This window comes from Nannobrachium achirus (assembly GCF_963921795.1).
Source record: "Nannobrachium achirus genome assembly, chromosome: 17".
Lineage (NCBI taxonomy): Eukaryota > Metazoa > Chordata > Actinopteri > Myctophiformes > Myctophidae > Nannobrachium > Nannobrachium achirus.
In genome coordinates this window covers 16,512,418-16,584,506 of record NC_137824.1, presented here as the reverse complement: position 1 = coordinate 16,584,506, position 72,089 = coordinate 16,512,418, and the positions used below count along the sequence as shown (strand labels likewise).

The following is a 72,089-nucleotide window of genomic DNA, read 5'->3' as shown; positions in this document are numbered from 1 at the left end:
AGCTATTTTCACTACTTATTAAAAGTACATTTATTTAGTATGAGGTTCTTTTGAAAAAAAAAAAAAAAAAAAGTTAGAACTTTTTTTGTTTTTGTGAATATGATATTTAGGCCCCGGGCGTATCCGTCTGGGCACCTTGGCTGGTATTCCAGCCTGACAGCGTGTCGCGGGTTCAAGTCCCGGTCCCGACTCCCTTTGCAGCGCTGCGTGTCACCCCCACCTCCCCCACCCCCATCTCTCTCCGCATTAGGGATGGGACGATATGAACATTTCATATCACGATTATTGTGTCAAAAGAAATCGCGATGTACGATATTATCACGATAATCAAAATCCATTATCCTGGGGTGGAACATTTGCAAAAATTTTCACAAGCTACAAATCTTACAAGCTACAAGCTCACAACGTGTCGTGTTGTGAGCTTGTAGATTGGCTATTTTTTTTAAAGACATTTGATAGAGAGTGAAAAAAAGACTAACAAGTAAGTAGTAAGTACAGTATATTATAAGTACCTTTTACCAATTATAGAGGGTTTAAATGGTACTGGACATGCAGCTCGGCAAATAAAAGGTGAATTGATTCCAGTGCATGACAGATACGATTATCATGAGTGTTTTTTTAACATGATAAACGATAATATCGCTTATCGTTTATCCCCATCTCTCTCCCCATTTCCTGTCAGTCTACTGTTCATCTTTCTAAGGGTAGAAGAGCCAAAAACTATATGTATATAGATATATTTTTAAGAATGGGTTGGTGACCCAAAAAAAGCTGGTTCCTACCCACTCTGGCCTGGATTCCCCTCAATGTGTGTTTCTACTCTGTGGCCTTCACTGTGCAGACGGATGGAAAGAGAGGGCATTTGGAAGGGAATGTGCTCTTATGTAATCTAATGTAGGAGGACCTGGGCTAATACTTTATGCACTGCTGTTCACTGGTGGAAAGTAACTAAGTACATTTACTCAAGTACTTTACTTCTACTCCACTACATCTACAGTAAAAGGCAGATATTGTACTTTTGATACACTATAATTGTTTGGAGACTTTAGTTACTAGTTACTTTGTAGATTTTGATTATTATTACAAAACCATTTCAGACCTGTAGCCTATATACTTTTGGAATTAGAAATGAGCAGAACTACAAATTCTCAATGCGTTTCTTTGTGATGCATTGTGAGCTTGTAGATCTGCTACTTCTTTTTATACATTTGATAACTTGTGAAATGGAACCTTCTGCAGAAGGAGTACCATACTTTTACTTTTGGTACTTAAAAAACATTTTGATGGCAGCGATCCCTCGATACCTTTGCACTTCTACGTGTACATTTTGAATACCGAACTCGTACTTGCAACACACTATTTCTTCAACAGGGTATTGATACTTGTACTCAAGTAAAACATTTTAGTACTTCTTCCACCACAATTTCCACCCGTCAGCGATAATAATCCAAAAAGATATAAAAATAAAAACCATGCATGATGGATGCTAGAGCCGATGGCACAGTATATTCAGTTTCTCCCTGACGTTTGCTCTTGAACTTGTGTGCGTCTCCACTTCATGGAAAGACTGCGATCATTCTTGGACTGTGGTGTGGGGACCAGTGGGGTGGTCTTGTTGAAAGGAAGGGCTCACATGTGCCGCGGCTGTACCTATCTATCTATATACCCAGCAGGGACATGCTGGGCCCGATTCAGCCCGGGAAAAAGAGTTGGAGAGGCCCTCATTGCACGCTATAGAGAGAGATCTCTCTATAGCGCTGCTGCTACTCAAAGATTTGCCATTTCAGATCATGACAAGTGACAAATTACATGAGTTATATTTCGTTGTTGTCGGGTGGAAACCTTGTATGTCCAAAACCATTTGTTTAGTATTTATCATTTTAAAAATGATTTAAACTAGTGAAAACAGCCGATCTACAAGCACACAACGCCTCGCGGTGCGAGGCGTTGTGTGCTTGTAGATCTGCTGTTTTCACTACTTTTGTGCGAAGGCCTTGTATGATGAAGCAGGGCTTTACTTTATGAAAAAAATTACACATTTGAAACTTGGAGATACAAGGTTTCTGCCCACATAGTGACGATTTACTTGGTTGGCCGCCCAGCCCCTAAAATGGAACGAAGGCCGACATTTTATTTTACATTTTTTCCTAATGGCCGGCCTGGACCGGCCGGGAATGAACCGGCCGTTCGGGAATTGTCCCACTTTTCCCAATGGCCAGCACGTCCCTGATACCCAGGCAGAGGACGTTGGGTAAGAATAGCAGGACTATTTTGCAGTTAGTGCGGTTGGCATGTCGTGCTGCTTATAACCCCGGGGTTTTGTTGAGTTGCCGCCGAACCCGAGGCTCGGGTCAAGGTCAAGGCCTTCCGTGCAACGGGACGTCAAGAGTTTTGACAGGACATTTTCGGCATCTCAACTCCCTCCGGAGTCAATGCACAACCTTCTAATAATGACACAGACAGTAGTGGAAAAAGCACGCAGAGTTTGGACTTACGTAAGTAAAAAGTAGCAATGCCATGCACACTGTAAAAATAGGTTTACTGCATGGCGCCACTAAAAAATCGTCCATTCGTTTTTCCCATAGACTTTTACAAAAATATTTATACCGGTATCTATTATTTTAAGCATAGAATCAAGCCATCTAGGATCCAGGTGAATCATGACCAACAAACATTCTGATTTGATTTGAATATTTAATGATATGATATGATATGATATGATATGATATGATATGATATGATATACTACATTTAATAAATACCATTTGTTTAGTGGTTTTACATTTTTTCTTTACACAGAATCAAAGGTTTTATGGTCATGATTCAACAGGATCCTGGATGGCTTGATTCTAGGCTTAAAATAATTGATACACGTAAATATCAATATCATAACTGATATGCCCTATACTTTGTTACAAGTACAGGTTCTGTATTCAAAATCTTTATTTCCCCCCCAAAAAATTTCATGTACACTACAGCAGGGGTCTTCAACAGGGGGTCCGGGACCCCTAGGGGGTCCTCAGAGTTACTACAGGCCCCCAAATCTTTGAGTGATAGAAACTTTTTTTTCTCCTTTTTCATATTAACCACTTGAACCCTAACGTCCATATTCGGAGAACTTTAGCCAAAAATAGCAGATCTACAAGCTGACAACGCCTCACGCTGCAAGCTTGTAGATCGGCTATATCCGACTAAGAGGTGACAGAGTGAAAGGTCAAGATTATTAAGTGTTGACGGTTCAAGTAGTTAAATGTCTGAAAACACAAATTGACATGAATCCAAAATACACTGATGATTGTGCTGTCAAAACGATGAAACTATATGGAATCTATGAAAAGGTTGTGGGGGTCCCTGCTTCATCACTCTCTCAACTAAGGGGTCCTTGGCCTGAAAATGTTGATGACCCTTGCACTACAGTATGAAAATACACTTTAACGTGAATCCAACATTATTATTAGCAAAGATAATGTGCAAACAAACAAACATTTAATTTTCACAAAACCGATGTGTATAGCGTGTCAAATGAATCTGTGATGAAGCCATCAAGGCTGCAACATCACATGGAGACAACCCATAGCCACTTCAAAGAAAAGGCTGTGTGGAATACTGCCAGGCTATATAGTGTCTCAAATAACTCTCTCTCTCTCAACTGTCAACAGACATTGATGAGACGTTCAGCTAAATGTGCTGAATTTGCGACTTTGAAAGGCCCTTATCAAGTCGCATGGGGGAATATTTGGTTAGACTTTATATTAAGGTTGGGTCTATATGTGTCAGTCAACCACATTTAAAATGCACTTATAAGGCATTATAACCCTTGTTGTGAATGTTAACAACTTATATCAAGGTTTATGAAACATTATAACTTATATATAATAATAATTAACAAGTGCTGGTCATGATGCATTATAAACTCAGTGGAACAACACATTATAACAACCAGGTAATACTTATCTTAAAGCTAACATTTTTAACTCAAATCTTTGCTTCTGGGGGTCCCTGAGATGGAGGTCTGCGGCCAAATACAACAAATTTGGGGGGTCCCAGTTTGGCCGGGGTTGTCCCGGTTTCAAGCGGCATGTCCCCAGTCCCGACAAATATCTCTATGTCCCGGTTTTCAACATTCACTACAAAATTGTCCCGTTCTAGGGACTAGGGTCCCCAGTTCGAATCCGGACTCCCCCTGAGTTAATGTCGAAGAGTCCTTGAGCAAGACTCTGAACCCCTCGTTGCTCCCGGCGAGCAGGTTGGTGCCTTGCATGGTTTTCTCTGCCACCGGTGTATGAATGTGTGTGTGAATGGGTGAATGTAATACACAATATATGTCAAGCGTTTTGGATAAAAGCGCTATATAAATGCACCATTTAACCATCGGCAGAATCCGCTCTCATACCGTAGGTAGAATAAAAGCACAGCGAGACCGTGCCCTAAATTGGGATAAAAGTAACGTTTTTTGAAGGGACATACAAGATTTTTCCACGCAACGGTGACCATATACTGCCCCTGTACTGATGATTACTAAGACGCAGCATTGCGTTATAAAAACGGCTTCCAACGTGAAGTGTGACTGATTTCAAACGGTGAAATAATAGTTAACGTCGCAATGGCACAAAACTGGGCTGCTCAGCACTTCCATCAAACCACTTGCATTACGCTAATGAGATTTTGGATTCCTTCTCTTCCGATTATTTCACAGCGAAGCAATTTGGAGGTCAGAATTTGGAAGCCTGAAGGCGGAAAAAAAGGACAAGAAAATTATAATAATCTGACAAGCGTGAAAATACGCGAGGAGTAAATTCCTTTTGAACTGTGCCAATAAATTGTAACAAGGCTAACGGGCTTAATTGGGATTTGCCTAAGTATGGGTTTCTCATTTAATATGGACCGCAAGAATGCACTGCTCTTCTGTGTATTCTTTATAGGGTTAATGTGAAAACACAGCCAGAGCCCACGGCACCACTGAAATGTAGCGATATACACCTCATTTTGACACCCTGTAAACACACACACACGCACACATACACATACACACACACACACACACACACACACACACACACACACACACACACACACACACACACACACACACACACTTCTTACCAATACATATCAGTCGGTGGCGATTCTGGACACCTGTATATCGACAGCCGCGACTCGACAGCATGCACTGCACTCTGTCGACTGAAGTCGATCGATCCCATATATACGCTCAAAACCTGTGGCCAGCCTGGGCCTGCCTATATATGGGTGTATCAGGTTTGTTTATGGTTATGTCTGATCCATAGTCAGTGACATGCCTATATATGGGTGTATCAAGTTTGTTTATGGTTATGTCTTGATCCATAGTGACATGCCTATATATGGGTGTATCCGGTTTGTTTATGGTTATGTCTGATCCATAGTGACATGCCTATATATGGGTTTATCAGGTTTGTTTATGGTTATGTCTGATCCATAGTGACATGCCTATACATGGGCGTATCATGTTTGTTCATAGTTATATCCAAGCCCCCAGAACAACGGTAGAACATTTAGCTGTAATTTAAATGCGCTGACATTGGAAAAGCGTGGAAAAGAGCTGTTGAACTTTGAACAAAAGTCGCCAATGAGGCGACTTTTATCAAGAGTGATAAACCAAGCTTTGCTGAGTGCATGGTTCACTCCAGTGATGGCCTGTGAAGAAGAAGTACACTCTCGGAGGAGGTTGGTTGTAGGGTTGGGTAACCCTGGCATGGAAGGTTCCAGGCACAGCGTGGGCATGGCTGTACTTGGTGCGCTCGCTGCCAGGCTCGGGGTGGCTGACCGTTGGCGGGGTGACAAGCATGTGTCCGGCGAGTTCATTATTGTTTCAGAGATCCAGGATACCCAAGTGGTGCTGCTTCGTCCTAAGCTGCCGATGAACGTCAACGGAGTGTCAGTGACCAAAGCAGCAGGGAAATACAGGATCAAGCCAGAAGACATACTTCTCGTCCACGATGAGCTGGACAAACCTTTGGGGAAGATGGCGTTCAAAAACGGAGGAAGCGCCGGAGGGCATAACGGCGTTCGATCCTGCTCGGACCGTCTTCGGACTAATGTGATGCCCAGGCTGCGAGTGGGGATTGGCAGACCGTCCAGTAAAACAGCAGTAGACTGCTATGTTCTGGGTCAGTTCTCCCACGAGGAGCAGAAGGTCCTGAGTGGCGTTTTGGAACAAAGTGTTGACCTTCTCCTCTCCCGGCTCGTGGAAGTAGACACGCAACCCCGTTCTTCACCAACAGGCGGAGGACAAACAGCACAGAAGAGGAGGAAACGCGGGAGAACTCGGGCCACTCCAGGCAGGGAAGAAACCCTAGTTCAAAGCTGAGACATAAAATAGACGCTAGACTTTGGTACTATAATAAAACATCTACCTCAACAAACTCTGTCTACAAGTTCTAGAAATGTACCTCTGTGGAGTAGACCTTGTAAAATCACAAAACGGTAGAGCATTGAAGCAACTTTCGCTTGGTGGTCAAACCTGGGATAGCAGTTAAAATGCTTTACTGCGTATGCTAATACTAATGCTACTGCGTACCCTAATAACTAGGGAAAAAAGAAGCCAGCACCTGCTCAGTGCTCAAGACCTCTGCATAATTGGCCTACTTATCTAGGCCAGTGGTTCTCAACCTTTTCAGTCCGCGACCCCCAAAATAATGATATTTTAACTGGCGACCTGACGAGCACTAAGAGTTGAGGCATTACATTTTGTATAACACGGTTCTATTGTGAAAATAGCCGATCTACATGCTCACAACGCATGTAGATCGTCTATTTTCACAATTTCTACCCTCTATACACTTACTGTAGGCCTAAACTTTATGTTGGTTTGTTTACTGTTGAGTGAGAAAACAATGTTGCATATTAAGTTAATCATCTGGGCAGAGTTGCCGTACGTAGTCTTGGGTCGCGTGCCCCCGACGACCCATATCTTTTTCTGAACCGGGGTCTCGCACCCCCCCAAGTTCACACCTCGACAACTTTTTTAACAAAGAAACAAGCCTATATGCATATCAATAGACCTGTATAGTAGGTGTTGAGCGACGTTCGCGACCCCCAAAACATTGAATCACCATTGCACCACTGCATCTGGGAACCCCCCTGGGGCTCCCGACCCACAGGTTGAGAACCACTGATCTAGGCCATTCGAGGTACCTCCGGCAGTCTTTCGGGTGCATGAATAGCTGGGAGCGGGGCAGTCTGCTCCCTATTATACATGTCTCTGTGGTTGAGTCATAGTGACATGCCTATATATGGGTGTATCGGTTTTGTTTATACTTATGTCATACATAGTGACATAATAAGTACTGTAACCAGTTGTCTTCTCCTTTCGTGTACCATCGTCCCATTGTAATATAGGAGGAGATAGGATGGCTTATTTTTTCTTTTCCTAGTTTCTTCTGGAATGCCGCCCCATCTAGAGAACAAACTGTGTGTGTGTGTGTGTGTGTGTGTGTGTGTGTGTGTGTGTGTGTGTGTGTGTGTGTGTGTGTGTGTGTGTGTGTGTGTGTGTGTGTGTGTGTGTGTGTGTGGTGTAAAGTTCAGTGCTATTTGGGGAACTGTTTGCGTGGAGTCGTGTTTTAAAGACAACAAGAAATACTTCCAAGACCTTTTTAGTGGGGTCTGTGGACCCCCCCCCCCCCCCCCAGGGGTCCTTGAAGGGGTTCCAGGGGGTCCTCAGCATGTGTATAGTTAATATATAGCATTGGTTCTCAAAGTGGGGTCTGCAGGGGGTCCCTCTGCAAAGGTAGTCAATACAGCATCACACTCATTTTAACCACTTTATCCATTCATACTTTGGTTATTAAAACATAGCAGACATACAAACTCACAGTGCGTCACTTCTTGTCTGTCTGTTAAAATGTTAAATGTGTCAATTGTTTGACAGCACAATCATCAGTGTATTTTGAATTCATGTCAATTTGTGTTTTCAGATATTTAACCACTTGAACCGTCAATACTTAATAAACTTGACCTTTCACTCTGTACTTAGTGTGCTCTTTTTCCCTCTTTACACCAAAGCTCTTTGCCAAAAATAGCAGATCTACAAGCTCACAACGCCTCACGCAAAGTTCTCAGAGTATGGATGCTAGGGTTCAAGTGGTTAATAAAAAAACTGAGAAAAAAGTTTCTATTACACAATTATTTGAAGGACCCCCTGTAATAACTCTGAGGACACCCTAGGGGTCCCGGAACCCCTGTTGAATACCCCTGGCTTATACTGTATTTCAGCATTCCAGGAATGGAAAAGCTGACGTTTCTAGTTTCTTGTAATACCCCCATCAATGATGTCATTGGTAGGCAGGTTTCTGAACTGTCCACAGAGTGATAAGAAGTATAGAAGAGTGAGTGTAAGAAAATGGTGCCATGAGCCTGCCCTCTCATAATGAGATGGCACCAATAATGAGGATACTCAAGTAAAGTAAAGAGAGAGAGAGAGATCAAACAGGTGCTCAGTGGAGTTAAGTTGACGTAGATTTGTGCTTCTAGGATCAACAGGAACCATGACTTGAAAAAGAGGACAGATTCAAGCTTGAATCTTTCCTCTTTTTAAAGTAAAAGTACTTCAAGTTTTACTTAAATTACTCTCCACCACGGCGGGTCTTCTGTCTTTACCACTCGAACCAAACCCCAGCATCCATATTCTGGGATGAACAATTTTGCCCAAAATAGCGGATCTACAACGTTGTGAGTTGTGTAGGTCTGTTACTTTTGAAGAGAGATTTGGTGTAGAGGTTAAAAAGCATTCCAAATACAGAATCAACTCTGGTCCAGTTTATTAAGCCAAGACTAGGGTTTAAGTCAAGCTGGCTGCTGCCCAAATTTACAATGAGCTAAGTGTGTGTGTGTGTGTGTGTGTGTGTGTGTGTGTGTGTGTGTGTGTGTGTGTGTGTGTGTGTGTGTGTGTGTGCGTGTGCGCGCGCGCGTGCGTGTGCGTGTGCGTGCATGCCTGTGCATTCGTGCGTGCCTGTGTTATAGTGGCGACATGAAGATTCATACCATGTGGTGTGAGTCAATATTTGGCGTCTTAGATCTAAAATGGTGACGATAGATTGGTTCCATCCCCTAAAAACATTTGTGCCTTTGCTAACTACGTACGTATATTATTTACTCGGATGTAGAAAGCTATACCTCCTCATACTCAAAAGCGCGAGAATAAAAAAACATAAACATCTCATACAGTACACAGTATATTACTATGTACATAATGTATATATCACAATTAAACTGCTGTAAATGTTTATTTGTCTTGGCTATGGATAGATTGTACAGTAGGCCTATATTGTCACTGTCCGGCAGAAACCTTGTATCTCCAAGTTTCAAATGTACATGTTTTTTTGTAAACGAAAGCCCTGCCTCATCATAATCAGACTGTTGCACAAAACTAGTGGCTGATCTACAAGCACACAATGCCTTGCGGTGCGATGCGTTGTGTGCTTGTAGATCGGCTATTTTCATAAGTTTAAACCATTTATTAAATGATAAATACAAAACGAACAGTTTTAGACATGCAAGGTTTCCACCCGACAACAACGATATGACGCATTGCACTCAATTTAGATCCGTAATTATGTCACATTGTTCTGTGCTCTCTCTCTCTCTCTCTCTCTCTCTTTGGTATAGTGTACGTGAAGCCTGCGGCAAACGGAGGTGTTTTGTGTTGTTCTTGTCGGAGTCAAAGATCACTTTGCTTCCTGCGTCTCGTTGCACAGGGCATCCGTTGCTTGCATCCGTTCCTCATCCCGTTTAACAGCGCTGCACACAATGGAGCGCGTGGTGGAAGTTCAGAGCATGAGCACTGTCCATGCTGTCTCTCTGTCTGTCTGTCTGTCTGTCTGTCTGTCTGTCTGTCTGTCTGTCTGCCTGTCTGTCTGTCTGTCTGTCTGTCTGTCTGGTCTAGACTGGTCTGTCTCCCTCTGACTGAGAGGCCTATTTTGTTAGGGAAAGTTAGCCAAGTCTTTGACCAATCTGGGAACTAAATGCTTACCAATATATCTTTCTTCACAAATGTGTTCATAAAGGTGTCTACTATCACCTCTGAACTTTGTCAAACCCAACTCCCTTGGGAAACTTTGGGGGAGCCAATCAAAGTTGGGGTCTCATTGACTTTACTATATAGGAAAATAATACAAAAAAAAAATCTGCTTAAAGTAGCATGTGAGGGGTCAAACTATAGGGTTTTTTAATGATTCTGAATCCAATGGAAGCATTTATTTAGCTCGAAAAACATTCCTTGGGCTAAAAACGGCCCCCACAAAACTTTTCACCGTTTTTTGGGGGCAGTTTTTATCCAATATCCAAGTTTCCTACCATTAGTTTTTATTATTATTTTTTTTTCTTTTCTTTTATAAACACAAAATAAAAAAACTAAAACAAAAATTTCGGAAAAAATCCAAATAAACATAAAAAGAAACGGTGAAAATAGAGACTATCTACAAGCTCGCGACAATGTGACAACGTCATGAGCTCGTAGACGTTTTCAAAATAGGGGCTTTCAAGCGGTTAATTCGTCGTGTAATTCTGTACGTTTATGGGGCGCGGGGAAACACCAAATTTATCTTTCGGGGTCTCGCGGATGAAAACGTCTGGGAACCGTTGTTTTAGTGGAGCCGAGCCACAGTGATCTGACACAATGCCACAAGGCAGAAAGAAAACAGAGAGTCGGTTCTCTGCTTGCTGATTCATTGCCTCGACCGACGCGGCACTCATTCATTCGACGTCGGTTCAATCTGCTTTGTGTTGCAATTTGCGAGAACGGAGAATTTACAGCTGGGGATGTAAAGATTCGAGGGTGCAACGTGTCATCCAAACCCACACGGCACCATATGGGCCGCTTTCATTCTAATTAGTACAATCACAGGGTCCCTCCGTTGTCAAGGGGGCTGATTTAGTGCTGTTATACCGGCGCTGTCGTCTGGGGGCCGAAAACCTTGTATCTCCTCTCCTCCACGTTTCAGACTTTTCATCTTTTGTATCAAATCAAATCAAACTTTATTTCAAACTTTATTAAGGCACATTTTAAAACAACCAAGATTGACCAAAGTGCTGTGTAGAGTTAAAGCAAAACGATCAAAGCAACATGGCGTATACGTGCACGCAAGTTTGTGTACATGTCAGGAGCACAAGACATACTCTATGCACAGAGTGAAATAAATTACACGAGCTCAAGATGTGATTCAAAGCCAGAGAAAACAAATAGATTTTTTTAAGTAAAGACTTAAAAACCTAAATTAAAACCCTTACTTAGTGTCACACGAAAGTAGCAAAAATAGCCGATCCACAAGCTCACAACGTGTCGCGTTGTGAGCTTGCAGATCTGCTATTTTTGCACCCAAAAAAAAATCAAGTGAAAGTGTCTTTTTTTGGGTTTCATAAATATTGAACCGAGGAAAAGTATATTAACTAGAGCTTGTGATCAAATAATAACTATAGTTACTACATTGCATCCATAGGAACTCAGCTTCTTTTCCCCATGTCCTGACAAGGAAGTGTTTTGAACATATAGGAGGTTTTCAGCGGACAGTGAGGTTATGTTATGTCATGGTCTAACCACTGAGTGTTCACAATGGTGGGCCAGTGGTGTGGAGACTAACCAAGTACAATGACTCAAGTACTGGGTTTAAAGTATTTTGAGGTATCAAGTACAATTGTGAAGTATTTTTACTTTACTTGAGTATGTTGACTTTTTTATAGTTTATCCACGGGTTTCCAACGCCCCATAGTGCATTGCGCAGACGTTGTACCGAGCTTCCGGCGCCGCAGCCGAGTGTGATTTACAAGCTCACAACGGGCTGCATCTGCGACGCGAGCACGCGACGTGAGCTTGTATGTCTGCTGTTAAACCGGAAGTGTGGTCCAAATAATCTCCAGTAAACTCCCGCGGAAACAGGTGGATAAATTCCCTACATATCAGAGACAAATACTGTATTTTTTTTACTCCACTACAATTGTTTGAAATTGTCACAAGTCAGAATTAGATTATCAATACAACATTTACAATAACCAATTTAAGCCCTATTCTATGCTTCGACAGTTTGAAAATAGAAGATCTATCAAGCTCAGCTATCAAATCATTTTGGCTTTTGAAAAAAGACATATGAGTAATGTCTGAGCATGTTTATTTGAATGCTCAATCAGTCGATCGTGTTGTGGCTTTGATCAGTGGAAGTACCGGTAGTATACTTCAATAAATGATGTGCAATTGAAAAGTATTATTGAATAAAAGATAAAACATTTTGGCAATTGGATTGCGCTAACATTTAACGTATAAGATTTGCTTTTAATAGGGGGAACCCCAGCTGGAGTCTAGACGCTGGTGATGGCAGTGCAGATGAAACAACTTCCTTCTCATCTCTAAATGATTAAGACTTTACAAGGTGGAGTTGGGGATGGATGTGGGTTGAGACTGGGCCTGTCACAATTATTACATACCGGTAATCGTCTAATCGCAATTATTTGAAATAATTGCAATTATTTGGCATCATTGAAATTATGTTGAAAAAAATGTATTGAAAAATATTTTTCAAAAATAGTGGAAATAGCAGATATACAAGTTCACAACGCGTTGCGATGTGACACGTTATGAACTTGTAGATCAGCTATTTCCACTATCAATGCTCTATTTTAAGTATAACGTCAAATATGTCAGTAATTTCTTTGTATATTTAGGTTATGTGTCATATCTGCCATGTGCAACTTCAAAGCCTACAAGCCAAACAGAAATGTAATTGTCAACGACAAAAACACAATTAAATCGTCAATCGCAATTTTTGGAGTGACAATTAATCGTCATGTAAAATGACATAATCGTGACAGCCCTAGTTGAGACTTTACATGGTGCATTTGGGGATGGAGGCTGGTTGCTCGTTGCTTGCTGAAAAGGAATGAATGACATGATCAGAGGCAGTGATATTTAAAGGCGGAGTCCAATCGCCTGATTGGCTGACTGCAGATTGTCTTGAAGTGCTCACACTTCAAGCATCAAGCTGTGAATGAGAGCTTGTTTGTGAAGCATCCCCACCCAGCAGTAAAGATGAAAGAGTAACAGTTTGCAAAAAAAACAAAAGCACAAGAAAGTACAGTTCAATGCATGGTCTACCAAGAGGATTTTAAACCCAAGAAGGCCCATGGCTTGTTTCCATTAGGGTCCTTTGTACTCAATTCATCAAGAGATCTTCCTCCTTCTTGAGAGAGAGATATAAGTCCAAAATCCATATGTTGATGTTTGTTAGGTATTTATTTTAAGATATTGGCTTTTCTGCCTTAAATTGATTGTGTACAGTGCTGATGGACAGTAAAGAGAAAGGGCGAGATTAGCCTCGTAAACCAGCTTCATCCTGCAATTCTGATTCGATTTCTAGGAGATGAGAGCAAATGGAATGTAGCTTCAGGAGGAGACTGGTTTACGAGGCTAGGGCGAGATGGGGAGAGACGACACATGCACCAAAGATCGTCTGGAATGGGACTCGTCAGGCTACATTAGAGGCTCCATATATCTTTTTATGAATATGTGTTCTTGTTCAATCTGTATGCTAGAGTATGTTAATACAACATAACTAACTCTACTGTGGTGGTTGTATTTGGTCTATCTGCTCTGCTATTTAGACATTTTATATGCTGTGGTCAGGTTGGAACGCTACTGTCTACTGGTTGACAAGTGGTTTTGCATGAAGCCCAAAACGCAATTCATCCTCTGCACAAACAGGCTTTGTGTGCGAGCTCAGCACTACGAGATGTCAGCGCCCCGCGCGGGGGACCGGGGGTTCGAATCCCGCAGGCAAAGTCACGGATTGCAGCTTTAGTAGCGATCATTTATCGAATGACATGAGTGGTTGCAGAATTGATTGAAAAACCAGGGGAAATTTGCAATGCCATGACCATGGATTTACTCTGTTACAGGCTGTGGGTAAATACACGCCCTGCGCTGCCTGCCTTTTATTTATCTCATTTCCACCATTGGGCCGTGATTCACTTCTTAAGCTGTGTTTTCAATTTGCTTAACCAATTTAGGCCCAGAATTATTTAATGCTTTAACTATTGAAAAATAGCAGATCTACAAGCTCACAGCTCGGCACCGAGCTTGTAGATCTGCTATTTTTGAAAAATCATGATTTTTTTTTTAATCTATTTAAAGGCGAACATTTGTAACTCAAATATTTGCTTCCTGGGGTTCCTGGATCAACATATTTTGAGATGGGGGTCCGCGGCCAAATACCTGTAATTTTGGGGGTCCTTGATGAAAAAGTTTGAGAACTACCGGTACTGATTTAGAAGTAGGATTTAGAAGTCTCGTCAAAGATCGGGTCAAAGAATTTTCACGATTTTTTCAAAAATAGCAGATCTACAAGCTCGCAGCGCGGCACTCGGTGCCGCGCTGTGAGCTTGTATATCTGCTATTTTTCTAAAGTTAAAGCATAAAATAATGGTTAAAGTGGTCAAAAACGAACGCGACGTGGGCACGTTCCAGGTATTTGAGGGTTTAAATCTTAGAAATTGCAGAAGTGAAACCAAGCATGCGTGCATTTTGTCTGCTCATGACTGCCACAGTATTCACTCGCATGATCTGAGGATTGTGAAAATGAGAACAGTGTGTGAGTGCGCTCGCAGCACATGGCCAGAGTTACCCCTTAAAATGGCTCCAATTAGAGGTCGAATGCTGCACATTGCGTCGCTCAGATAAACTGCTTAGACCAGCTTCAGTGTGTTGGACTGCAATGTAAAGATCCTCAGCGGTTGTTACACTCTCTGTGGGGTCACTCCTATGGCCCAGCATGATCCCATCCCATATATACTCAGCACAAAAAGAAAGGAAACTTGACTTCGGTCCTTTATTTCTCCCCTTTAATAATACCAAATTGTATTGTGTTTTACATCATTTCTATCGTTGATTCGTCACCTTTACAACGAGGTACAGCTTGTAAGCATTGGCCATTCGAGACATGAGCTACACAGCCAAACATGTGGGTATAGCGACTAGCGCCGACCAAAAGTTTGCCAAAATGGCTTGCAATGCTGTTCTGCTGGCATTTACTCTCGTTTTGGGCTTCCCTGACACTGAGCTTAACATTAACAAAGTGTAAAAATGGCCAATATGTGTTGTTCTTTTATTTTCCTTATTACTGTGGGAGAGTGCAATCATTCAATGCTCCAAGCAACAAAGGTGAACACCAAAAGAACAGTATTGCAGGTCTGCCAGGCCATTTTGACAATTTTTGGAAGGGCGCTACCCACACGTTTGGCTTTGTTGTTCATTCTACGAAAGCCAGATCCTTACAAGCTGTACCTCATTGTAAAGGTGACAAAATCAAACACAATACGATTTGGGATAATTAAAGGGGGGATATAATGGACTGAATTCAAGTTTCCTTTCTTTTTGTGCTGAGTTTACGTTCCCAGGGTCCTATGTTCTCCAGGTTGCATCATGTTGCTATGCCATTGCCAAGCCTACAGGCTCTATTCTGCATCTAGCATGAGGCAAGACCCAAATTCAGAGTGAACAGATCTTCTGGGGGTCCCCGCCCCGGAACAAAATATTTTGAGATGGGGAGAGCGGCCAGTTCCTTGACTGTTCCGATTCTACAAATGTCTTCTAAATCCTAACAGTTTTCTGAAAAACGTATGTCGCTATGTCAGAGGTTCTCAAACGTTGTCATGTCAAGGACCCCCAAAATGTCTGTGTGTGTGTATATGTATTTGGCCGCGGACCCCCATCTCAAAATATTTCGTTTTCCAGGGACCCCCAGAAGCAAATATTTTAGTTTAAAACACGTAGGCCTACATGCCTGTACTTCCTTCCATAAGGTGACATTCCCATTCCTGTTCCGGGTTAGTTTCGCACAGTTTCGCTTCATTTGATTGGCTCAGCTGCAGATTTGAACCGGAGATACACACAGATATACAGTATAAACATAGATACCTCATTGGCCTCTTATTCCATTAAAACCGGTGTCATTTTAGATTTTAGCCATATTTTATACTTTGCTATTCATAAATAGCAGATATACAAACACATAGATTTGCTATTTTTAAAACGTTTTGAAATGTTATATGTGTGTGTGTGTGTGTGTGTGTGTGTGTGTGTGTGTGTGTGTGTGTGTGTGTGTGTGTGTGTGTGTGTGTGTGTGTGTCTATATACTGTATGTATATATATATATATATATATATATATATATATATATATATACTAGTCCTTACCCGTTCAAAGATATGAGCTCCGAAATGATGTGCAGTGTGTGGGTTATGGGGTGTGCACTGTGCACACAGTATATGAGGGATGGAAAGTAACTTTCTGGTGCTTGCATGATAATATGTAGGAGCATCAATGTAAGAAATACCCGTTTCGTTTAAAGGCTACAGAGATACTGTGTACCGATCTACATGACAACATCTGAAAGAGGGCCAGCCAACACCCCCCCAAAATGGTTTGAGATGGGGGCTCGGCGGGCCAAACACAATACATCATTTTGGGGGTCCTTGACATTGGCCTATTGGACAGCGCTCTCGTTACCGGTGCAAATGGTTTACATGCAACAAACGCATGACTTTAAATCACTTGACAACGAGGCAGGCGTGCTGACAGCGAGGCCATGAGGATCGCTAGGCGCGCCCAGGCCAGTGTCGGCGCGCGAGCAAGTGTTCCGTGCCGAGCGGAGCAGGCAGCACAGTTGGCGAGCCGTGTTGGATGGAACAGATCAGTGGTTCCCAACCTTTTGTCCTGGGATCCCCCCGGCCCGCTCTCCGTCCCACTTCTTACATCTGACAAAAGCTGAGACCCCCACACATACGCACGAAGGCACGCACAACCACTTAATCCATTTAGGCCAGAGGCAGATTCTAAAAAAGGCCTTCTAAATCCTGACCAAAGTTTTCAGAAAAAAAGTCCCCCCAAAAAGATTGAATTTAAAACTAGAAGGAAGTGTGGTTGCCGTGACGCGAGTCACACTTGCAAATTAATTTCGTCTTACCATTTGAATTGTCCCCATTCAAGGGAAAAATTAATTCACTAATAAATGAATGGCCATATATGGAGATCTCTTTGTCAGTCCTTGTCCCTTGATGTCATCAATATTAAGTCCATTTCTTGGAATGCCCATAATATATGGACATACTGTGTCATTCTCATGTGGTCTATGATGTCAGACATCTATGATGTCAGTCATCTCCATATTTGGGAAAAGGGAATTTTTAATTAATGTCCATGGAGAAAATGTATTTGTGAATAGATTTATATATATATATATATATATATATATATATATATATATATATATATAATATACACACACACACACAACGTATCTCTTAGCAAAATCAAGAAATCGATTCCCGATGAAGCCGGTCATTTGACATATGGCCCAAGTGCGTGCCTCCAAAACTGTGGGAGGAGTAGCGCGGCAAAAAAAGGTTTAACCAGAAAGATGGAAAGATGGATGGAATAAAGTCGGACAAGTACTATAATATATACCTTTACTGTCGAGCAGAAACCTCTCATCTCCATCTTTTAACCTTTTGTGTTTTTTTCATAAATGAACGCCCTACTTGATCATACTACAGCATCACACAAAATAGAAAAATAACAACGTATACGTTGAACAAGTCTAAACGGGTTAATCCCTATAGTATTTCTGGCACGACAAATACCACAGAATAGCTGAAGCATACATGTTTGTGTATGCTTGTACATCAAACTTTTTAAAACATTTTCCAACTACATTCAGTGGATGAAAGCAAGTTTAGATTTTGTGCCAAACGTTAAAAAATGTTTGCCTGCCTCCAAACAGATAACATCTCAGTGTCTTACGCTCCCCCTGTAATGCTTGGGGGTTCGAGACCCCAGGTTGGGTTCCACTGGAACAGATTACCACATGAGCTAAATACATTTTGGGAAACAAAATAGACAATTTAATTTTGAGGTGGCCACAATGTTTAGGGGCCTTGCCGTCCTTACTCGACCTAGGCTGTATCCTTTCCTGGGGAACAACATAGGATATTCAGTTATTAAAGATACGCCATCCCAATTGGAGCCAATAGAGGCGAAATGGTACGCAAAATCTATGGTCTCCCATGTGGGCAATGTCTGATCACACAAATGTCCGATGTTTACTGGTGCCGTGAGAGTGTGTTGCTGCTGGGACGTAGAAAGGTCCATAATAATGTTTATTTTCTCCTTATTTGTCTCTCTCATTTGAATATGAAAATCTTGGGAAAGATTGTGTGGCTTGTGGCGATTGGGTCCGATAATTAGTTCAGTGACCATGGGGCTAAAGAATATGGTTCAGAAGCTGTGTTTGCGTTCACTCCTCCATTGGGAACGATAGACTCCAACCTGCTTCCGGGTCTCCTAAAAAGGCGGCCACTTACTAGCCTGGCTCCAGCCAATAGACCCGCCCACTCTCTGAGTGAACTGCATCTCTTGGTCTGGATGTGTCATATGACGCGTCTCTTGATACGGTATCTTGGCCTACCGACCAATGAAATCAATGCAATACGGAGGAGGGGTGTGTCTAACTTTTGAAAATCAACAGAAACAGTGGAGGGAGGGGTGGCTCACCAGCGTTCTTAATTGCCTCCTTTGATCTTCAGAAGAGCTGCAACTACAAGTGTCGATAGCTCGTTAGTGATTCTCTCTAATCAATGAAACATCAAAGACAATGACCTGTTTGGTGCATGTCATAGAGGGGAGGGGGAGGAGGGAATGTTTTGTGTGCAAAAGTCAAACACAACCCCTCCCACCAGATCTCCTGTGATTGGGAATTTCAAATTTTAAATCCCCTACCCTTTTCAATCAAATAGAATGGAGACAACTTCAGACTCAAGCCCCAGTGTAGAGTCTGAAATCAGGCTAGCCACTTACTGAGTTCACGCTGATTACGGGAAGTAAACCGGAAATGGCGTATCTTTCTTTTTTTGTCTGTCTTGGATAAGGACCCTGGGAAGGACCCGGGAGGGGAACATACTGTTCTGTAGACGCGCTCCTCTCTGAGTTACATTAACGCTGACGCAGATTTTTTTACTGCATATTGCGTTTCATCGTCTCTGCGAGCAACCTGTTCCTCATAGAGAAGGAACCGTCGCTGGGACTCATACTGAGCTTAAGCGGGCAGGTGTTTAAAATGCTTTCGATCTGCTAAGAATCAAGGCAATAAAAAGATAGCGGCAACGTAATGAAAACAGATGTGAGGGCATTGCAGGAGGAGGATGGGGGGGGGGGGGGCGGGAGGCAGGCCTAGAATATGAAGAGATATATCGGTTTAAGCGGTTTAATATGGGAGCTTTGACTCTTTTGAAAAGGTCAGGATAGGTGATTATGCGGCCGATCTTTCCAGATTTTCAACCGGTCTTACCCGCTCTGGCGAAACTGTCCAAAACTTTTCAAAACTTTTCCCAAACTAGCAGGTTAGATTGGAGTAATTTTTAACATTTTCTATAAATTTGATTAAATCTTACGTTTTTTCAAATTTATTTGATTTATTGATTTGATACGTTTTTTTTTTTGTTTTTGTTTTTTTTGACAAAACAACCAGTCAAAACATGGGTCTCTAGGACTCTCCAAAATAGGGATGGGCGGCATCTAATCGGACCCCAGAACGTCTGGCACGGGTGGCTCGGGCTGGTAGAAGATCTGTACCCATAAAAAACATTGTTCCATGATGTGAATGTGGCTCATTGTGCTTTGCCTGCCATGTTGCATATGTTTGTGTGTGTTTGGTGGGAGATGCATGCTTGTGTTCACATAGAGAAGGTGGGTATGACTCACTATAACCATTAGATCAGTGACTGGGGGATTGTTGGACTGCTGCCGTTTTTACTGATGCTGCTGAGAAGAGAGGAGAAGAGAGACCACCAGACGCACGCACACACACGCACGCACGCACGCACACACACACACACACGCGCACGCACTCACCCGCACGCATACACACACACGTCACACACACAATCCCTCCCCGGCAGGCCATCTGCTCGGCATTTTCGACAGTGCCTTTTCAATCTTTTTTAAAAGGGAATTTAAAATCCTGCAAATGTAACACTTTGCATTCCAAGGACCAGTCACTCCGCTCCACCGCATGGCAAGCAGTCGCGGCACTCAGGGCCAAGTTTCCTTGAGCATAAACCAGGCAGCTCTCCTCCTCCTCCTCCTAAAGGAGTTTCTTCTCCTCGTAAAGACCCTTGTTGATCGCTGCACGCTCCGCAGCCTCAGAAAGGGGACAAACGCATTATCAGATTTTCTCAGAAGGCAGCGGTTCTCAGAAAAGGATTATGTCAAGGAGGAGGACCCTGACTTAAAATGTATTTGGCCACGGATCGCCATCTGAAAATATTTTGTGCCTTGTCTACAAGCTATTAAAAAATCACACCCAGTCTGAAGTGAGCGGTGCTATTTTTATGAGTTCATTTCATTAAGCGTCCCGGGAAGCTTGGCCGATGTGGGACGGGGCAGGACATACGTACAAACAGGCATGGGACGGGGGCATGGTGGCACGGTCGGTAGTGCTGTCACCTCACAGCTAGAAGGTCCTGGGTTCGATCCCCGCTGGGGACGCTGTGGGCGCGGGGGGCGTGTTTTCTCCTCTGCGTCATCAGCGCCCACACCCTAGGTGGGGTTGGCAAAAGGGCCTTTCTGTGTGTAGCACGTGTTCCTTCCACGTGCTACTACGCCCTACCGGGTAAACTCACCCTGTCAGGTGATAAGGAGCGGCCTGCTCACTCCTCATATACTGAAGGAAGCATGAGCTCAGTTCGGGGCCCTCCCCAGGTTGGCAGAGGGAGAGCAGAGCCCAGGATTACAGCTTAGGCATTGGCACTGGGTGAAAAAAAATGGGTTACAAAATTGTGGGATGAAAATGTAAAAAAGGGGGGGGAAACAGGCGCGGGACATATACATACAAACAGACAAAGCCAGATGTAGGAGCGGTTAGCACTGCTCAAAGAAAGCCCATGTACTATACGGTTAAAGTGGTTCAGCTTGTTTTGATGCTATGATATGAACCAGTTTTGCAGGGGACCCCCTAGAACCCCGTCAAGGAGACCCCGGAGGTCCCCGGACCCCACTTTGAGAGCCACTGTTCTAAGGAGAAGACATACATTCTTAGGTTTCCAATCCAGATGGATATAAATAGATGCCGCTTTTGTTCGCTCTCTCTCTCTCTCTCTCTCTCAGTACACAACAAGACATGGCCTGTTTGCTGTGCCGCCCCCCCCCCCCCCCCCCCTCCCCAGTTCAGTTCTGAGGCGTGTTTGAGCCTTCGGTCATGCTACGCTGTCAGAGCAATCGCTCTGACATATCTGTGTTAACACTGTCCAGAGGTCAGGGACAAGGGCAGGACTGGGTTGTAAAACGGGGCTTTTTTGCCTGTGTTATGACCAAAACCCACTGACACACTTTTTTTACATTTTGTTTAACATTCCATGGTCCACATACAACATACACACTCTTTGAAGTGTAGCGTGTATGTGTGACGAGTGGGGGTCCAGGGACCCTCAGTGTTCCTCGAGGGGGTTCCAAATGGACCCTCGCTAGGGACGGGCCGATACGCGATATCGTCGTTTATCGTGATAAAAAACACTCACGATAATCGTATCGTGGAGATTTAATTTATCGCGATATCGTCCTCCGTCACGCACTGGGATCAATTCACCTTTTATTTGCCAAGCTGCATATACCACTTATACCTTGGTAAAAGGTACTTATAATATACATTCTTTTTTTCACTCTCTTATCAAATGCCTTTGCCAAATAATAGCGGATCTACAAGCTCACAACGCGTCACGTAGATTTTTTGGCAAATGTTCCGCCCCAGGATAATGGATTTTGATTATCGGGATAATGTCGCGATTTCTTTTGTCACAAAAATCGTGATATAACATTTTCATATAGTCCCATCCCTACTCGCGTGCCTGTAACTCTGAGAGTGTGCAAATAGAATTGTTTTCTTGTACATTGTACACTGCTCATAAAGAGTTATGGGGACATTAAGTCTGAGAACCACGGCCTCAATATGCCATTGTAGGAAGATTGATTTAGTGGTCAAACTAATTAGACTCTGACCTGGGCGTGGCAAACACACCTGTTGCGCACGTGTGTGGATCTACACGATCCACACGGGATAAAATCAGGGCTGGTTCTGATGAGCCTCTAATGCGATGGTCTTTGCACTTGACACTTCATACATTCGTCAAGTATGAAGGGTTAATGGTTCTCGAGATATGCAAAGGACAGGTATGTCTACATACAGACATACATACTGTACATACAGTATATACTTACATACTTAAAGGACAGGTATTTCTACATACAGACATACATACTGTACTTTATGCTGTATATACTTACATACATACTGTACATGCTGAGTGCTGACCTACCTTCACATATAGGCTACACATGCTTACAGTACCTACTACCTACATACAGAGCACACACACACACACACACACACACACGCCAATCTACAACAATGTAGATGAGCTCTTTTCACTGTTTGAATAGGTTTTTGGGGGTTGGCTATTCAAAAATAGCAGATCTAGCTCACAGCATGTCACTTCGTGCCACGCTGCGAGCAAGTACATTTTTTTTAAATCTTGAAAGTGATTTAGAAGGCATTTTAGAAGGCCTCAGGTCTTAATAAGTTCAAAATAAAGAATGGTTCGTTAATCTTAATCAAGGCAAAAGTTTGAAATAATCCTGTTATTGATTTGAAGTCCCATCACCCAGACCTTAGGTTACACTTGCTGCCTTAACTGCGTGTTTACTCAGAGACCTTGATTGCAGACTACCATCGCTTGCCTCGATCTCATACTCTCTTCCTGCGTTAATCCCCGGCTTGTTCTGTGCCAGTTATTTCATTTGTTTCTTTCTTTTCTTTTCCGAGGGCGATGATGAAGGGTGGGCGTGGAGGAATTCCACGTCTGCCTCGCTTTGCCCCCATGAGACCATTCTCACAAGGCTCATATAAGTGACCCACCATATCCTGCGAAAACAAACAAACGTCGAGAGGGGACAAAACAAAACGCTTTTGTCTTTGGGCTATAATTAACCAGAAAGGGGGGCCCTCCTCCTCCTCGCCCCCCCGACCATATTCTCTCACAAGACTTATTTGACCTCAGGGAGGGCATATTATGAGATCACATATTATTGCCTTACCGGAATTCTGGGACAGCCAGAACTACTGTACTTGCCTTTTTCCCCCTCTTCTTCTCTTCTCTTGATTCACCGAGAACAGAGCAGTGAATCAAGAATCAGCTTTATTGTCACATCACTGGTTTACAGGTGGAAAGAAGTGGGTGGAATTTTGTTTTGGTGCCAGCGCCGTCATTTGTGTTGTTTTTCTGTGAAAGGGAAAAGAGCAAAATCAAGCGTTATAAAGAAGCATGTCAAAGAGGGAACAAAATCAAGATATCTGCATAGTACATTATACAGTATATCATTTCTGTCGGACCGGAACCTAATATGTCCACCACTGTTACTTTTCAGGATTCAAATTAAAAAACATCAAAAGTAGCAGATCTACAAGCTTTGTGCTATTTTTGATGCTTCAAACGGTTTTGGATTTGGACATATATGAGGTTTCCCCCCTACAGAGACGACATGGACCATAACCGGTCTGTAACCTTGAGGCCATAGAAAAGGAACCAACATTTCGTCACAGTTGGGCGGAAACCTTGTATCTCCAAGTTTCAAAATAGTTTATATTAGTATGTTCTTTCGTAAATTAAAGCCCCACTTCATCATACAAGAATGCTGCACAAAAGTAGTGAAAATAACCGATCTACAAGCACACATATGTTGTATGCTTGCAGTTCGGCTATATACACTCGTTTTTAAAATAAGAAGAAAAAGGGAACGGTTTTGGACATAGACGGTTTCTACCCGACAGCTCAGAGTTACGGGGGTAAGTGGCCTAATGCCTAATGCATTCCGATCAATTCTAATATTTGTACCCTCCTCTAACGTCATTGTTGTACACAGCATTTCCTTTGCACACGGCCACACCCACCACAATAGGCCTGTTGCCATGACTATTGCTTTTGTCATCTGCCAGCTTCTCGGTAGTCGGCCATCTTTACAGCAATGTACCCCAGTCTTCTTCGCAGACACATTTTTTTCTAATATTTTTCTAAAGAATGATTGCAGAAATGCTCATTTTATTTTTGTAAGTTGGGTCCCATGGAGACGCCAAATGTGTCTAGTGGGTCTTTATCTTGGGAACCTCGTACGGTGGTTCCCACATGTTTTAGCTGGAGACCCAAAAGACAGTTTGCCCGTGTTGTGAGCTTGTAGATCGGCTATTTTCACTAATTATATATATTTTTAATTCATGGAATTTCTTAGGTTGGTTTGTTTGTTTGTTCTAAAATGTATAAAATGCTTCAAAAAAGTTCCAAGTTCTAAAAATATATCGTTTTTGGGGGAGGTCAAAATCTTTAGAAATATGTTGTTGTTTTTGTTTTTTGGAGCTGTGTGGAACACAAGCTACCCTATACGTGGCCGTGTGTGTAGGTATGTGGGTATGTGGGTGGGTGGGTCTGTGGGTCTGTGGGTCTGTATGTATCCTGTATGTAGTAACCCTGGGTGACCAGAGAGGTGCTGTTGAGTCTAGCCTGCCCTGAGCATCAACTGCAATACACACACACACACACACACACACACACACACACACACACACACACACACACACACACACACACACACACACACACACACACAGCTCCACTTCGAACAGAGGTTCGATTTTTTTACTATAAAGGAAGAGTAAATGGAATTTTTTTTTTTACTTGAGTCATGACCCATAAAAACTGGTCCGTGACCCGCACACATGGGTCATCCTGACCCACTGTTTAGGGAAACAGTGCCCTGGTATACAGTTACGGCTCACCTCTCCCACACGTTTCTGTAGTTTCCCCCGGACCTCTTTCATTTAGCAGCCAGAGAGACCCCTGCCCTGCCCCTGCATGGTCTTCCCTTCCCTGCTGCTCTCTCCCAGGCAGACAGGCCAGGCCAGGCTGAGCCATCATGGATACGGTCCCTGCTACAAGCCCTCCGGGGCAGGCAGCAGGCCCAGGCTCCTGAGAGAGAGAGAGAGAGAGAGAGAGAGAGAGAGAGAGAGAGAGAGAGAGAGAGAGAGAGAGAGAGAGAGAGAGAGAGAGAGAGAGCGAGAGAGAGCTGCTGTGTCGGTCCAGAAGGCAGGAAACAGCTTGTGAGAGGAGCCCAGTGGTCAAGGGTGTGGGAGGAGGGGGGGCTGGGAAAAGGGGGATTTCCTCATATCATTGCTGTGTCAGCCAGAAACCTTGTATCTCCATATTTCGACTTTTATCGTGACTGAATGCCCTATACTTCAGTGTTTCTCAAACTTTCAGATTTCAAGGTCTTCCCCTTAACTCTGACAGTGTACAACGAACCTAACGGGTCCATTTGGTTCCATTTGTACACTGTCAGAGTTACATACTTGTATATGTCAATTTAGACCCCCCTATAAAGGAACCGACAGAGTCCCTGGAGTCCACTTTGAGAACCACTGCCCTACTTCATCATACATGATACATGTCACGTGTTGCACAAAAGTAGTGACACTAGCAGATCTACAAGCTCACAACGTGTCACATTGTGACATGCTGTGAGTTTCTGAGGACTGACAGTTTTGGACATACAAGGTTTCTGCCCGACACCAACGATATGGGGTGCTTTTCAAAAGTATAGACCATGTTTACATTCTGCTGGTTGGTAAGTTCTCAAACCTTTTCATGTCAGGGACCCCCAAATTGCTATATATATATGGCCGTGGACGGCAGACCCCCATCTGAACATATTTTGTGCCTGGGACCCCCAGATGAAAGGATTTGTGTTAAAAAAACAAAATTATTCAAAGGTTTCCAAATATTTTCGATATTTTTCTAAAATGTTCAAAAATAGCAGATGTACAAGCTTGCAGTACAGCACAAAGTGGCGCATTGTGAGCTTTTGCATTAGGCTGGCCTGTAACCGTTAATTGACCTAATTGATTGAATCAATTGTTTAAAATAGTACTCAATAATTTAAAGCTATACTATGGAAGTTGCTCAACTACTGGTCAGTAGCGGTATTGCTTTTTTCGTCCGTTTTTCGCCCGAGGTCGCCGCGAAAAGACGGCAAGACACGCTGTGATTGGCCGGTAGTGTATGATCCGTGCTGTGATTGGCCGGTAGTGTATGATCTGGACACAACGTATACGGAAGAATGAAGATGACGCAATTTTGCTGCGAAAAACAACCCCCCTCACGGCTCAGTAAAAAAGGCTTTCGGTGCTGAAATTAACTGAGTGGGTGTTCTCAAACTTTTGCGATTTAATAGTTAGGACAATTTTAAGATTTGTTTTATTGGAAAAGTTACATAGTATAGCTTTAATAAAATAAGCTATTAATAATCAACCTGCATTTTGGGCTTGTCATTATGGCGAAGATCTTTTCAAAACATTGAAAAACTTTCAAAAATAGTGAAAATAGCTGATACAAGCTCACAGACAGTGATATTTTAGCATTGTAGACACAATCAGTTAAAACATAAACCGCGCCACTCGATTAATCGCAAAAAGTAATCGATAATTCTGTCGATTGCTAAGAACAATTGTGTCTTTAAAGATTAAAATCAAACATCAATAAAAGCACCAATTGCAGTACCACCTATTACAGTTTAGGGTTGGCCAGCCGCCAGTCCCTTGATTATGCATTCAGATTGGGCTTGAAGACTGGTCAGAATGGTCAAACCAGTCAGATTGGGCGTGACGACTGGATTAGAATGGTCAAACTGGTCAGATGGGGCTTGGTGACTGGTGGTCTATAGCCCCAGCAGGGCCATACAGGAGTGCATACAGTAAATATGACATCCTACATGCCAGAGTGCCAATCAATCAGTCAACAAGGCTATATGTAGCCTGCTGATATAGCTTGAGGAACCGAATATAACACTTCTCCATTGAACTCGATGGACACAGCCGCCCTGTTCTTTTCTGTCTGCCTAGGCTGTTTATCACTTTATCAGTGATGGGAGAGATGCATGTTTTACTTATAAAAGTATCAGTACTGCAATGTAGAACTACTCTGTTATAAGTGAAAGTCTGGAATTCAAAATTTACTTGAGTGAAAGTACAAAAGTATTGGCATCAAAATGTACTTAAAGTACCAAAAGTAGAATCATAGCAGAATGTCCAAATGAAAAGCTTGAGCTCTGCATTTGGATGTATATGTTACAGTCAGTTTGGGTAAAGGGGAGCACACACTGGCCGCGGGGGTCTGCGCAGCGTCGCATCACGGTATCGACGCGCGTTAAGTGCCTATGCTGCCATAGCACATCCATTTCCCCCGGTGGGGAGAACCATGGGAGAACATGTTCACCACGTGGCAACGCTGATAAAATAGAACAGCAGCGTATCGGCACGGCAGGCTGCGCGCGTCTGACGGCGCCGGTGTGGGTTAGTTCATTGAAAATAATGGGGCTGTATGTTTTGACGCGCCGCGTCCAGTGTGTGTTCCCCTTAACTCATTGAGATTGGGGTAAGAGCGCTCGTTTTGTCGTTCAACACACACCCCTAACACCACCTGGATCAATTCACCTTGATAGTCTCTTATCAGCGCACCTGTGTAATTCTGCGTATTCACCTTGAGATGGCGACAACAGCCATTCACTTGTGTAGTCGCTGACCTCTTTCATTGTTTATCTACTAGCCCAGCTCGGCTGTGTTTAGCCTTTAGCTTACTGTGCCTAACTCTAACCCTAACCTCCGTCGGGTGAGGCGCTATCATTCCTGCCAACGCTACGTTGTTGTGGATCAAAGCGACCGCTTGTTCTGCCCCACGCCGCACGACAAGCGCTCCTGTCTCAATTTCACGGAAACTCAAAAAAACTGTGACATATACACTCCATTGCACAGTTGCCAAAAAGAACTGTCGATGCGTTGTTGTTAACTTGTAGTAGCCTGATTTCCGACTCTACGCTGGGGCTTGAGTCTGAACGTGTCTCCATTCTATTTGATTGAAAAGGGGAGGGGATTTCAAATTTGAAATCCCCAATCACAAGAAGACTACACTTCCGTCGCATCCAGCCAATAGACCCTCCCACTCTCTGAGTGCTGCGAGCCTACTGTTAGACCCCCCCCCTCTCTCTTGCTTTGAATTCATTGGTCGGTTGACTCGGTTCGCCAAGACACCGTATCAAGAGACGCGTCATATGACACATCCAGACCAAGAGATGCAGTTCACTCAGAGAGTGGGCGGGTCTATTGGCTGGAGCCAGGCTAAACTTGTAGGCCTAGATTTTGTTCTTTCCTCTTTTTTTTTTGTGTGCAAACAACACGATGGCATCACGTCAGTGGTCCACAAAAAGCCTTCCTTGAGGGGGTCCCAGAATTAATGGTTATAATATATCATCAAAATCATTTCGACCACTTTAACCCCTATACCTGTAGCCTATACGTTGGGTATTCGAAAAATAGAGGATCTACATGCTCACAGTGTGCCGCGATGCCACCCTTTGTGAGCTTGTAGATCTGCTGTTCAAAAAAATAAAAATACAAATGTTGATGGGGGTCCCTTCTTGCATGGCACAATATTTTCAAATGGGGGGAGGCGGGAGTCCATAGTGAAATACATAGGCTACATATTCATTCAAAGGGTGTTCCTTCACATGAAAATGTTTGACAACCATGCACTAGCCTACTAATAATACATCACATACTGTATATACAGTATATAGACACATGAGGCTTTATTTACTGTCTGTGTCTTTAAAGCCAAGTCGTGCAGAGAGAGAGAGAGAGAGAGAGAGAGAGAGAGAGAGAGAGAGAGAGAGACCATGCTAAAGAAGGGAGGGAGGTATAGGGAGGAGGGGGTCTCTCTCTCTCTCTCTCTCTCTCTCTCTCTCTCTCTCTCTCTCTCTCCCCCCCCTCTATAGCTGTGTGTGTGTGTGTGTGAGCCAGACATTCAGGCAGTCCGCAGCAGCAGAGCTGTCGCACTGATAACAGCAACAGGACAGGAGCGTGCTGTGGCTGATCGCTTCATGCGAGAAGAACACAATTAACAAAACGCACACAACTATTAGCGTCCAGGGGCTTTCTTTCTTTCATTACCCGGCTTGAAAAGCTAGAGGAATATAAATTAGACACTCATCAAGCAAAACGCGCACAGTGTGAAGGAAAGGGGTGGATAAATGGATGGACACAAGAGCCATATTATCATCACACTGCACGGAATTATTAACTTGTCATCAGGAGAGAGGAGTGATCGCTGGATATAATGGGCAACACGTCACCTAAACCTCTGATAGGTAAGAAAGAGAGCCATTAGATTATTATGGTATCATTTATGACAGCTTAACGGCGGGTTTTATTGGTCTGTTTGAGAGCGTGCGTTAATCCCAAAGCATTTGGATCAAGACTGTCATATTTCATCGATGAAATACATCTATGACAGTCTTGTGCCATATGGCTTAAACCCAAGGCTGGGCTTTTTATTTGGCACGCGTGGATTAAAAATAACTAATTTTTACGACTTGTGGTGGCTTTGTCAATGTTGTGTGTTGTCGTGAGTGTGTGGACATGCTGGGCATGATCGCTCCTCAGTCCCCTGACAACTGTGTTCTTCTGCTGCAGCCGTGCACGCACGCTGACGCGCCGAGCTGCACGGTGCGCTTCGTGCGTAATTCTCTCCCCAAATAAGTATGATTTATTTCAGAACATATTATTGGCCTATACTGGACTGGTTCTCAAACGTTTTCACCTCATTCATTCATTGCCCACATTGATAGACCTATATTTGTTTGGCCGCGGACATCCGCCTGAAAACTATTTTGACAAGATCTTAAGATATTCAAAGATACACCTTTCACATTTTCTTTTAAGATTGTTGGCGTTTCGACGTTGTGAGCTTGAGTAACCTATAGGGTAAACTTTTTTGTTAAACTGGTTTTGATGCTGCAGTATGTTAGCTAATTTTGCTGGGGACCCCTGGAACCCCGTCAAGGACCCCCGGGGGTCCCCGGACCCCACTTTTAGAACCACACTGATTTAGAAGTGCTTCTCTTTGAAACCTCCCCATGTTCAGAGGAATGACGTCAGTTTAGGATTTGCTAATACAAAAAAAAGGTGCTGGACAGTTGTGTTATTTTTGACTGATTGATTGATTGCCTATTAGTCTAAACATGTAAACAGCATGAAAGTACAGCATTGGGCTAAAAGGATGAGACGAAACACAAAAAAAGTCCTGAGGACTTGTTTTCATTGTGGCTACTGCTGTTGTTTTGAGTTATTAGTGATGTGCACTTGTGCAGCCAAATCAGTGGAATTGTATGCTTTTTCTTTCATGTCATTTCATTGCATTGCGTACAATGTTCAATCTACAATGTAAACCAATTAGACCTACTGACAATTAAGAAAGATAATGGGATTATATTGAATGTTTTCCTGGCATATCATCCATTACCCATTTAGTAATGCTACATTAATCTGGGCCTAGCAGATGACGTACAGTCTGTATTTTTACATCCAACAAGATGATTCAGTTATGCTGGATCTAATAAGGCTACTTTGAAACATTTGTTTTTCCTCACAAGCCCATAAATCGCTATTAGAGCGACCCTAATGATATCACGTCATTGTGACGGCTTTATTACATTAATGCACTGTACATCAGTGGTTGTCAAAAGTAACCTTTTCATGTCAAGGACATACTCATTTAAAAGTAAAGAAAAAGGCCTCATGCACACTCGTATAGCCACGATGCAGGATTTATTTAAATGGAAACCAACGTTTCCACCTGGAAAGGTCTCCTTCAATACATGGATTCATGTATTTGGCCACAAAGAGTTTGCCAATTTAGCTGGGGACCGCCTGGATCCCCCTCATGAACCCTTCAGGGGTCCCCAGACCCCACTTTGAGAACCACTGCATTAATGTATACTGTATACAGGGCTTGACATTAACATTTTGAGGCACTTGTCCTTTGGACAAGTACACTTGTCCGGGCACAAAAGTCACTTGTCCAGATAAAAATGCGACATTTGACAGTCATTTCTTTCTTAAATGCATGCATAGGAGTCAGACATTGAAATAGAATGAATAACAAAATGACTGCTAACGACCCCCCTTGCTCTCTCCACTCCATAGCATCGCCAGTCCACAGTCTGCATACAGCACAAAAAGCTGCTAGGAGCGTCATAGAAACAGTGAAACCAAGAGCCACTTGTCCAACAGACAACTAGGCTACATTTTTTAATGTGCTTGTCCGGAAGGATTTATTACTTGTCCTGGACAACAGGACAAGCCTTAATGTCAAGCCCTGGTATATATCGTCACTGTCGGGCAGAAACCTCATATTTCCAAGTTTCAAGTTTGTACGTTTTTTCACCAAGCAAAGTCCTGCTTCATCACACAAGGCTGTCGCACAAAAGTAGTGAAAACAGCAGATCTACAAGCACACAACGCCTCGCACCGCGAGGCGTTGTGTGCTTGTAGATCGGCTGTTTTCACTAGTTTCAATCATTTTAAAAATGATAAATGCTAAATGAACGGTTTTGGACATACAAGGTTTCCACCCGACAACGACGATATATAAATATAACTCTTTAATTATGACTGACTGGCCGGCAGCTTAGTTTTGGACTGCATGGGTAACTTAAGGATGCTTGTCTGCTGGAGTGGACACTGAGGAGGGACAGAGGGTTTGGCACTGCTAGTTTTGTGTACACTCCATCAACTGTGGAACAATCGCCTATCAAGTCTATTAGCCCTGTACTAGAGAGCTGTATAATGTAGTGCAGGGTGGCTGTGGCACTGATTCATTTATCTACTACACTGTGTGTGTGTGTGTGTGTGTGTGTGTGTGTGTGTGTGTGTGTGTGTGTGTGTGTGTGTGTGTGTGTGTGTGTGTGTGGTGCCCACAAATGCCTCAAAGGAGTAGTTCACCCCCAAAATGGCTTTTTTTCCTATTGAGTTCAATAAATGTTTTGGGTTTTTGTCGCATTCCTTAAGCCCGTATCAGAGTCGTGTCCGCGCCTGCCGTGTAGTCCTTTTGAGCGTTAACGTTATAGTTTTATGACTCAAAAAGACTACAAGGCACTACACCGCGGTGGAAGGCTATCCACCGCGGACCCGACTCTGATACGGGCTTAAGACGAAAACATTGATTGTACTGTAGTAAACTTACCCTGACAGTTTCCTCATCCAGGGCCATGCATTTGGGTCCCCATCCGGAATCAATGGGGGTAAATTGACTATAATCACATTTTTGTCTTAGGAATGCCACAAATACAAAACAATATTATTGAATTCCAGTCTCTATGGCATGAGTAATCAATTGGAAAAAAGTCATTTTGGGGATGAACTAATTTCATGTTTTGGTTGCGGTCGGATGTTGCGCTCTGAAGATAGCAGATCTACAAGCTCACTCGTGAGCTTGTAGATTTGCTAGTTAGTTAGTTAGCGTGTAACCAAGTGTAAAATCAGCCATCAAGGCCTGCCAAAATACATTTTTGTTGACAAAAGAAAACATTTAGTCAACTAAAATCGTGTGATATTTAGTTGACTAAAACTAGACTAAAACTACAACTTTTCAGACGGCTAAAACTACATTTTTTATTCAAAAGACTGACTAGGACTGAACTAATTCAAAACTAAATCAACATTTGCTGTACAAATTAACATTGCCTCTCACCTTTTCTCAACTATTCTCAGAAGGCAGACTCAGAAGCATGTTGGTTTTCCTTTTCTTTTCTCTTTGTGGGCCGCTCCAGCATTTCTTTGTTCAATGGTCCCCAAATTCAAATGAAGGAGAATCAGTCTTAACCACATAAGTCCCATATACCAGAGGTTTTCAAAGTGGGTGACGGGGCACCCTGGGGTGCCGTGATGCCAGTCCAGGGGTGCCGCGAGATAATTTGATATTTGGAATTCATCAGTGTCACTACATCAATATCACTTCACTATGTTAGTAAAACACACCTGATTTGCACTGTATAAGTTCTTTTTCTATCTACGACAACACTCTTCACCAAAAAATATCTGATCTACAAGCTCGTTGTGACGCGTTGTGAGATCGGCTATTTTTGGTGAACCTTCCCCCAGAATAGGCATGCTGGGGTTCAAGTGGTTAAAAGTATAACGTTATTTTCAGTCAGTTCTGATGGAAACGGATATTTCTCCAATAGGATGTAAGATTCTAAAAATTAACACTGTAATTCAGGGGTGCCGTGCATGAAAAAGTTATTTACAGGGGTGCCCTGAGTCAAAAAAGTTTGAAAACCCCTGCCATATACTACTGTACATACTGTTGTATGATGAATATCCCATCTATACAAGCTCACAGCATGTTGAATAATCGTGACATGACATGTTGCGAGCTTGTAGATCAGGATTCCAGGTTGAAAGTAGGTTGAAAGTAGTGCTGTAAATCCAAAGAGGTCATTTGGAATGTCAGTTTACTCAGTCCGCCCCCCCCTCCCTCCCCCACTGTTATCATCAGCTGCTTTAAACCATGTTGAGGTTCTTTAATGATGTCCCCGCAGTGCATTCTTCTGAACAACTGGGCTGTGTGTGTGTGTGTGTGTGTGTGTGTGTGTGTGTGTGTGTGTGTGTGTGTGTGTGTGTGTGTGTGTGTGTGTGTGTGTGTGTGTGTGTGTGTGCGTGCGCGTGCGCGCACGCGCGACCATGTGATTCGGGTGCTTTTCGGGTGCTTTTTAAAAGCCCTTCAATGAGCTTGAACACGCGATCTATTTGATTGATTGATGATTGATTGATTGATTGAAGTTTGTTATTGACAAAAACACGTAACAGAAAAAGCCTAGTTCCATTGTACTCGTTTGAGCGTAAATGTGTTCGTAAACTGAGTGACATATAAAAAAATATTATCAATAATAAATACATTGCATAGCAATATATATACATGCATAGCAAAAAAACTAACAACAAACGGATATACAGTTAAATGGAACCTTGTTAAGGTCCACTCTGTAATGTCTGGACGTGACAATGGAGAAGGAGGAGGATGTCATCCTGTTTGAAGAGTTGTCCACAGCTGACGCTGGCTGTTCGCTGTGCCTTTGCGGGGGTGACCTATTGTGCTATGTCTTTCATCTAAGAATGGCAACCGAGTTTCTATATCTGGCCCTCTCTCTCTCTGTGTGTGTCTGTGTCTGCAGTGCTTAAAGCTCCCCAGTATTGTCTCTCTCCGTCACTAAGTTGGTTGAGTCTCTCAGACGTATATATAGACCCACAGGTGGTGGACAAAATACTCCACCCCAGTACTCCACCACTGGAGTACTTGCTCTTAACCCATTTAGAACGGGTACACATTACAGTGTATCATTATTTTATGCTTTAACTATTGAAAAATAGCAGATATACAAGCTCACAGCGCGGCACCGAGTGCCGCGCTGCAAGCTTGTAGACCTGCTATTTTTGAAAAATCGTGAAAATGTGAATTTTGACCCGATTCTATAAATCCTCCTAAGATTTTTTGAAAAACCTATGTTTCTATGTCAGCAATCTGGCTATAGCCATCGTCAAAGAAAAGGTCCTTTTCACTTAACTGGAGCTCAGTTAGTCTGTTCTTGAGAGACTACTATGTTAGTGGCTCTCAAACTTTTTCATGTGAAGGACCCCCAAACTGATATTTATTTGGCCACGGACCCCCATCTCAAAATATTTAGTTCCAGGGACCACCCAGAAGCAAAATTTGAGTTACAAACGTTCGCTTTGAAAATACATAAAAGATTTGTACACATTTTCACGACTTTTTCAAAAATAGCAGATCTACAAGCTCCCAGCGCGGCACCGGCAGTGAGCTTATATATCTCCTATTTTTCACTGGTTAAAGCATTCAATAATTCTAGGCCTAAAAGAATAGAAAGAATTGTATTTTGTATTTATGTATTTATTGTTGGAAGTGGTAATGGTGTAAATGTCTAAATGTATTACTGTCCGGTACCTTGTTATGTCAGAGCTGCAACAACTTCTGTACTGAAACTAAATACGACCATCCTGGTTGTGTGGCAATAAAAGTATCTTGTATCTTGTGTTCAGTACATAAAGTACATACATACTTTAAAATAAATACCACATAGTTTATTTTGTGTCAGCGAGTGCTGTGTGCGTCGCATCGTCCAACAAACACATCTCACTCCCAGCTTCGGGGCCACTCAGAGAGAACTCTACTGCTATGTAATTTAACATAACGGAACTAACAGAACACAGACTCCTCTCCTCTGCTCATTCACTGGTGAATACAGCTGCGCGTTGGTTGACTTTTATTAACGCAATGATCCCAGCTCGTGCCCGAAGGGCCCCGGATCCCGACCGGCGAGGACTCTAGTTGTGAGCTTGTAGATCTACTATTTTAATTATGTTTGAAATACTAGAAATGTAGTGTCAAAGTAGAGTCAAAGTAAACTCAAGTAAAGTACAGATATTACTAAAAACATTTACAGTACTCAGTAAAGTAAATTGTACTTTGTTACTGTCCACCACTGCTGATAACCTTTATACATAATATAATGCGTAATAATAATAATAATCTATCCAGCTGTGCTAGAGCCGACTGATATATCAGTTTCGCCAATAATATCAGTGAATATTTGACTTTTTTGATGACTTTGGTATAAGAAATTGTGCAGCCATTGTGTGCCAGTTTTTTTCAAACTGGCCTGTCTGTTTTGGGCGTGTCATTATAGCAGAAAACCTTCAAAACCAACGTGTCTCGTTGCGAATTGAGAGCTTGCAGATTGCTGATTTTGGAAAATGTTTCAATAGGGCTTAAGCAATTAAATAAATTGTGTAGATTTGCGCACATGTGGCCACACTGTAAGATACGTGTTCTCAAATAGAAATCTAAGTTCAGTTTTTCAATTTCCTATTGCACTTTTAAACAAAATATGGGTATTAAAAAACAACAACGGTAATCCGACTTGGAATTGACATTGGACCTTAAAATGTGTCATGTCATGACATGGCATGGGTGGGCTCTAATGGGTGGGCCTCTAATGGGTGGGCCTGGGCCTCTAGTCTCTGTCAGCGAGGTGATGGAGCCTCTCGGGCATACAGACATACAGGCTCACAGGCTTAAAGGTTGGCTGACATCTTTTATACATAATAATAATGTGTCCGTCCAGATGCTGCTGACTGTTGGCAGGCAACGAGCACAGGCTGATCCACCGTCTGTGAAGGAAGGACGAGCCCGTCCACTGTTGCCACATCTTGCAAGAGAAACACGAAGCCAACGGTGTTCATTTCGTAGGCTAAAACTATGACCACCTTTTTTCACAGACGAAATAAAAACGAAATAAAGACTTTTCAGGTGAAAAAAATATGTCTAAAACTAAATTAAATCGAATTCAAAAGACTATGACCAAACTAAATACAAATTTGCTGTCAAAATTAACAGCGAAACATCTGTGAAAACGAGCCCCAAAGAAGCGACCAGGTTTTACTACATGACCCCTAAATACATTAAATTAATTACGGTATGTGAAAATAGCCGATCTTAATTTTGTAATGGAATAGCTTTTAAATATTTCAACAACACAAATCTTGTATGGTTGTTCCTGGCACAAAGTACTTTCAGATGGGAGTCCACAGCATGGGGGTCCATGGGGCAGCATGGGGGTCCTTGGGGCAGCATGGGGGTCCTTGACATGGAAATGTTTGAGAATCACTGTTTAGACATTAGGAAGCGAGCCCAAATAAGCAACTACACTTGAGAAACAAGCCCTCCCAAAAAAATAACACAACCCGCAACTTCCGATATTTACGAGCGACTTTACTGGAAAAACAAGTCCAAAGTGGTGGAAAAGTAACTAAGTACATTTACATTACATTACGTTGCTGCCTATTCTTTGTGTTTTTTCTAGTAAATGAACGTATACTTGATCATACTACGTCAAACGTAACCGTTTTGGACATAATATCCCCTCAAATGCCCTGGAAAATGAGGTTTAACCACTTTATCCCTATTTGTTAGGCTGTTCGAAATAGACGATCTACAAGCTCACTGTGCTTGCGAGCATGCATGAAGATTTCACTTTTGTATTTCACTTATATATACTAAGTATATTTTGATTCCAATTGCCATACATTTGTACTTTTACTCTAAGTTGACCTTTGACTGTAGGCCTTTTACTAGATTTATCTATTTGTCTGTGCGTGCGTGGGTTTGTGTGCGTGTGACTCTAGACAGATCTGTCCGTTTGAGATGTTACAGATGTTTGCTGCATGCTCGCTGCTTCAAGGCTGATTCATATACCGGTACTTGGTTGTGCGTCGGGAGTCGCCCACCGAGAATAGACAAGCTACAAGCTGGGAACGCTCGGCGTCGCAGCACGACTCACGGCGCCTTGTTGTGAGCTCGTGTAGACCTGTGGTTCCCAAACTTTTTAGCTCAAGACCCAAAAGAGTAGAAGTGTAGTTCGGCTATTTTCACTACTTCTTAAACATTTTGTTCTCTAATTTATGGAATTTCTTAGGTTTTTTTCTTTTATCTGTTCATGAAATTACTTAGAAAAATCGTTGCATTTTATTTGTATTCATGACAATCTTTAAACGTTTTCTGAAAATATTTAGAAATAATATCAATTAAAAGCAAAATGTAGGAAACAAATAAATGAAGGGACCCATAAGAATGTGTCCACGACCCATAGAAATGTGTCCTGCGACCCACAGCCGGGTCCCGACCCGGTGTTTGGGAACCGGCGGTGTAGACGGCTGCTGGCACGCAACCACGTATAGCTGAGGCTTCACAGTTTAGAGTGCAATCAGAGATAATGTCTAATTAGTGAAATGTGCTGTGCTACATTTCACTGCAGAGTGATCGTCTTTTTTCCCCAAAACACGACCAAGTAGCTCTCAGGGCCCTGGGGCAGGAACCTCGTATTTACATGTTTCAACTTGTTTGGTTTTTTTTTAAAGATTTTTTTGGGGGGGCTTTTATGCTTTTATTGATAGGACAGTAGACTAGGGGTGGGCGATATGGAAAAATACAATATCACAATATTTTCCCAAGCTGTATCACGATACACGATTTTATCACGGTTCTTTTTCACGTTGGTTTTTATGGTTATTTTTCAAGTTACTTGACAAAAACTAGACTCTCTGGGTTCCTTTTGGGAGGTCTAAATTGAACTTTACAAGTATGCAACTCTGACAGTATACAAATGAAACCAAATGGACCCTTACGGGTGACACACAGCAAAGGTCTATGAGGTCAGCAAAGAGCCTATGGGGTTAGGCCTTTTTATAGTTGTTCTCCCCTAAATTAATGCCCTAATTCAGTGTCTCTCCCAACTTTTTCATGTCAAGGACTTCAGCAGTATACGGTCGGTAGTTACATCTTTTTACACTCCCAGAGTTAAAGACCTGTAAGGGTCCATTTGGGTCCTGTAAGCGTCCTGTTAGGGTGTCGCATTCCTAAGACAAAACATTTATTATAGTAAATTTACCCCATTTATTCCGGATGGGGACCCAAATGCATTTGGGTTTGCATTTCAAAGATTTGCACACATGTTAAAGATTTTTCAAAAATAGCAGATCTTCAAGCTCGCAGCACGGCACAAAGTGATGTGCTGTGAGCTTGTGTATCTTTTATTGCTAAAATCTAACATGGCAGGTTTTCTACAAGCCCACAATGCGCTTGTGAGAGCTTTTGCCTAAAATAATAACTACAATGGATCAATTGGAACACAACTTCTTTTTATTCCTTTTTCTTTTTCTTTTACATTTCCTGAGTAGCGGCTTTGGCCTTCATTGGACATACGAGGATTCCAGCCCAACAGCTAGGATATTGTCACTGTCGGGCAGAAACCTCGTATCTCCAAGTTTCAAATGTGTAAATTTTTTCGCAAAGTAAAGCCCTGCTTCATCAGACAAAGCCGTCGCACAAAAGTAGTGAAGACAGCAGATCTACAAGCACACAACGCCTCGCGGTGCGAGGCGGTGTGTGCTTGTAGATCGGCTGTTTTCACTAGTTTAAATCATTTTTAAAATGATAAATGCAAAACGAAGAGTTTTGGACATACAAGGTTTCCACCCGACAACGACAATATATATTGTATACTAAACAGAAATACAATCACTCCAGAGGGGCCTAGCGAGCTACCAGACCCTGCACCCTAACCCCAAAGAGCTGGGTGGGATCTGGGATGTATACCGAGCCAGCAGCCAAGTCTCACCAGAACTTTTGTTATTGGATTTGCTAATGAACACAAGGACAAGAAAACATTATCCCCCATAGTCTTTGGATACTGGATCTTAAACCACCCTTGAACAATAAAGCTTTGATCTCGAAGCCAAATTAGTCTTAACTTTTGTGTAAACTCCTTTCGAGCTGTTAGCCCGCGGGCCATTGGTTCTGCTCACTGCAATCATTTATTGCATTAAAACCGGGAAAGAATCTGTGTTATTTTAGATAGAGCAGATACACAAGCTCACAGCGTGTCACTTTGTGGCACGATCTGCTATTGTAGATCTGGTATTTTTGAAAAGAACTGTGCAAATCTTTGAAAATGTTGAATTTTAACTAAAATCTTTGCTTCTGGGTGGTCCCTGGAATAAAATATTTTGGGATGGGGGTCCACGGACAAATAAATATAATTTTCAGTGGTCCTTGACATGAAAAGGTTTGAGAACCACTCACATATAGAAACATAGGATCTTCAGAAAACTGTTTTTAGAATCAGCCTCAGGCCTGAATGGGTTAACAGCAGTCACTCCACTATGATAGATACTGTATATATTGTAATGAAAAGCTCAGTATCAACTGATCAAAAAACATGTGTTTCATTATGTGTAACACGTGTGTAAATATAGACTTATAACATGGAGATTAACTGTCACATCGGATAATTAAGGATCTTTTGTTGCACAAGAACGAATTTAACCCACAGTTTTAAAATCAAAATTGGTAATTGGTGCATTTATATTGCACCATATATTGCATCCAAAGCACTTTATATAGATTGTGCATTACATTCACCCATCCACTCACACATCCATACACCGATGGCGGAGGAAACCATGCAAGGCGCCAACCTGCTCATCGGAAGCAGTGCTCAAGGAGTCAAGGACACTTCGACACTAACTCTGGGGGAGCCCGGGATCAAACTGGGAACCTCGCGGTTCCCATCCGGCCGCTATAGCCCTGAGCCATTATGATGTGACAATAAAGATGATCCTAAGAGAAAACCTAAATGTGGTGATATCATCATATCATAAGTAGGGCTGGGTGATATGACTTCAAGTCATTATCACGATTATTTCTAACGTTCGTTTGTCCACTTGGAACCCCTTCAAGCAACCCAGAGAGGATCAATCCATTTACTGTAGACCTCACTTTGAGAACCACTATGCACAGTATGAGTACATTTGTGTTTATCAAAAATTGTAGATCTGTCACTTGTAGATCTGCTGTCACTACTAGTACAGGTCCCGGGCAAACGTCTAATTTCTCTTTTGGGTCACGGGCTAAAAAGATTGGGAACCACTGGTCTACACAAGCTCACAACAACACGGCGTGCTGCGACGCAGAGCGTTCCCAGCTTGTAGGTCGTCTATTCTCTGTGCACAACTCCCGACGCACAACCAAGTACACAACCAAGTACAAGTTCTGTACAAGAATCAGCCTTGAAGCAGCGAGCATGCAGCAAACATCTGTAACATCTCAAACAGACAGATCTGTCTGGAGTCACGCGCACACAAACCCACGCACCAACATTTTATATATATAAAAAATATATGAGGAAGCCTAAAAATTGCATTCATATGTTCCAATTTTCAACGCCAAAACACAATGCCAAAAAACATGAATTGCAATTATTTGTGTGACAACCAATCGTTAACGGCCTAGAATTATTGAATGCTTTAACCGGTGAAAAATAGCAGATATACAACCTCGCAGCGCGGCACTCGGAGCTTGTAGGTCTGCTATTTTTGAAAGAGTCGTGAAAATGTGTGCACATCTTTGAATACATGTATTTTCAAAGCAAACGTTTGTAACTCAAATTTTGCTTCTGGGGGGTCCCTGGAACTAAATATTTTGAGACCAAATACATGGCCAAATACATATCATTTTGGGGGTCCTTCACATGAAAAGGTTTGAGAACCACTGACATAGTAGTCTCTCAAGAACAGACTAACTGAGCTCCAGTTAAGTGAAAAGGACCTTTTCTTTGACGATGGCTGGCCAGATTGCTGACATAGAAACACAGGTTTTTCAAAAAATCTTAAAAGGATTCAAAAGACACTTATCCACAAGTTTCCGCGGGAGTTTACAGGAGACTATCAGGACCACACTTCCGGGTTTAACAGCAGACATACAAGCTCACGTCGCGTCGCAGATGCAACCCGTTGTGAGCTTGTAAATCGGCGGCGGAACCTCGCTGCAGACGTTTGCGCAATGCACTATGGGGCGTAGGAAACTCGTGGATAGAATTCGGTCAAAATTCAAATTTTCACGATTTTTCAAAAATAGCAGATCTACAAGCTCGCAGCGCGGCACTCGGTGCCGCGCTGTGAACTTGTATATCTGCTATTTTTCCAATAGTTAAAGCATAAAATAATGATACACAATAATGTGTACCTGTTATGTTGTAATGGTGACAGCCCTGGATGGCATGGCCTCAGAGCTGTTCACCTCGGTGGCGTTGCCCGCCTGGTGAGAGGAATTCACTGCCCTGGTCGACTGATGAATGTCTCCGTGCTGCTGGCTCCATGCTGCACTGTGAAAACAGCAAGGCCAGCAGGAGCAACATCCTTGGCAGAGCTAAGTGCCACGCCACACCCTGATGATTGATTGTTACACAAATAAATGCCATTACAAACGATTTAATGATGTTTTTGGCATTGGACGTGGGATTCTGTTTGGCTTTTGCGCTTCATATACAAAAGGTGCACACTGCACAGGGCAGATATAACAAAGACATTACCGACATATTTAATAACTTTATACTTAAAAATAAAAGTGGAAATACGGAAGCCGATCAAGCATCATGAGGCCGTATGAGGTTTTAGATCTGCTATTTCGGCTATTCTTTGAAAATGTTTGAACATATTTCAACATGGAATTGGAAACGATTATGATGATGATGCCCTTTTATCCGTCTGTAAAAAGTGCCCTCTCCAGACCATGAATGCAGTTTTTACTATGGTGAAAGAAATGCGAGCTCTTTCCATGCCATAACTGAAGGCACCATTCAAGAGAATTGCCTTGTCCAAACTCTCCTGAACTTGAATGAAGCATCTTATGTTGAAAGAAGTGCCCTCTCTGTGTAGAAATCCATGTTGTGCGCCACATCTCCAGTATTCTTTCACTTTATTATGCTTTAGTGTGGTATCAAGCATCGAAAATAGCCGACCTCCAAGCTCACAACGCGTCGCAGCGCAACACGTTGTGAGCTTGGAGGTCGGCCATTTTCCAAATTTTCAGGCCCTGACTCTTTAACATTCTCTGTTCGACCCTGGTTTTTGGCATTGAACACTGGATTCCGTTTGGCTTTTACGTTTCATATACAAAAGGTGCACACTGCACAGGGCAGATATAACAAAGACATTACCGACATATTTAATAACTTTATACTTAAAAAAAATGAAAATATGGAAGCCGATCTACAAGCATCATGAGGCTAGGAGCCATTATATCTGCTATTTTGGCAATTCTTTGAAAATGTTTGAACGTATTTCAACATGGAATGGAAACGATTATGACGATTATGCAAAATCTCAAATGATTGTGATCAGGCGATTATGTAATAATTGTTGGAATGAAGTTAGCACAGCCTCAACAGCTTTCAAGGTATGCACTGTAATGAACAGGTGCTTGCAGAGGTCAAGTCCTGTGACCTTTCAGTGAAGAGTGGACAGATGTCTACGCTCCGGCATCGATCGGAGTGTTTGCACGGAGCACTTTGATTGGATGGTTTGATGCCGGCACGCGAGGCCTTGGCGTGTTGTTGTGAGCTTGTAGATCTGATGGCTCCACTGTCTCAACGAGCACCAACAACCATCAATCAGCATGCCTCGTTCTTTTAAGTATGCTAAGATGAACTGTGGGCCCGCACACACACACGCACACGCACGCACGCACGCACGCACGCACGCACGCACGCACGCACGCACACACACACCCACACACACACACACACACACACAGAACCAATTGACCCTGTTTGAAGCCTCCGTGAAATCTGTGTGAATGCAAGCATCCCATTCATTTTCCAACGGGGCTTGCGTGACAGTCCGTCTAGTGCGATACGGCAAAGTTCACAGTGATGTCCCGTATCTGATCATGGAAGGACAGATGTAATTTGAATAAAGTCCATCTCAACCAACTTTATTCAAATCTTATCCGTCCGGCTGTGTGCATGGGTCCATACATTTTGTTCCATCACTCATTTAGCTCACCTTGACGCCTATACAGTATGGTGCACCACATAGGGTCCAGCCACTGTTCCCAGGTCTGCTTATTATAAGCGACTTTGGGCATGGATTTTATTTTTTATTTTTTCCACTTGTTTCTAAAGCGTAGTTGCTCTTTTGGGCTTGCTTAGAAATGTTGTAATTATTATTTAGATTAGATTAGATTACATTAGATTATTCATGAGCTTGTAGATCTGACACTTTCATATTGCCGATGTACAGTACTGTACTGTATACAGCATATTATTAAAGTGCTCGTGTAGCCTCCAGTCGCTTCTTTTGGGGCGTGTCTTCATAAACCTGGTTGCTTATTTCTCTCACAAGATCTGGCACCACACAGGGTCCAGCTGCCCCTGTGGAGGAATGAATGAGGCTATTCAGGGGGTGGGTGTGTATGCGTGTACTAGGCCTCAGATGTATGCGTTGCGTTAGACTCCATAAATAAAAGACATGTAGAAATGCTGTCCCTTTTATTCTGGGTGTGTTTGTCTTGACAACGCGTTCACATGCTAAATATTGTACGCTCGAGTTATTCCTGTCGCTCTTTGCCCAAACAAACCTTCTCCTGAGCAGTGGTGGAAGTTATGTAATGTTATGTAAAAGTACTACATTTCAATTGGTTTCGGCATCAAAATATACTATATACTGTAAACGTATATACTTATTATCGAAGAAAAGATTACTCAAGCTATTCCAAATGTGTCAAACCATTTTGATAATAGCAGATACTATCTGCTATTTTCAAATAGCCAAAAGCATATGGCTAAAATGCGCCTTAAGTGGGTAAAGATAAAGATGTTTTGTTAGTAACCATAGCATTAATTATTGTAGTGGAGGAAAGAGTAGAATCTCCCCCATCTGAGATGTAGTGGATACTGGATAGAAGTATAAAGTATAAAAAAAAAATGAAGCACTCAATTAAAGTTACCTGAACATTTTTCTTACATAGGCTACTGTATTTGAGTGAAGGGATAGTTTTAAAACATAATATATTTTCTATGGAATACTCACCCCTTGGAGACTCAAATTTAGTTTTTGTCGCATTCCTCCTGGGCCAATAATTGGATGACCTACACTACAGTAGGCCTACAGCAGTTCCACACACAAAGAGTCTGGTTTGTGTCTCCATAGGGAACTACTGTTGGTCATCAAATCATTTTCAAATAATGGGACAAAAACTAAAAAATATCCATGAATTCAAGTCTCCATGGGATGAGTAGCCTAATCGACAGAAAATAGGGACTTTAAGCTTGGGCGGTTTTCAGGATGGCTCCGTTCAGTACAGCTGCTATGACGCGATCGCCCTAGCAGTCAGTACCTTTTACTGAACTCTTTGGTTCCCATGGTGACGCGTCTATGCAGCAGACGTTGTAGACGCTACGTGGAAAGGTAGCTTCTGCCGTAGCAGGAGAGGCTGCGACTGCAAGCAGGTTTATCTATCGAGCACTGATCCATGTCCGGTTACCGTAGCGGACTGCCGTAGCCGTCATTGCATAAAGTCCCTAGTAAGTCATTTTGAGGGTGAACTATCCCTCTAAGTTGCTTTCCCACCTTTGCTTTTTTAAGCAAAAGGAACCGAACGCCCCAAAATATCTACTTCTTTCATGACTGTTTTCATCCCGGAGAGAAGGATGTTTGTGCGTGTGATATATAAGTTTCAAGACGACCATAATTATATAAACCTATACCTTATTTCATTTTTTTTGGGGGGGTGACATTAAAAGTCTGTATACCTGCAGGACATGGGGAGGGGATGTGGTTTTTGGGGGCGAGGAGGAGGACGACGGATTTAGGACAAGCCGAGGCGAAGAGCGCGGCCCGGGGAAGTCGGGAGACTTTTTATTTTTAATGAGGGCAAATGTGGGTTACAGGCTAAAAGAGGATATCAAATGTACCCTTTGAAGAGCAAGCAGAGAGAGACTCACATGGTAGCAGCACAGTGGGAGAGGAAGTATCAGACTGCGGCGCGCGTGCACGCGTGTCTCTGTGTGTGTGTGTGTGTGTCTGTGCGTGCGTGCTTGTGAGAGAGCGAGTGACACATGGTCGGTGTCCTCTGCCCTCTAAAACAACTGTCGCCGACCAAATGCAAACGACTGCAAACAAGCCCCTGCTTTACGGTTTGACTTACAACTGGGGGTCCGAAAATAGCCGATCTACAAGCCCGCGGCGCGCCGCTTGCGCGCCGTGGCGCCGGGCTTGTAGATCGTCTGTTTTCGGAGCGTGTGTGTGGCGTGTGAAGCGATAATATGAGAGCTCTGCTGCTGCGCTTGTGAACAGCTGGTGCGACTAATAATTCCTCTCTGGCATCAGTGGTGGAAAGTAACTAAGTACATTAAGTAAAGTACTGTACTTACTGTATGTAACATGTATACTTTAAGTCATACTTTTACTCTACTGTATCTCAGAGGCAAAGAAATTTACTCTTATACAATTATTTTGAAACTTGAAATCATACCATAAGTTACTTTGCATGTGTAGATTATTACAAAACGTACATTAACCACTTAAGCACCATTCTATACTTTGTCCGTTCGAACATTGCCGATCTACAAGCTCGAAGCTATTTATAGTACTAATATTTATTATTTACTTAGCATATTTTGATGCTGATATTTTTGAACTCTCACTCAAGTAAAATGTCTAATACAGTCCTCTCTCTCTATAGCAATGGTTACTGTCAGAATATAAAACTATTTAACACAGTTATTTTAACAACGGCAATGATGTTTAAAAAAAGGTTTTGTCTTTGCTCATTTTTCCCCCCGGCAGATGCGACTCTACAGCCCCGCCCGGTGGTGAGCAGGCCGCACTACGTGGTGCCCGGCAGCGGGACGGGTTGCGCGGAGCGGCGGACCCCGGCTCCTCCCCCGGTCAGCCTGGGCGTCGGCCTGGAGTCGCCGCGCTTCCACCCGCACGCCAAGGGCAAGAACGTCCGTCTGGACGGGCAGCTGCGGCGCGCCACGCGCAAGAACAGCTTCTGCAACGGCATCACCTTCAGCCAGAGGCCCGTGCGACTCTACGAGAAGGTCTGTGTTCCTTGATGGATGGAACTTCAGGCTTCTTTTTTCTTTTTCTTATTTTTTGACCGGTATTCAGATATCGTCGTTGCTGTCGGGCAGAAACCTCTTATGTCCATATTCGGACTTATTTTGACGTCCTCCTAGGGATGGGACGATAATCATTATTATCGTTTATCGTGATAAAAAACACTCTGGAGATTGAAATATATTGTGAAATTATCCTCCTTCATTCAGTTTTATTTGCCGAGCTGCATATCTGGTACCACTTAAACCCTCTAAAACGGACCTGGAAATAACATACTTGATACAGTCTTTTTTTCACTCTCTACAAAATCTCTTTGCCAAAGCATTGCAGATCTACAAGCTCAAGCCTTTTTTTGTGCCACATTTCGAGCTTGTAGATCTGCTACTTTTCATTCTTTTAAATTGTAATCCTGAACAGTTTTGGACATAATGAGGTTTCCACACGACAGAGACTAAATATTACTGTATGTAGCCAATGTGTCTAGATTTGTTGTGAGCTTGTAGATCATCTAGATTTTTGAAAAACATTCTAGTCAAATCTAAAAAGTTGTTCTTTTAATGGAAAAAGGGGTCCCTGGCACAACACATTTTCAGATGCAGGGGTCCGCAGCCAGATCTAAAAGTTTGAGTACTAGTACTATTGATCCAACAAAACCGATCACTAGACGTTAATAATAATCCCCTTGGGTTTCTTTTGGTCTCTGGCCATCAGGTGCGTCTGCGTCTGAGCGCCGTCCACACGGGCTGGAGCGGCGCCCTGCGCTTCGGCTTCACCAGCATGGACCCCGGGGAGCTGAGCTCCAACGACATCCCCAAGTACGCGTGCCCGGACCTGGTGACGCGGCCGGGCTACTGGGCCAAGGCCCTGCCCGAGAGGCAGGCCACCAGGGACAACATACTGGCCTTCTGGGCAGACCGCCACGGCAGGGTCTACTACAGGTGGGCAACAGGCAGGGTTACTTCTGACAGCAACCTTTTTTTTGAAGTGGTGAAAGCCGCTTCGAAGGAGTGGCTTTGTCTGTCCTGTACATGTTTTTTTGAGGATTCCCATAGATTCCCAAGGAGTGGCCATGTCCCGTGCATGCAGAATTGAGGATTGGTCAAGCTTCACATGACAATTTGGCCCCCCAGACAAAATCATTAATTCATTCAGAATTCATAAAATAATATAGAACTAAAGCACATAGAAAGTATAGATCTAGAACACAGAATGTATAGATCTAGATACAGATTTCATAGCTCTAGAACACATAGAATAAAAATTCACCGCTTCACTTCGAACCGAGGTTTGATCTTTATTTATCCCACGATTTTGTAACCCATTTTTCATCCAGTGACAACTAACGTAATCCTGGGCGGCTACACTCCCTCTGCCAACCTGGAGAGACAACAGACTGGCCTCATGCTTCCCTCTATGCATGAGGAGTCCAAGCCGCTTCTTTTTACCTGACAGGGGAGAGATTCCCCTGTTGGACGTAGCGCGTGGAAGTAACACGTTATTCCAACCAGTTCCTTTCCCCTCCATCAGGCGCCCCGGCTGGCCAGGATTACTGCATGTTTTTTTTTGTGGGGGTACCTACCCTAGGAGACACGGGGAGAACATGCAAACTCCACTGATGACGTGGAGGAGAATTTTTGTTTATTCTACTGTTAGACTGATGATTCTTTGGTTCTTGGTTTACCTACGATCCTAGATTACTAGATTACTATGCTTTCTATGTATTACCTTGTGCTGTCCTTGCCTAAATTGTAAATTGTAAGCCTGTGCGGGCTGGGCATCATGTGGGGTAGGACACTATAATAATAATCTATCTATCTATCTATGACTGCAGCATCAACGAGGGTGAGCCTGTCCTGTTCCACTGCGGCCTGAGCATCGGCTGTCCTCTGTGGGCCATCGTAGACATCTATGGCATCACCCAGGAGGTCACCCTGCTAGGTGAGTCACTGGTCATCCTCAACCTCCTTGGAATGACCCCCAGTTTGATATGCACTGCTAGGGTGACTACTAGGCCTGTGGTTCCCAAACGTTTTAGCTCAAGACCCAAAAGAGAAATTAGACGTTTGCCCGGGGACCCAAACTAGTGAAAATAATAGGAAATTATTGTATTTATTTATGAAATATCTTAGAAAAATGTTGAGACATCTATGGCATCACCCATCGTTGAGTCACTGATTCTACTCATCCTCAAAGATTTTCAAAATTATGCCCCAAAAATCTTTTTTTTCTTCTTCATGAATTAAAAACTAATTCAAACATTTTTCAAAAGAAAATCATAAATAAATAAATAAAAATAAATCTTTTATAGAAGATCTAGAAGCTCACAACGCGGCGTATTGCGACACGCTGTGAGCTTGTAGATATTCTATTTTCACTAGCTTGAGTCTCTTTTGGGTCTCGTATGTAGCTTAAATGTTTGGAAAACAGTGCACTACTAGGCCACGGACTCCCCATTTGACACACTATGTTTTCCTATGTTTTCCTCGTGGGTCCATTTGGTTCTAAATGTTCCACTGCTATCTTACACCCAGAGTTTGCCCTCTGCATTTTAGTCAGCTTGCTGGTCTGAAGGCAGAGTGAAAAACGTTCTTGCTACATAATATGCAGCCCTACGCTCAACTCATTACCAGGTCACCATCTTTGGGGCTCCTGGGCTGGCGCATGGAATGTGGAGCCATCCATCATCACGTTTTAATAAAACAACCTCACGGAGAGCGAGCATATCTGTGCTGTCGGCCAGAAACCTCTTATCTCCATATTTAAACTTTTTTGTGTTTTGGTTTAAATTAATGCTTAGCACTTGATCATAATACAGCGTCAGACAAAAGCATCAAAAGTAGTGGATCCGACCCGGGCCGTCCTAGCAGTCCGGGCACCAACTAAGGCTCCTTATGCAGTCTCTAGTGCATCGCGGGTTCGAGTCCCCTTCCCGACAAACTTTGCTCTATGTCACTCCCCGTCTCTCTCCTCGTTTCCTGTCTGTCTCCACTTACTCTATCAATAAAGGAAAAGAATTACAGTTTTGGACACAGGTACTTTATGAGGTTTCCACCCGACAGAGACGATATTGTCCAGTCGATGTGATGTGTTAAGTCAGTGTTTCTCAAACTTTCTAATGTCAAGGTCTCCCCTTAACTCTGACAGAGTTACAGACTTGTATGGGTCAATTTAGGCCCCCCTAAAGGAACCCACAGAGTCCCTGGAATCCACTTTGAGAACAAATGTGCTAAGTTCTCACAGATGTCTCTTGAACCTGAGCAGGTTATGCTACAGGGAGGAAGACATGAATGTTCACCAACAGTCAGCAACAGCATCCTCCTGGATCCACCCGTTTTGTTCCAAATCCGTCCCAATTCAACGCAGTCAGTAACACTCGTGTTCAACATGGTAGATGACATTTTTGTGGGACTCCCAGCGACGAGACATTGGATTTTTTGTCCATATCGCCCATGTAGTGTGTGACCAGTGCGACCCTAGGGAGCATGTTTTTATAGTAACAACATTTATGACTAAGTTGAGAAGCGAGCGAGAGAGAGAGAGAGGGAGGGAGGGAGAGAGAGAGAGAGAGAGGGAGAGAGAGAGGGAGAGGGAGAGAGAGAGAGAGAGAGCAGCTGAGCCAAGACAGTCCACATGAGAGCAGATGAAAATAGTTGTACATAGTGGAAACTCGGGGCTGTGTGTACTCTGTCTCTCTCTCTGACAGAAACGGTTTGTGCGGCCGGCAGGCGAATAAATCATGACACAGATTTAACTATAACTGTAAGCCCTGACTCTGAGGCAGATCCTACGAATGCCTCCTTCTAAATCAGTAGTTCTCACACTTTTAAAAGATCTTTCAAAAGATGTTTGAAAATAGCAAGATGTACAAGCGTGTAGATCTGCTGTTTTTGATAAGCCAACGCAACAAATCTAGAATGACACGGATGCTTTCCCCGGTTTTAATGGAGATTTTAAAGGAGCACTTCGACCATTTTCAACCTTATCTTTGTAATTGTAATTGTTCCTCACTAGTATAAGATGTGACCTTTTCTGTGTACTCTCTCTGCGTCTCATTGGTGGGCTGTGGACAGTTCTAGGGGGGCGTCGGTGGCTCGGGTAAAGTGGCCGGCAGAGCGGCCGGATCGGAACCGCAAGGTTCCCAGTTCGATCCCGGGCTCCCCCAGAGTTAGTGTCGAAGTGTCAAGGGCAAGACCCCTAGTTGCTCCCGGTGAGCAGGTTGGTGCCTTGCATGGTTTCCTCCGCCATTGGTGTATGAATGTGTGTTCAAATGGGTGAATGTAATGTACAATCTATGTAAAGCGCCTTGGATAAAACACACTATATGAATGCACCATTTACCATTCACTTATGACATCATTGATGGCTGATGGGGATTTCCAAGTTAATAGAAACTACAGCATTTTCTCTTTCTGGAAAATTTGAATGCTGAATTAGATAAATAGTTGTTCATAAATATAATACAGAAAGCTTGTAAAATGGTTGTTTACGGTGAAATTGGTGACCTGCTGAAATGTGTGACCATCTTGTGGACTTCACATAACTTACATGGAGGTCTTTAAATACGTGGCCTTTAAATACCGCTATAGGTTGAACTCTGCTGATAAACAAACCGCAATGATTTACGTCCGGGCACTGACGTCATGTGATGCAACTACACGATGGTCACATATTTCGTCAAGGTCACCAATTTCACTGCAACACCGCCGTACTGGAGGACAGATGACGAAAGGAATGGACGGAAGCGAGGAGGCAGAGATTTGAGTATTGAAATTCAGTTTTAGGCCACTGTTTCTCAACGTCCCCTCCGGGGACCACCATGGGTCCAAACAGTTAAATAAAAATCAAACCTCGGTTCGAAGTGAAGCGGTGAAGCATTAGTTGTGGATGCAGTAGGTGAGAACTATTGCATGTACAGGACAGATAAAACCTGAAGGCCAAATTATCATGTGAAGCTTGACCAATCCTCAAAGTATCCATTCATCAGACCGGGAGGGACACTACACACATATTCTGGACGTACAGGACAGATAAAACCTATTCATTCTGAACTGAAATGGCCATATATATGGACATGGGACACACATTTTGCTTTTTGAAAAAGCCTATTCATTCTGGACTGATATTCTGGACGTATGGGACAGAAAAAACCTGTTCATTCTGGACTGGAGTGACCATATATGGACATGAGGTGACATACATTTTGTTTTTGAAAAAGCCTGTTCATTCTGGACTGAATTGACCATATATGGACATGAAACACACATTTTGTTTTTGAAAAAAACCTGTTCATTCTGGACTGAAATTACCATATATGGGTGTGGGACACACAAAGCCATTCATTGGAAGCGGTTTTCACCGCTTCAAAAATAGTGTAGTTTTGGGGTCCCAAAGATGAAAGGCGGTATCAAAGGGATCCCCGATCCCCAGGGGTCCTTGAAGGGGTTCCAGAGAGGTTCCAAATGACTGGTACTGTAACTCCGAGAGTGTGCAAATGGACGCTTTGCGGGTCCATTTGGTTCCGTTTGCTCACACTCTCAGAGTTATGGTGTGGGTGGGGGGGTCCATGGCCTGCCTACATGCATACCAAACTGGACGTCCTTGAAAGGAAAAAACGTTTCTGAATCCCTTGCTGGACTACAGCAAGCTAGTCTACAATAACTCCTGTCGACTAGTCCTAGGAGACACAACAGGGACGGATGAAGATTTGAGGTCAATCAGCCACAGACCTCCTCTCTCTCTCTCTACCTCCCTCCTTTATTGACTCTCTCACATGACTTTCCCGCGCTCTATCTATCTCTCTCCCTCCCTCTCTGTGTGTGTGTCTTCTGTTTCCAACTCCTCTCTCTCTCTCTCTCCATCAGTGCCGTGCACACATAGACATCAAAGGGGGCTTGAGCCCCTGCCCTTTTACCCGTCTGTTAAAATGTGCCCTCTCCAGACCATGAATGCAGTTTTTACTATGGTGAAAGAAATGCAAATGCCCCTTTTCCATGCCATACTTGAAGGCAGCATTCAAGAGAATTGCCTTGTCCAAACTCTACTGAACGCATCATCTTATGTTGAAAGAATTGCCCTCTCTGTGTAGAAATCCATGCCGTTACGCCACATCTCCAGTATGGCCTTTTTTATGCTTAGTTTAGTGTGGTATCAAGTACCGAAAATAGCCGACCTCCAAGCTATTTTCGATATTTTCACCAAAAGGCCCTTTTAGACATTTCAGCCCCTGCCTCTCTAACATTCTCTGCAGGTCACTGCTCTCCATCTCTCTCTCCCTCCCCCTCCCCTCCCCCCCCCCTCTCTCTCTCTTGTCGTCCGCTGTGTGTCTTCCTGGGTGTGTTTATGTTGGGTCTGACAGGGAGTCATGTCCATGTTTGGTCATGGCGTCTGAATCCTGGGGGCTTTGGTAAGGGGCCAGTCAGTACACTATACACTCCTCCAAGCAGCAGCCAGCAGCATCCCTGCAAATAGCTCATTTAGAGTAAAAGTAGCAATATCACAATGTAGAACTAGAAATACTCTTCTACAAGACTCTACGTTACAAGTCAGAGTCCGGTATTCAAAAAGAGAAAAAAAGCGTAGTATTGGCATGAAAATATACATAATGGCAGTGTTTCTCAAACTTTCAATTTCACGGTCTCCCTTTAACTCTGACAGTGTACAAATGGAACCAAATGAACCCGTCAGGATTCATTTGGTTCTTTTTGTACACTGTCCCTAGAATCCACTTTGAGAACCACTGCTTAAAGTGCACTATTTTCGTCCATGCTAAACCCTATACACCTAAACTTCTTTGCCTTTTTTTACTATTTTGAAAAACATTTTTAAATACAGGTAGTTGAAATAGCTGATCTACAAGCTCACAACGTGCCGATGTAGATCGGCTAATTGAAGTATTTAAAATGTTTTTCTAAATAGTAATAAAAGGCAAAGAGGTTTATGGGTTTTAGCTTGGCGAAAATAGGGCACAATGTACCAAAAGCAAAAGTGCTCTTTATGAATGGCTCATTTAACGAGAGTCAACGTTTTCAAAGTTTGGCGAATTCCTTCAAAGATATCTGATATACAAGCTCACAACAGGTCGCGTTGCGACTGCCATTTTCAAATAGAAAACGTTTAAAACATGGCTTCATCGGTTAATGCATGTTTTTGTAATAACAATCTACATGTTGTGGAGACTGAACCCAAACCAAGGCACAAGAGAGCAAAGACAGTGTTGCCAACTCGGGCATTTATTGAACAGTTCTTATTTTACAACAGCATTGTAAGGCAACGTAACATGAATGAACAACATAAATGTGAATAACTGAAATTGTCTTTTAATAAATCAACACAAGGTTTTCCCCGGACGGGGCTGTCGTTTCTCCTCTTCGTGGGGGGGCCAGGGGGGTAGGTAAGAGTTACTTTAAAGGGGTTTCCCTCCACAGGAAACAGGCCAGAATAATTCCAGTGTATAGTCTCTCTTCCCCACAGGCGCTAGGCGCGTATAGTTCCTCTCTACAGGTGACAGGTAAAGTATTTCTTTCCCATAGGTAATAGGTGAGTATAGTTCTTTTCCACAGGTGACAGGTAATAGGTGAGTATAGTTCTTTTCCACAGGTGACAGGTAATAGGTGAGTAGGTGCCCGCTCTTACACAAATCCGTCTAATTCTCTATCTTCGAAATAAAATGAACACGGGGTATAATGGGCCTGGGGCCAGAGAATTTCCGGATACTAGTATGGTTTTAAGGGAAGTGAGATATACTCAACAAAATAGGAATAGGGGTGGCTCGCTGGGGGTCCGGAAGGTAAGGCTGTGGTCTCCTTTTCCAGGTCCTTCTCCTCAGCTCGCCGAGTACACACTCTCCAGTGATAGGTACACACTCCACAGTGAGTCAGGTTTGCGCTCCTCATTGATCCAGGTACACACTCCTCAGTGTCAGTCCGCTCCCAGTCCATGCCTAGAAGTAATGAGTAGAAGGAACATTACTATAATGCACTTTACACAGTAACATGCGGTGGAGAGGGAAATATGGTGGCTCTTACCGCCTGTCTGCCCATGATCAGCTTGTCAGAGACTCCCAGCACAGACTGAAGGGGAGAGCGAGCTCAGTACTTATGCACCCCAGTGTTGGGTGGGGCCCACAGGTGCATACGCTTGTGCCTGATGAAGCGTGTGGGCCGGCAGGTAACGCCCGTCAATCACTTGGCCCACACAGTGTGTTGGTCTGCTAGGGCTCGCTCTCCCATCCAGGGTGCGCTTCTTTGACATGCAGGGCCTACCTGGCGGGCGGTGTCCGAACGAACCACCACACAGTACAAAGTAACTAGTAACCAAAGTTAGAGTAGAGTGGTGAAAAAGTGCAACATTTGCCTCTGCCAGTTGGTGGAGTAATAAAGTAAAAGTACCTCAGAATTGCCTTCAAGCACAGTACTTGAGTAAATGTACTTACTTGGTTACTTGGTTACTTTACACCAACACACCCCGGCATTCCTGGAAATGGTAATGAGAGAACGTATCGCCAGCCAAGAGGAGTTCCTGCCGCCACACTTGTATACATCAGCCTGTAACGTATGGGCCGAATTAGCAATAACTATGGATTGTAATGAAATGAGACGTTTTGGTAAACACGGGAGAGAAACAAAACGGCGCCGTCGTTGAGTAGAAACCAGTTGGTGGAAAAAACACATTTTTAAAAGTATCAATACTGGCAATGTAGAAAATTACTCTGATACAATTAAAAGTCTGGAATTCAAAGTACAAAAGTATTGGCGTCAAAATGTACGTAAAAGGACCAAAAGTAGAAAGTACTACTTATACAGAATGTCGTGTTTCAAATGTCTAAAATGTATTTAAAAAAAGCATTTGAAAATAGCAGACAAGCTCACAATGTGTCTCATATCGCGACGCATTGTGAGCTTGTAGATTGGCAAACTAACGAGTAACTAAACCTTTTCAAATAATTATAAAAGTACAATATTTGCCTTTGAGATGTATATGGAGTAGAAGTAAAAGTACTGAAAATTGGAAATACTCCAGTAAAATAAATATTCCACAAAATTGTACTTAAGTACAGTACTCGGGTAAATGTACTTAGTTACTTTACACCACTGGTAGAAACAGTGCATGTCCAAAACTGTTACTTTCATGCTCTTGTTACTACTTCTCATTGGTTAAATAAAACCTTTAACTTTAACTTTTCAAAAAATAACCGATCTACAAGATGTAAGCATGTGGATTGGCGATTATCGCTTTTCTTTGCGTGACAATGTTGTATGATGAACTAGGGCCTTAATTTATTAAAAAACATAAAACGTTTTAATTATGGCTGTCCAATGTCTCTGCCTGACACCAACGAACAGGAATGTGAGTGAAACAGGGACACGGATAAACAATTCAGGACTGGTTTATTGCGTTCATTTAAGCATCCTCCTACTGCAAGTCAGTCAACACAACCTTTTGAGTTAATATGAGTTAAGCACTTTCAACTTTTGGGCTTTAGAAGTGGAATCTTTCAAAGATAATTCAAACTTTTCAGCTGCAGGGAGGACTATATAGTCTTATTGATGTGGTTTGCAGTCTTACCAGGTGAGCCACACCTTAGCGATTGTGACCTTTTTTGACCATGTCCTCGAGCTTTGACCTTGTAGACCCAATAGTTAATCATCTCACCTGCATACAGTGTGTAGACAGAAAGACAGACACTCGATTGGACCATAAAAGTGTGTAGACAGACTGGACAGGCAGACAGACAGACAGACATTTCTCATTTATCTCAGCCCCGCAGAAGGAAACAGAGGTACAGGTACAGATTTGATTCAGTACATCTACAGTAAACATGGACCTCAAACATACAAAAGGCTATTTAGATTACATGTTGTTTAGACAGATGCTAGGTTTGTTGTTTACCTGGTATCCTAGTTTCGAGAGCTTGTTGTATCTCGGCTATGTTTGAAGATCTTTGAAAGCTTTTGAACACGTTCTCCTAATGTAGCTGACAGTATAAAACTGCCACGGCCAAAATAGTGACGCCAGGTTGAAAGTGGGTTAGAAGAAAATCGAGACACATCGGCTCCATAACTGTCAAATAATACTGTTATGTCAAATAATGGGCGATGTATCTGCCAGGCTCTAACCCATACATTGTGTGTGTGTTGTGTTCCACAGAGAGCAGCTTTGCAGAGAACGTGGCGTCCAGCTGTCTGAGCGCGGCGCGCCTCAGTGCCTACCTGCCCCAGAGCAGCCACGACTCGGCCAACTACAGCAACAACCAGCTGGAGAACAACCAGGTACAGTAGAACACAAAGCTCTTATCTGCATGCTTTAACTGTGTGCGTAAATGAATGCCCTACTTGATCATACTACAGCGTTACACCAAAGTAGCAGATCTCCACAAGCTTGAAACGTGTCGCTTCGCACCACGTTTTTGAGCTTGTCGATCTGCTACTTTTGCTGTTTTTTTATTTTAATCCTGAAAAGTAACAGTTATGGACATAATGAGGTTTCCACCCGACATGGGCGATTTATTTTCTTAGCCATTACTCTATCAATTACTTCAAATAAAATAACCAAGAAGCACATTTGTTTTGAGGTCTTTTAAACTTCCCCGCACTTTACTTTATGCACTGTTGTTATATATAAATAATGAAAATAGCAGAAGTAAGACCTCCCAACGTGTCGCATCGCAATGCACTGTGAGCTCGTAAATCTGCTATTTTCCCTTTTTTTTACACAAAATTTAAAAAATATATATACTAATTGAAACATTGCACCTATAATCACATGCCCAAAATAGGGATTGAGTATTAATCGCTTATTTTACAAAATTATAGATCATGGCTCTATTTTTTCTATAGAATATCTAAATCGATTCACAGTTTGTTTTGCAACCTTTTTTTCTTTTCCACCTATAATCCTATGCCCAAAATAGGGATTGAGTATTAATCGCTTCCAAATCATAGATCATGGCTCTATTTTTTCAAAAGAAGATCTAAATCGATTCACAGTTCGATTAACCGTTTCGCAACCTTTTCTTTTTTCCAACCAGGCCGCCGTGGCCAAGCTGGTGACCATGCATCTCAACAGCCAGCTCATCCCCTGCTGCTCCACCACCACCTCCTCCTCCATCTCCTCCTATTCCTCCTCCACCTCCCCGCCGGGCTCCAACAACAACGGGCCCCGGGGAGGGTCCCTGCAGCCACCGCCACCCCCACCACCCCTCCCCCATCAGCTCCGGACCCTCCCCCCCTACAACCCCTCGCCGCTGGACAACGACCTGCACTTCCACCCGGTGCGCGGCTCGGACGTGGTGCTCTCGGCGGACCGCTCGGCCGCCTGCGTCCACTTCGCCGAGAGCGTGCGCACGCTGGTGTTCGGCGACCGGCCGCTACGTGCCGGCGAGACGGTGTGTAATTATGGACGTTTTTGATTTTACTATATATGATATGATATATGATATAGAACTTTATTATCAGTTTACACTGAAATTTGTCTTTGGCGACACAACAGCCATGTATGCGGAACATAATATACAAATATTTGACACAAAAACAGGATTACATATATAAGGATACATAAGGATAATACAGCCAAACTCCTGATTAAGCCTTAAAGTCGACTGATGGACAAAGGACCTTTTTAGTCTGACCTTATTGTATGCTGGAACACCGTATCTCCTTCCTGAGGGGAGCAACCTATATTCTCTTTGCAACACATGGCTACTGTTAGAGGTAATATTTCTTGCCAACCTTAGAATGCTGTTATCATACAGTACATAGATGTACATATAGCCTCTGAAGTGGTTGTCCAACTATCTTAGAACAAATTGTTCAGTTGTTGCAGCAGTTGTGACTTTAGGGCTGCAGACAAGCATCCATACCAGGTGGTACTACAGTACTGAAGAATAATCATAATAACAGAAGTGAAAAACAAAAGAAGAATCTGTCTACTAGCACCAAAAGATCTTAAAAGATCTTAAGTAAGTTTAACAGATCAGGAAGATGCAGGACTGCCAATGTCAGGAATCAAACGTAATACTTTAATGTAGATCTCATCATCACAGAGGAGAGAGACTTGTGTCTCTCCCTCCAGAGCTTCCCCTCATCAGCCGCCCACACCAATGTTCCTCACACATTTATACAGGCAGGAGATGTACAGTACAGAGAGGTTACAACAGATGGTCACTCCTTACATGGTCTTTATTCTATAGTGGACACACACACACACACACACACACACACACACACACACACACACACACACACACACACACACACACACACAGTCTACATATTTGAAATAGGTTTGTGTGAGTTGGAATCAGCCAAATGCAGCAGATTATGCGGAGGTCACATATTTTCAAAAAGGTTGCATAATCGCATATTTCCGGACAATATTTTTCGGAATACCTGCATATTTCACCGCATAAAATCACCCGCATATTTTCCACCCTTTCACATATTTCGAGTAATTCGCAACTTTCTGCATATTTTGCATGTCACATATTCCGCAACTTTCTGCAATTTCACAGCATAAAATAACATAAAACCCTGCATATTTCATCGCAAAATCAAGGGATTTCGGCTGCATAATCAATGATTTTAGTCCACATAATCAAGGATGCCCACGTTTTTCTGGAGGGTCTAGTAAGGGAGGAACAGGTGATGATGTCAACCCTGCAGAGGGGTTTAAGTTGCATCTGCTAATACATTTAATAAATCAACATCACAATGACTGTTATATGAATGTTTTACCACCCACAGGTGTACGTGGAGGCGGGCCACGCGGGCCTGCCGCACTTCGGCGCGCTGCTGTTCGGCCTGACGTCGTGCGACCCGGCCTCGCTGCGCGACGGCGGCGAGCTGCCCGCCGACCCCGAGGTGCTGCTGGACCGCAAGGAGTACTGGGTGGTGTACCGGGGCTTCCCCGTGCCCTGCTCCGGCGACGTGCTGAGCTTCAGCCTGCTGCCCGGCGGGGAGGTGACCCACGCCGTCAACGGGGCGACGCGCGGCCGCCTGCTCTGCGTGGACTCCTCGCAGGCGCTCTGGGCCTTCTTCATGCTGCACGGCACCGTCAACAGACTCAGGATACTGGGTAAGAGGCAGTGTTGTTTTTGTCAGCAAATTTTGATTTAGTTTTAGTCATGGTCTTTTGAATAAAATGTCATTTCGTTTTAGTCATAATTTAGTCACCTGAAAAGTATTAGTTTTAGTCTAATTCTTTTAGACTTTTTTTTTTAGATTTTAGGCAACTAAATCTACAGTTGATTTAGTCAACTTGAGATGTATTTTGTCAGGCCTTGATGGCATCGTAATGACGATGATTTTACACTCGGTTGTGTGCTGAAAATAGCAGATCTACAAGCTCACAACGTGTCGTGCTGCTACGCGTTGTGAGCTTGTAGAGCTGCTATTTTCAGCATGCAACACCTGAGAGCAACCAAACATAAAATGACTCTTCTCCACTAGTCCCTCCCTAAAGTTTTAGTCTAGTTTTTATTTTGTTGACGAAATTGTCAATATATTTAGTCTTAGTTTTAGTCATCACAGCTTAGTTTTTATTTAGTTTTTATTTAGTTTTCGAATTTTTTTGTTATAGTTTTAGTCGACGAAATCAACACGGGTAAGAGGAAAACTAGAATTTCAAAAGGACTCTCACCCCCCAATTTGGCAGAAACCTCTTTTTTTCCTCTTGTCTCCTTTTTTCAACTTTTTGTGTTCATAAATGAATACTACGGCCACAAAATCATCAACAGTAGCAGATCCACAAGCTCGCACCACGTTTCGAGCTTGTGGATCAACTGCTTTTGCTGCTTTTGAAGAGACGTCCCCAGTCTATGCTGTAAAGCAGTGGTTCTCAACCTTTTCTGCCTCAACGGCCCCACTTGAAAATCTGAAAATCCCACTAGGACAGTGGGCTCATCACTGGCAGGTGAGCCATTAAGGTACAACAGGGGCAACACAGAAATGTGTGGAGAGGAATTGATTGGCATAACAGCTCATTTGGGGAGTAAAAAGGGGTCCAAATAATTGCCCGGTCTTACAAAAGAAATACAGAAAGAAAGAAAAAACAAACTGCAAGTGCCCTCTCTGCACCTCTGTGGTCCACCAAGCCAGACAATGTTTACACACAGTCAGAGCCATTCAAGTCCAGATGAAACAGCGGTTGGACATGTATCTGAACTTCCGGATGGCGAGCTATTTCTGAGTGAAACAGGAGAGGCAGACTGGAGATAACGTGGAGAGGAATTTGATTTGAACGCTGAGAAGTGGGTGTAGAGTAACCAACGTGGAGAATTACAATTGAAAGTTACAGATGGATGGGTAATGTAATAATTATATAATCGGTTGAAATACTGCAAGCACACATATTGTTGTTGTGTGGGGTATTAAATTCCTCCTCTGCATTAGCAGCGTGGGGACTATTTTTAACAGCACCCGGGGAGCAGTTAGGGGTGAAGTGTCTCAACTCAGGGACACTTCAACACAAGGCCTGGAGGAGCCAGGGATTGAACCGTGAGCCGACGACCTCCCCATTCCCAGAAGGCTGCGCTACCTCCCACACCATTGGGTTTTTATAATAGGAATGCAAAGAAATCTTTGTGTTTTGGGCATTATTGTTAAAATTTGTGCACAATATGATCAGGAATGTGTGATCTCACTGATCTGAAAGGGCTATGAATGGCAAGTTCATATCATCTTGACTTGACTTTTCCTGTATTCGTTTTGGGGCTTTTATGCCTTTATTTGATAGGACAGTAGACTGACAGGAAATGGGGGGAGAGACGGCGAGTGACATGCGGCAAAGGTCGTCCGGATCGGGAATCGAACCGGCGATGCCATCAGGCATCGATGCCTATGTGGCAATGCCTATGTGGTATGCACCTGGACCAGTAGGCCAGCGGGCGCCCCAACTTGACTTTTCCTAATACTAATTAATTGGTTAAATTAGAAAACACAAAGACACACACCTAACCACTTTCACTTCAGAATTGCTTGGAAAAAGCAAAAACAGCCAATCTACAAACTCACAAGGATTGTGAGCTTGTAGATCGTCCATTTTCGCTATGTTTGCTATCACTCTTGTACTCGTTACAGTGTCCTTCACTGTGGCCTAATGAGATTCTCAAAGAATGAATGTCCCCCCCCCCCCCCTCCCCCCATAAAACTGAACGAGGGGAGAAAAAAAGGTCACATTCCTCAATCGTTATCTGTCTTGTCTGGGTTTTTTTTAAGAGCGCTGCCAATTACATTTCATTTTTTCCCAGACATAAAGGAATGCTCTGGCGTAGTGAATCATGTCCATGGACTCCCGGTTGTGGTGGTGGTGGTGGTGGGGGGTTGTTGGGTGACCTCTGACCTGTGATCAGTCCCATCGTCCCACTGTTCTCTCTCACACACAACCTTATTAGTCTCACTACTCCTAGGCTTTAGTTTAACTATTCAAAAATATCAATATCAAAATAGCAGATATACAAGCTCACAACGCGGCACCGAGTGCCGCATTGTGAGCTTATTTTTCAACTGTTAAAGCACAAAATAATACGTTCCCAGTCTAAATGGGTTAAACCCCCTCTCCCTATGAAGAACATTCATTGGGGGCCCGCAGTGAACCCTTGTATCCAGGGCCCAGATTTTTTTTAATTTAACTCTGAGAATGTAAACACGTGTAAGGGTCCATTCTCACATTCTCAGAGAGAGATAAAGATTTAAAAAACCCAAAACATTTCAAAAAACAAGTAGCATTCTGAAGTATTCAAGGTTTCACTTCTAAGACCACAATGGAAGTCCCCAGGACCTTGTTTTTTGTGTCTAGTGGTAGCCCAAGTGTTTTACTGTAAGTTCAAGTTAAAGTTGTATTTGAAAACATCATAGCATAGCAGTATGAATTAGGATGTTTCTTACAATTAAATTCAAGAGGACAAGAGGACTGCTCTATTAAGGAAAAAAAACCTAAAAACTAAAACAAATCATCAAACATCAAAATAAAAAAAGTGTCTATTAGTTCTTGTAAAGCTCTTATGCTCTTGGGAGGAACGACATCTGGTGCCTTGACGTGTGACTCACAGGTTGTGTGAGTGCTGTCCTCCCATTCCTTAGGTTGTAGCGACTTGTATTTGCAGACAGGCTCTGGATCATTGGACTGGTCCCTTCTCTCAGTAGTTGATTGAATTCTCAGTGGTCTCCTCTCTCCTCGACCTCCAGAGTAGGGAGGAAATTAGTTTGTCCGTGCTGCTTACAGTTTGGACTAATAAAGTATTCAATCCATCAATGGAAAGCCTTCTGAAGTACGGTATTCAAGGATAACAAATGTCACGTTGAGGGGTGTTGAGATCATGCCTGATTCAGACGTAGTTGTACGCTTGTGTTTGTGCAACCGACGATATTGCAGTCTACAAGCTCACAGTGTTGTGAGCTTGTAGATTGGCTATTTTCGAGAGTTCGGGTGAAAAATGCCAACATTAAAAAAAAATGAGTATTCGTAAAATTGACCATACAAACGTGTGCGCACGCGCGTGTGTGTGTGCGTGTGTGTGAGTGTGCGCTTGTGTGTGTGTCTCACACGCCTACCCACAATGACCATACATGTTATTTAGATAGCATTTTTTATATTTCTTTGGTTTTATAAGGTGTTTTACTGAATAAGTGCGTGGTCTACCTATGTTTTTCTTAAATTATTATTTCTTGCATTCGATATATTTAATGTATTGATGTATTACCATGTGTTGATGTTGATGTATTGATGTATTACCTTGTATTGATGTATTGATGTATTACCTTGCTTATTGTAAATTGCTCTGGATTAAGAACGTCTGCTAAATGCTTAAATTGTAAATTCTCTCTCTCTCCCTCCCTCCCTCTCTCTCCCTCTCTCTCTCTCTCTCTCTCTCTCTCTCTCACCCCCTCTCTCCCCCACCCCAGGGACCCTCCAGTGCCCCCCTCCCCCCACCTCCCCCAGTGGTTCTCAGAGCAGCAGTCAGGATGACAGTGACAGTGACCTGGTCTTCAGTGTCAACACCTCCTCCTCCACGTCCGAGTCCTCCCTGGGTACGCTCTACAGTCTACACGCACGCACACATGCACATACACACACACATACACACACCTCCACCTCCGAGTCCTCCCTGGGTACGTTCTACAGTCTACACGCACGCACACATGCACACACACACACACACACACACACACACACACACACACACACACACACATACACCTCCGAGTCCCCTCTGGGTACGTTCTACACGCACGCACTCCGACTCGGAGTGTGTGTGTGTGTGTGTGTGTGTGTGTGTGTGTGTGTCACTAAACGCAATTTCTTGTGTTTTTACAACATTTGATGTTTCTATGATCAGTGGTGCTCAAACTTTGTAATGTCAAGAACCACTAGAAATACTTTATGTATTTGACCACCGACCCCCATCTAAAAATATTTTGTTCCAGGGACCCGCCCCAGAATCAAAGACTTACACAAGTTTGCTTTAAAAATATATATATTTAAAGATTTGCACACATGTTCACGATTTTCCTCAAAATAGATCTACAAGCTCGCATCGCAGCACTCGGTGCCACGCTGTGAGCTTGTATATCTGCTATTTTTTAAATAGTTAAAGCATAAAATAATGGATAAAGTGCATGCACATGCACACTCTGACTCTGAGTGTGTGTGTGTGTGTGTGTGTGTGTGTGTGTGTGTGTGTGTGTGTGTGTGTGTGTGTGTGTGTGTGTGTGTGTGTGTGTGTGTCACTAAACGCAATTTCCTGTATTTTTTACAACATTTGGCTTGACTCGTGGCATCTCTAAAGGGCCCTGGCAGATGCAAAGCGTCAGTGACACTTGCGTCAATGAGAGACCATTTGTTCACCATAATTACAACCACAATCATTAATAATTTGAACCACACTGATCCCAACAGAACAAGGGAGTAGCATACTGTGTACAGGCACGCACGCACACACACACACACACACACACACGCTGGGACCGTTCTATTCTGTTCTATTCGCTGTAGTCTCTCTCGTTCGCTTCTTCTCAGTTCCGTCTGCATTCCCACCTAATCTCGAGTTCCCAGAAGTTCTTTCTTTTGCCACTAGGGGGGCGAGAAGAACTTCTGGGCTGAAACCAGTATTCTATATCTCTGGGCCCGGAAGTCAGCCCAGCTCAGAATCTGAGCTGCACACGTATGGGTAACTGGAGGCAAAGATGGTTACCCATGTCTCAAAGAAATCGCAGTGGCAATGCCCCTGTGCAGCCCACGTATGGAGGCGAATCCTCCAAGACTGCACTACGACTGGCAAAAGCTGAGCTCTTGAACTTTATTATTTTTGCTGTTTGAGGCACATGACGACCCCAACTCATTTAACAAAGGAAGATGGGACTGCTCTAGTTTGTGTTTCTAAAATGAGAATTTAGACTGATGAAACAAGAGGAAAAATTAAAAACCATTGCACACTGCAATTCAAGTTTAAACCTGTCAATGTCTGGATACCATATTCAGTAATATTGCTGCACGTTGAAGCTTGAAAACATGAGCGCAGCTTCGACGGTTTTGACATAACGCCTCCAGTTTGACTATAGCTGTTAAAAAACAACAGGTGCATTTCTTGACACAAGCACCTGGCACCTTTCTGTGTGTCAGCCTACTGTAGAAAGTAGAATTGTATTGATTCACAAGGTTATTATATTGGCACCAAACAAGTGATTTTTCTTTCTTTTTTTTATCCCACTATTTTGTAACCCATTTTTTCACCCAGTGCCAATTGACTGACCTCATGCTTCCTTCTATGCATGAGTAGTCCAAGTTGCTTCTTTTCACCTGACGGGGGATTTCCCCGGTTTGGACGTTGCGCGTGGAAGGAACATGTTTTTCCAACCAGTTCCTTTCCCCTCCAATAGGCGCCCCGGATGGTCAGGGGGAGGGAGGCATTATAGAGACCAGGATTACTGCATGTTTTTGTGAGGGTATCTACCCTAGGAGACACGGGGAGAACGTGCAAACTCCACACAGAAATAAAGTGACTCTTATGTCTGTACAATTTAAGTCAACGAGAAGACGTTTTGATCAATTACTAATCAACAGAGCAAGATATCTCATATGTCCCCAGTTGTTCTAGTTACATCATGACAAAGTACTGTAAATGCTTTCCCTACAGTCTACACAATCCAAACTTATAGCAAAGTGTCATTGTGCTTTAGTGGCGGTGATATCATATGACACTACCATCAGGGGCGTCACAAGGGGTAGGAAAGTGGGACTACTAGGGCCCAAGGTGGTGGAGGGGCCTTAATCATTTTATACTTTAGCTATTGAAAAATAGCAGATATACAAGCTCACAGCGCGGCACCGAGTGCCGCGCTGCAAGCTTGTAGATCTGCTATTTTTGCTTCTGGGGGGTCCCTGGAACTCAATATTTTGAGATGGGGTTCCGTGGCCAAATACATACTATTTTGGGGGTCCTTCACATGAAAAGGTTTGAGCTCCAGTGACATAGAAACATAGGTTTTTCAAAAAACCTCAGAAGGATTTGAAATATTCAAAGATTTTCATGATTTTTCAAAAATAGCAGATCTACAAGCTCGCAGCGCGGCACTCGGTGCCGCGCTGTGAGCTTGTATATCTGCTATTTTTCAATAGTTAAAGCACAGGGGCCCGCAGTGAATCCTTGTACCCAGGGCCCAGAATTTTGTGCGACACCCCTGACTACCATGTATATCTATCCAGGATCTCCTGGTTGGTCAGTAGGAGCACACTGAGAACACTAGCAGGAGCACTCATCCAGTGTCATTTCCACTATGCCTATCCTGCACCTCGTGGTGTTCTAGCACCTCAATGGCATTAAAAACAGAACCGCAGACCTCTCAAAACAAACTGGTCAGGTTACTACTGGGCCTCACACACCCACAACTCACCTACAGTAACCCCTGCTCCTTATGTTAGGGTGGCATGGCTCAGGGTAGAGGGACAGAGTACAACAACTTGCAATGGGCCTGGTCTTCACGATACAAAGTAACACACACATAGGCACACCGATGATCTCACTGAACCCAGTTTTGGCACAAAGTCATAAAAAGGGTGACCCCTGACCTGACCCTCCTTCAGAACCACTCTAAAAGAGCACCTACAAGTGGCTGCAATTTGTAACTGCCCCCCTGTAAAAAGTCTCAGCTTATAACCGGAAATGTTTACTATACTACTATATGAATAGAATACACAGGACCTCAGTAGAAACAAGCCCTGGGGGCTTATTGGGTTATCATTTTAGCATTCTTTTGTATAAATCTGTGCCGCCGTGCCTTTTTTTTAACCCGCTAATAAAGTATCCAATCAATCAATCAAGCAATCAAAATGTATCAATGAATCTAGGCAACTGAGATACTGTAGGTCTGCTCTCGTTACGCTGCTATAACCTATAGCAATGGGTATTCAACGTTTTCAGGCCAAGGACCCCTTAGTTGAGAGAGAGATGAAGCAGGGACCCACACAACCTTTTCATAGATTCCATATAGTTTCATCGTTTGAAAGCACGATCATCAGTGTATTTTGGATTCATGTCAATTTGTGTTTTCAGATATTTAACCACTTGAACTGTCAATACTTAATAAACTTGATCTTTCACTCTGTACTTAGTCTGCTCTTTTTCACCTCTACACCAAACCTCTTTGCCAAAAAATAGCGATCTACAAGCTCACAACGCCTCACAGCGCTAGGCGTTGTGAGCTTGTAGATCTGCTATTTTTGGCTAAAGTTCTCAGAATATGGACGCTAGGGTTCAAGTGGTTAATATAGAAAAGGAGGAAAAAAAGCTACTATCACACCAAGATTTGGAGGACCCCCTGTAGTAACTCTGAGGACCCCCTATGGGTCCCAGACCCCCTGTTGAAGACCCCTGAGCTAGGCAACTGAGATACTGGGCTATAGCAGTGGTTCTCAAACAGCTGATGAGTGACTGCATACAGTTAATGTACTGTACCGTATGTACAGACGCGCAGAAATGCAGTTGGACAGGAAAGGAAGGCACTCAGGCACGCAGGTGGAGCCACGGTCGTCTGAGATGTGGTTTGTGTTGTTGTTGCGTCCACAAAGCGGCTGACGACAGGTCCGCTCGCCGCCTACACAACCATAACAGTGTCAGACACATTGGCCAACGCTGTGTGCTCGTGTTGACATGTGTTTTGTTGATGCCAGTGAAGCATGTCTGTCTGTCTGTATGCATGCACTGGTAATGGCTTTTATGTGGCCTGAGCAATGCTACAGGCCATCTACAACAACAAAGGCACAGATTTGTTTTCAGGGCGGAAAAGACAGTGTTTCTCAATTGATACTACAGTAGCATACTGTACTATAATGTCGAAATACTCTGTTACAAGTGAAAGGCCTGGATACAATAGTTTACTTGAATAAAATTACAAAGGTATTGGTGTCAAAATATACTTACAGAACCAAATAAAAAGTAAAAGTATTAATTATGCAGAATGTCCCATTTGCCTTTTTTTAATTGTTTTAAAATAACCAATCTACACGTCACATTTCAACACGTTGTGCGCTTGTAGATTGGCTATTTTTGAATAGCCAAACTATAAAGTATTTAGTATGTAGTTAGTCTCGCGTAGCCAGACAACTATTCCACAATCTCTGAATGCTATATAGAGTCTGGAATAGCAGCTCCCTAACGGCGAGTAATGGAAACGGGCATTACCGTTCAAGAAAATATATTTTAAAATGTCATTTCTGCTAAGCAGCAAGCTAAACATGTTTAAATGATTTTTATTTATATAATGATAAATGTTTGCGATGTGAGACTGAAACGGAAGTGACGAAGGGGCTTCACTTCCGCTTCATCTCTCACTCATCGTTTCTATTTCCCTTTACCAGACTGTATGCCGGGAGCATTTGACCAAATCACGGAGGCAACAGTCTGGCCACACGAGACTAGTATGTAGTATAAGAAAAATAAAAACTAGGTAGCAGCCCTGTTTCATACTGTATGTGCAATAGGTCTGGATGCCATTCAATGGTTTGTAGTCCTTAGGGTGGTTTTGTTTCTAGCCTTCTTTTATCACAACAGTTCTTGCTGCTATGTTCAAACGTTGTTGTATTTCCCCCAGTAGGTATGGGAGTTTTTATCGTGGGTCATGTTTTCAAACTCACTGGGTGTGTGTAATCTGTGGGAAGTATGTGTCTCTGATGTCTCTCTCTCTCTGTCTCTCTCTCTCTCTCTCTCTCTCCAGTGACGGCCCCCAGCTCCCCTATGTGCGTGCCGGCCTCTCTGCCCGTCCTGGAGCCTCTGCCGCCCCCCGCTGGCAAGAACGGGGAGTGCACGGTGTGCTTCGACCAGGACGTGGACACGGTCATCTACACGTGCGGCCACATGTGTCTGTGCAACGACTGCGGCCTCAAGCTCAAGAGACAGATCAACGCCTGCTGCCCCATCTGCAGGAGACCCATTAAGGACGTCATCAAGACATACCGGCCGTGAACGCTGCCGTTTCGTTGAGACAATCCCCCGCCGGGTCGCTGACTTCAGTAGCCCCGCCCCCCCTCCGCTGTAGCTTCTGGGACGAGGTTCCCGTCGCGTTACGCTCCGCTCCAGAGGCGAGAAGGCAGGACCGACGGAAATGTTCAGTTCTGACCTTTTTTTCTTCCCCGAACATCATATCTGCTGTAGTTGTCGGGGCAGAAACTGAGTGTTTTTTCGTAAATTAACACCGTATTTGATCGTACTACGGCGTTCCGCAAAAGCATCAAAAGTAGCAGATCCACAAGCTTGAAACGCGGCGCGAAAGTAACACTCAAAAGTAACACTTTTGGACATAATTATGAGCTTTCCCCCTCGACTGAGACGATATCCAAAATGGAAAGGTAGTCCTCCTGAAATCATACAGCAGTGTTTCTCACATGTTTTCATGTCAAGTACCCCTAAATTGATGTATTTGGCTCAAAGGTCCTGCTTTTTTTTTTTTTTTTACGGAAAATAGCCAATATACAAGCTCTATAAGAGTTGCGAGCTATTTTCAAAAATCCCTAAGAATAGAGGGTTTAAGTGTTTAAACCGATCTGGATGATATATGAACTAATTTAGTGGGGGACCCTCTGGAACCCCCTCAAGGAACCCCTAGGAGTTCCCGGACCCCACTTTGAGAACCACTGCTGTATCCTACAGATGTCTAATAGTTCCCACATAATGGAGATTATCGACGGGTTGAAACCTTTAAAATAAAAATAAAATTGCCAGTTAACATAGAAAAACAAAGGTGAGAATTTAAACATTTTCGCCGGTCCCTCAGCCCTCCTCAGCAGGAACAAAACGCGAGCGGGACCAGCTCATCCCGGACCGGACCTATAACAGCGGAGGGTGGGAGCGCTCACAAACAGGGGGATTGAACTTCAGGCAAATGGAACGCCCCGGATAACCACCGCCCGCTCCACCCTTCTCAGGCTAAACTGGACTCCGATTCTAACCCACAAGCATCCACCCCCCCCCCCTCCAGGAGGACATACAGTTGTAGTAGTGCCTACTTTTGGCATTTTCTTTGTTCTTGCTGTTGTTGCTGCATTTTTTGGACTCAGTGATACCAAACTGGGTTGAACTCATGACTGTGTGGAAACGCAGCAACGAGAACAGAACTCGTGAGAGCTGGTATAAGCAATGAGACTTTTAAACCGTGCTTTCTGCGCTGAAAAAAAAAAGGCCGATCCGCAAGCTACAAGCTTATTTTCGGCATGTGACGCCGTCCTACAACGGGAGCACAATCGAGGCATTATTACAGTAGCCTACCACAGCACTGACTGTCTGTTAGACTGCCTACGAAATACAGTAAAGCCATGTTTTTAAATCGAGGCATTACAGTAGCACAGTACTTACTGTACACCACCTACAAATACAGTTACAGCCATGTTGTTGTTTTTTTATATGCAAGCAGGTTTGTGGGACATGTTGTTCTAATTTTCCTTTATGGTTTTTCTATTGGTTCTCTTGTGCGTCCTCTGACTGTAAATATGTTTATTTTTGGAGGTAGAGGAGGTGTTTTATTTTCTCTGTGAATACTTTGTCCTTGCGCTTGCTCGCTGCGTCCCAGATCTCTCTCTGTGCTTCAGCAGCAGAATATTATGCTGACTACTCATTGGTCGGTGGATCTATACGACTCCTATAGTGCCTTACATCATCAGATAGATCACTGTTTCTCACAACGCGCGGTCCGGGGACCGCCAGAAGTCCAAATGGAGTTGTGGTCCCATTTTGTACACACTCTCCGAGTTGCTGACCCGTTAGCCTTGCATAGCCAGACGAATCTGCCATTGCAAAGAGAAATTGTCCTTATAATATCCATGCAATTGTATTGTCTGGCTATGCAAGGACTTGTAAGGGTCCATTGTAGAGATAATAACAGATACCTATTTCCTCCCACAAGGGAAATTCTGTATTTTCAGCCCAACCTAGCTGATTCGCTGCCCACAAGGAGCACGTGAGCAATTAGGGGTTAAGAGTCTTGCTCAGGGACACACATCGACATTGCTGGCCTGGCCTGGAATCGAACCTGGGACAACCAGGGGCTCTGGTTCCCCAGGCGGGCTCCCTAACCATTCTGTTATGCCCCCATCTACTGAAACCCATTTGTTCCCCCCCGGCTACCGATTCCCATAACTTGCGCATCGGTCGATACCGAGTACCGATCCGATAACTGTGTGTAATTTAAAAAGAAATCTTGGACAGTGGTTCTCAAAGTGGGCTCCAGGGACTCTCAGGGTTCCTTGAGGGGGGTTCCAGATGGACCCTTACGGGGTCTGTAACTCTCAGAGTTATGGGGGTCCTTGAAATTAAAAACTTTGAGAATCACTGATCTAGGAATAAATACACATTTTAAGCAGTATATGCAGCATCAACTGAAGCATTCAAAAAGACAAAATAATAATTGATTACTGTAAATGAAGCAACATCACGTGATTACATTGCAATCAGATCGATATACGTAGACTGGCATACTCACCCATACCGATGCCAGCGTTTTATGCAGAATCGGCAGCTTTTCCGATACCGCTATCGGTACCGGAACAACTCCATTGTGGAGCGCTGGGAGTCCCCTGGGTGGGACGTTGGAGAACCTGTGTCTTTAGATAATGTTTGTGGAGTTTCTTGTGTCCAAGAAGACAGTCAGTCAGTCGCTCAGTTGACAATCCTAGCCATATTTTATAATGTACAGTGCTGAGGAGGCTTGTTGTGGATCAAAGCACACGGATGTCAAGAAGAAGAAGAAGTTATGCAAAGTCGTGTATAAATGTGTATTTGTAAGTGAACGGATGCAGTTGTGTGGCAACTAATGAGCTCAGTGGCATTTTATTTTTAAGAAAAAATATGATTTCTTTTTTTGGAATGAAATATAATAGAAGATTCTGTTATCGTTGCACATGAAACAATATTAAAAGAGTGAGTTGAATTCTAATGTGACCTTGTTTTCCATAACAACAACCAGTAATGTTACTTTTAAGGTAACACAGAGCATTAACTTATTAATAGCAAATCCCATTCAATGATGTTTAAAAAAGGGGGGAGATGCTTTCAGCCACATGGAAATGAAAAGGGGGAAAAAACTAAAACATGTTTCATTTATGTCTTCCTCTGAAGCCTGGTTC

At 43.2% G+C, this 72,089-nt stretch overlaps 2 protein-coding genes across 2 annotated transcripts; both read left to right on the top strand.

Annotated features, from left to right (window-relative positions):
• Positions 1–5,608: 5,608 nt before the first annotated feature.
• On the top strand, positions 5,609–6,349 carry LOC308302298 (putative peptidyl-tRNA hydrolase; the record flags this gene model as incomplete). Its single annotated transcript, XM_080746554.1, has 1 exon — positions 5,609–6,349. The coding sequence occupies one exon, from the start codon at positions 5,609–5,611 to the stop codon at positions 6,347–6,349; it is 741 nt and encodes a 246-aa protein (XP_080602680.1).
• A 22,934-nt stretch (positions 6,350–29,283) lies between these two features.
• On the top strand, positions 29,284–68,937 carry neurl1b (neuralized E3 ubiquitin protein ligase 1B; the record flags this gene model as incomplete). The annotated part of the gene is made up of 9 exons (XM_080745970.1): positions 29,284–29,314; positions 46,209–46,465; positions 47,196–47,422; positions 48,316–48,422; positions 56,631–56,752; positions 57,511–57,867; positions 59,225–59,555; positions 63,383–63,508; positions 68,690–68,937. 9 exons carry the CDS (start codon positions 29,284–29,286, stop codon positions 68,935–68,937), a joined length of 1,806 nt encoding a protein of 601 aa, XP_080602096.1.
• Positions 68,938–72,089: the final 3,152 nt, after the last annotated feature.